General features: G+C 38.6%; 1 protein-coding gene across 1 annotated transcript; it reads left to right on the top strand.

The window, feature by feature from the left end:
* Positions 1 to 19,178: 19,178 nt before the first annotated feature.
* On the top strand, positions 19,179 to 66,847 carry SYK (spleen associated tyrosine kinase). The gene is made up of 14 exons (XM_041486750.1): positions 19,179 to 19,310; positions 36,227 to 36,680; positions 38,179 to 38,339; positions 47,107 to 47,245; positions 48,675 to 48,756; positions 49,800 to 49,846; positions 53,454 to 53,522; positions 57,517 to 57,607; positions 58,272 to 58,449; positions 59,633 to 59,842; positions 60,252 to 60,441; positions 61,759 to 61,899; positions 62,106 to 62,218; positions 63,774 to 66,847. The coding sequence occupies exons 2-14, from the start codon at positions 36,267 to 36,269 to the stop codon at positions 63,844 to 63,846; spliced, it is 1,908 nt and encodes a 635-aa protein (XP_041342684.1). The 5' UTR covers positions 19,179 to 19,310; positions 36,227 to 36,266; the 3' UTR covers positions 63,847 to 66,847.
* The last annotated feature ends 5,242 nt before the right edge of the window (positions 66,848 to 72,089 follow it).

Genomic DNA, 72,089 nt, shown 5'->3' with positions numbered 1-72,089 from the left:
TTTTTCTAAAGCATGTGCATAAGAGAGTCTTTCCTTTTACAAAGAAAAAAAGTGTGTCAGTTTGTAAAATTGAAACAAAATTATTCCATTTAATATTTATTTTGAATATTCAATATACATATCAATGTTCCATATGAAATTGTCATTCTCCACTGTGGTGTACTATTTACAGGGACCATCATCCAGTTTTTTGGAAAACCTCATTTTTTCCTCCATGTTAACATTCAGATCAGACTATATTCTATATCATCTATCTAAATAATGGTTGAGAGACACTTCGCATTTGTAGACATGTAGCTGGAGAAGCCAAAAAAACCAATCAGAAACAGAATCCTAAAGGATTCTGCTGATACATGAACTGCAGGCTAATTAACTGCAGGCCATTAAATTTTTATATATTGTTTATCAGCTTGGATTACCAAACGTGATTTCTGCTGCTGTGTATACAAGAAGACTGCTAGGCTTGTTAGCAGAATAGTGCTGCTCTGGGACAATTTATAGACCCAAGACAATCTCAGTGCACGGTGGTGAGGAGCCAGTTTAGTTTTGATTTGTCTCAACACAAAGGAGTGTGGAGGAGAGGTGCACATGTGCCATGTGCAGGAAGCAGCTAGAAGAACCCTCGTCTCTGGGGAGGCTTCGCCTGGCAGCTGTTTCATATCCCACATGGCACAGGCAGACAGCAGGAGACCGCCAAGAACACCAAGTACCCTCTGCAAAGGTTCTGCAATCAGATGGCAAATTTCCAAGTTTCCACGGCAGTCCATTGGTGGAGGCTTGGATGGGTCTCCCATCAACAGGCAGACCTTGGGAGGGGTGAGTGGGCATAAAAGGAACTGCATCACAAGCTCTGGGGGATTTTGAGGCTTGCTTTTTGGCTTTGTACTTCTTGCTTTTGAGGCTCGGTGATTGGGGCTTTGCGAGAACTGTCTTTTTGGGCTTATGGAGACTTGTCTTTTGACCTCGGCCCCACCCTAGCTTTTGGCTCTCCTGCCCTCACTGGCTCTTGTCTCCACCTCCATTCCTTTCCCATTTCCTTCCTTCTTTTCTGTATTTTTTTAACACACTTTTTTTTTCAGGCAACTCCTTTTTGTTTTTCATTACCAATAAATGGTTCTTAGATACATTTGTCTTGTTTGACCTAATTTGGTTCTAAAACCAAAATTCTAGAAATTTTAAAAAAACTCACAGTTCTTTTAAAAAAGAAAAGTTCTTTTAGAAAAGAAGTTTTCCACAGTGGAACGTGACAAGAGTGCACCAGGAAGCAGGATTTCAGGAGCATATGAGATGATCCCTGGGCACACTTGCACTTAATCAGGTCAAGCTGAGCTTTTTCAGGTTGTATGTCATCAGCACTGGAGCCAAAAGAGGTGTGAGAAGAGTATGTCAGAAATCTTGTAATTGATAAAAAAAGGGAGAAATATGAACTTTCAAACAGACTATTAAGTCCTACAACACCAGGAACAATTTGGAGGCAGTGAGGCCTGGAGCACTGGAAGTTTCCTCTGTTGAGGCTTGCATACATTGAGATGGCAAACTACTTGCCTCTCATTTAGTATTGTATTTATCTAACTCTGAGTGAGGAACTGAGCTCCAACATCACTAAACAGAACATGTTGCAACAGCCCTGTGAGCCTAGCATGTGAGCCGTCTCCCAGTGCAGCACCTGGCACAGCAGAATGGAGGTAAGGCACCACATAATCGGCTGCCTAACACTCATGCATTCAAAGAGCACATTGCTGAGATCTCTGACAAGCCCCCTGAAGCACCAGGGGAAAGTGCTGTTCCTGCAAGACATCAAATACAGTGACAGATTCTATAGCCACTCTGACAATCAAAGGATTTCACATGACTTAAATGATATCAAATGGACATTGGAAACACAGTGAAAAGAATCTCTGTGATGCTGCTAAAAAAAGTGCAGACACATGGAGCAGAGAAAGGACAGGAGGTCTTGCAATGGACTCCTGTGCCTTTTAAGGTGAATAGGAAGTTCCTTATTGAAACCCAGTCTGATATCCTACTCCTGCTAAAGCTTACTAAGGGTTCATCGTGCCAAGTTTTGCTCAGCATTGAGATATAATTTGCTAGGAAGCATTTTGTATTTTAAAAGGATTACTTCTGCTTTTCTGCACATTAGAACCTAAATTATCATGATCTGAATATAGTTTTTGTTAGCAAATTAATTTACCTTTTGGCCAGCCCACAATGGTAAGGCATGGATTAAGTAAATGGACTGTCTTTTCAGTGGTCATGCTTTATGGCAATATTGATACATTCTGACTGAACACAGCCATTACAAAATGCTGTAACTGGATAAAAATGCTGCAAGTAATACACTGAAGTTTTTCCACAGAAATCTCAGTATGGTGTCCCCTGCTTGTATAGTAGCTTATGCTCACCCCCCACAAGGAATTATACAAAGGGACCAAAAAAATTATTTCAGGCAAATGCTTCCCCACTGAGAGTGAGGAAAGATGAAGACTCCGTGATGCCCATTAAGTGGTACTTCATTGATGACAGTATTATAAAATGCACGTATGCATGCAACAGTTACAGACATCTGATTATAAAAGTACTTTTTAACCCAGAAGAAAAAAAGAAATAATCCTTAGAACTGAGAATTTTTAGTCCTCATTTCAAGCTTTTTCTGAATAGCAGCCATCAATAAATCTCCCTGAAGGAATGTTGATAAAAGGCTAATGGATACAGCAGAATGCTCACAAAGGAGATAAACAATTTATGGAGGACAATATGAAGCAGTGGACTAATACAAGAGTTAGATAGCAACAATTTTATGTCTGTAAAAGCTGCCTTCTAGGTGCCAGTTGGATATTGTATTAATTTCTACAGAGTGTGAAATGCTAGTTAAGAGATTGCATCAGAAGCAGTGGTTCTCAAGATAAAGGAAATTATCTTGGTAGGTGCTGCGGCATGTAACAATAGAGGGACTAACTAGAACAAAAATAAACTTGCAGAACTGAGTATTATAAAAGGAGTTGTAAACCAGGAGGTGAAACTGCAACTGAGGTCACGCTTGGAAAATGAGAATTGAGGATATTCTGATTCTTTCCCAGTTCTATTCTATGGATAATATATGCAAGTATTTCTTATTAATTCACTAAGATATTACACTCCATAATACTGCCTTAGACTTTACACTTTACCTGGAACTTTGTTGATTATTTCAAATTACTTATTACAAATAAGTATAAAATATTTCAAATTACAAATATTTCAAATTACTTACTTACAAATTACAAATTATCATGTTGTGTATGACAATATTCTGAATAAGAATCTTTCCCTGTGAACCAGAAACAGAAATACTCAGTGTGGTAGTTTAACCCTACCTGGCAACTATGCCCATGCTCATCTGCTCAGTCACTCCCCCCAAAAGAGATGGGGGAAGAGAATCAAAAGGGTAGAAGTGAGAAAACCAATGATAAGAAACCTTATGATAAGAACAGTTTAACAATGAAAATAAAATAATAATAGAAATAATATGAATACTAAGCTAATACAAAAAATATTTTAGTGAAAAGGGAAATAACAAAAAGAGAGTGATAAAAGCCAAACAAGATAAGTGATACAACTGAAAATAAGGATTGAGTACCAACCAACCAAAAGCTGGCCAGCCCCTGAGCAGCACCTTCATGGCAACCCCCTCCCTAATCTGCTGGGCATGGCAATACATGGTGTGGGATATCCATTTGTTCAATTGATACCAGCTGTCCTGGCTGAGTGACCTTCCTATTCATGTCATAAAATAAACATCAAGAGAAAAAAAAGTAGAGAGAGAATAAGAGCTTGTCAAGTTAATTCTTGCAGAGTCTTCTGAATCTCTATTTTTTGTTGACACACCTTCCAGCTAAGACATCCAAGAAAGCAGATGCAGTGTCAAAATAAACTCTGTAAACCCATCTGACTTTTCATATAACTACACTGACCTTCTTTTGGATTTCAAAAGTTGTAGCCCAGTTTTTGGGCTACAGATTAGTAAGAAGTATTTTCTTTTTAGACAACACAAATCAGCTCAGACATTGAAGAAATTATTATGCTCCTTTGTTTAAAGTGGTAGTCACACTCTTGTCTTCACAACTGTCGATATTAAGAAAAATTTGTCATACAATATTTAATATCAATGCTTACTTTATAGATAAATTGATGCCTTAACTTTAAATAAATGTTTAAATGTTTGTAGTCACTTAGAGGATTGCACATAGCTGACAGAACATGTAAACTCATTTAATTATTGTGAATGGTCCCACACTTCACTCAAAGAGATTAACTCCTTAACTCAAGCAAGCTACAGTTTTGTCATCTTAATCAAGTCCCTATATAAATACAATTAATTTATTCATCGTTTTTGGTCTCTTTCATCAACTGTTTATATAAAATATGTAAGTAAGTCAGGACATGATTTTAGAAGCCTATAAATAAGAGAAATCCGTGTGTCAAAATGTATATCCAATAATTTTAGTAGGGTATTCCAACAGTGTGATCTACCTTCCTAAATGCTGTAACTGAGATGGCTCCACAGGTAAACCTGTAGTTAGACTTTCATTTATCCATTTGCAATGAAGAAGAAATCACTGCTCACATACTTTCAGCCTTTTAGAAGTTAGACATTGAACCTAAATTGTTTCCAGTTTTTAAAGAGAGAAAATAAAGTATGCAGAAGAAGAGTTTTTTTCCAGTTAAGTAACTGGTCATCTTTCAGCACAACATTTCTTCTTTGTTGGATTCTAGGTGACTTGTCTTTCCTAGCCATACACACCATTTAGACATGGAATTAGATGGGATCACTCTCACCTTGTCTGTGTGCTGTGGATTAACACGGAGTCTTCATGCAGGATATGAACTGTGTAAGTTTGCATCACAATGCGTTACAAATTATTCTCCTCAAGCAGGCTACTTCCAAGCATACACACTCATTCTGTCTCTCAGAATTTTGTCCCAACAGGTTCATATTTTCAGGCAGGCATGAGATTCCAAAACATGGAGCAGTGCATTATTCCAGTACTTGGAATTGCTGGAAGATGTGATGGTAATAGAAGAAATCTGCAAAAAGTGATGTTACCAGTGTACATGTACAGGGTTCACTGGAACACTTTCCAGTTTATTTTATGCAATTTGTAACTTCTAGATACCAAAATACCACCTTGAGAGTATTTTTAATGTTACATCTCTTCAGCAAAAAAGGCCAAAAACTTTCTCCATGTGCAATCAGGAAACAATTAAGGATTGTGAACATTTGTCTATGGCTGGGGTTAGGATTGCTATAAGCATCCTGCTCAAAACAAAAATAAATCTATTATGGATCTCTATTAATCTCAAATTCATTGTAGAAGTAAAACTTACTTAATACTAGAAAAAGAAACCTGGAGGGAAGAGTGAGAGGTCTTCCATGTCAGGCTTCTGCTCCAGAGGAGGATTGGATGAGGTATATGCCAGACAATTGTTCTGTAAACTTTAAGAGACAGTGATTCATAACCTACCCATATTATTTACTGCAGTTACTCACTGACCTCTTTATTAGAATGTTTTTCCTTATTTTTATCCTATACAGTTTTGGCTGTAGCTTAAGCATATTATTTCTCATCCTAGCTATTTTTCAGACAGACTGAATAGATTATTTCTTTTCCTTTTCCATATTCCTTCAGTTACATAAAGGTCATTGTCTTCAGTTCAGTCTTTTGTTCATGCTAATAGCCCCGCAGGTCATGGCTCCTGGATCTCTCGCAAATGGACTCTCTCTGTGGACTGGACTATCTTTAAATCACTTTGCTCTAGACAGTGTCTTTACATCCTTCTGGAAATACATGTGCTCACAAATGAAAACTGCACTCCAGCCACAGTTGTAGTAATGCTGTTTAGAGTAGAAGTATTCCAGATGCCTTGATGATTGTTCTTCTAAATTCCAGTACAATGTGCCTAGTAGTATCATGATATTTTTAACTCCTGCTGAGGCTGTTATAAAATGTAACATCTTGATGACTTCAGAGCAACACTTATCTTTAGCTGACTCTTCCTCATTTATGCCATTGATACTCATTCCTACATATAGTTTCTGGTATTTCTTTATGTCAAAAAATGAATTTGCTTTCCTAAACACTCCTCCAATCTGTTATCTGTTTTGAAACCTAATACTGTTTTCCAGCATTTCCAGTCTTCCAGCTTCACTTCACCCACAATTTTTTCGTAAACACACTTCATATTCAGGCATAACTGGATAAATACTCTGTGCAGAGAAATGGCAATGCCAAGAGCTCTACTGTCATGTGAGCAAAAGCCTGAAGCTCTGTGTAACTATGTAGCCAAGCACACCTCTCTAAGTATGTGAGATGCGGACTGTAGAAGTTGTCGCTGCTGTTAGGGAAGCTCGAACCACCCTATGGCTTTTTGTGTTCTTTTTTGTCCGAACCACTTATTTATCTCAGCTGCCACATTTTGAAGATAAAACAGCAGCAGACAGAGATTTATTGTGATGTATTGCGCTGCTGTGTCATACAGCTCTCTGCCTCAGTCACATTTTCAAGGTGATCCCTTTGTCACACCGGAGTTTAGTTAAGGAATGCATGCACAGTAGGAAGGCAGACTGTTGTTATTGTCTCTTTCTGTGACCAAGTAATGCTTATGGTGAGGTCAAGATGACATTAGGGGAGTCCTCACCACACCAGCTGACTTTTCTTCATTGATATTTGCTTTTTCTAAATTAACAAATATTTGCATAAATAAATATTATATGTAGCCATCTCATATTGTCTGAAGTGTGCATTCCAAAGGTAGTTTTAGATCCCAAGGTCTATTTCATCCAAATTTTTGGTATTTAACGTCCAAGTGCCTATTAAGTGATCAAGCACTGCCATGCATTAAGAAAACAAACCAAAAGGAGAGAAACTGTGGATAGACATAGCAGTAACTACTGGTACTAGACTGACAGTATGGGATAAAGATGCTTAACTTAACAGAGAACAGGCATAATTTCAGCTTATATTCAGCACATTATATTTGAATATTCAGCATATTCAAAAAACATGCCTCTGGTAAAACTCAGCTCAGCTGCTGTTAGTGTCCAGTATATGCAGATCCCTCCATCCATCATTCTCTATTTTCTTCAAAACTAACAAACGGGGTATCAGTTAAATGCCTTTTGTGAAGGTAATTATTTCTGCAGACACCATACTTCTTTCAAGTAGACAAAGACTTCTGTATAAACCACCAGTCATCAGCCATTCATTTCATGTTACTCATATTTACCTGGTGTAATTGCCTCTCTTCAATTTGAACTCCTGGGAAGACACAGTTCAGCTGATCATATGGTTCACGAATTTTCTTGTAGGCCCTTAAATTTACAAGGACAGCTTTCAAGAACATTTGTGAAACATAAAAGATTATATGAAAAAAAGAAAGCCATCTTAAAGACTTACTTTGATCTCCTTCTCACATTCAAGTCCTGAAAGAATCTCCAAATATTTTCACACATGGGAAAAAAATATACAAACAAAACATAGAAAAAGGCAAAAGCTGTAGATGGAGTAGTAGCACTGTATAGCACTGAGGTTCATGACCTTTCCAGAAAGCCCTGATGTCAGTTGTTTATAACTTCATCAGACCATGACCTTTAACAGTGATTTTTTGCATGCTTCATTGTCTGCATAAAATAGTATCTTTCACAATTTCATTTAAACTCTATCAGAAACAGCTTTTTTTTCCCCCCCTCAGAAAGCAAGAATAAAGGGGGTTTTTTTGCTATTCAGCCATTCAGTGATGAATTATAGTATTTTATACAGTGAAATAAGGATCCAGTAAATGTTATGGGATATTTTGTGCTAAATTTAAAATGGTTTTCTCATATTAGTCTGAGTAAGTTATGCATTACAGTTACAAAGCTGGGATCCCAAAAGATAAGACTCACAACTAAAGTCACGTGTAACCCACTACAAATCCAGTATGTGCATGGTGTATAGTACACAACCATTGGTTGTATAAGCACAATATTTTGCAGGACCCCTGCTTCATTCACTTCATGAGGGCATTTTCAGTTCTTCCGTAAGCCAGTATTTCGGGTTTTTTATTAATGCTCATCTACCATCAAAATGTGCAGTAATCCACATTACTGTAATCCAGGCTGACAGGACATCAGCTGTCCTCCTAACCCCGCTGTGCAGGCAGACGCTGACAGCCCCCCAGCACAGGGAGGAGGAGGAGGAGAGGCAGATGGGAGGAAGGGCCTTCCTCTCTGAAAGAGCAGTAAACTAACACACAGAAAGACACTCTCAGCTGTAGTGAAGAGTAACCACAGAGAAGGCTCAGTGCAGAGCCTTTCCCTTTAAAACTCTATGTGTATATATTGTTTAGCACTTCTTTCACAGACAAAATCCTCATTCACCAAATAACGTCCAGCTAAAAAAACCACATGAATTTCATCAGCAAAATTCAGGTCTATCCAACCCGATTCACCACCAGAGCAAGTCTACCCTACCTATGCTATGAGTCAGCGTTCCTGGAAAAGACAGCTTATGGGCCATGCAATTTCAGAAGATAGAAGCAGTCAAGCAGAATGACTTAAAACACTGCATAGGATCTTCAATTCTATATTTCTTACCTTCAAATATTTAATTTTGTGACCTCAATGGTCTTTTATAGTATTATTTCTATATGCATGTCAATGTACACTGTTCCTTAGGCAAAATATCTTGCCTTTTTCTTTTTATTTTTTATTTTCGTATTGTTCCTGTCTATACACGTTAATATTATAATTTGTCATGTTTGTTTTTACATCCACAGGGCTGGAGATTTGCCTTATAAATCCCTGAATTGTCATGTACTTCCATGATGTCATATCAATAATAATAAAGGGAAAAAGAAATCAGAAACTTACTTTGTGGAGTCCCACTATGAAGTATTGCTGAACTTCTGAATTAGATGTTGTTGGAAGAAAGGGGTTGAAAGCAAAAGAATGGTGAGGAGAACAGTAAATTATCTTAAGTAACCTTGCAGCTGGGAATGCCAAAGCCTGGAAGATAATAGTGTGGGGAATGCCATATTTTATGCCCACGACTGTTTGTATTTTGTCTGTTTTGAGAGGTAGACTTTCTGTGTAGAGATAACATTGGTGTTTGGAGAGATTAGGAGGCACCCTTATTGACATGCTTGAGCTGCCTGTCTTGGGAAAGAGAAGATCAGAGCTCAGAGATCATAAAAAAGTACAAGAGAGTTCACAGCAGGTTGGTAAACTACAGGTGCATGAGTCCTTTATAAATGGGCACAAACAAGGTCATTAGAGTGGGCAGAGGCTGACAGTGCCTCTGCTCCTGCTTGAGTGTCTCTCAACACCTCCTGGTGTTGCTGCAGGATACTCCCACTAGCAAGGTAATGAAATAAACTTACGTTTTGCATTTCAGCCATGGTTTTGTGCTGCATGCCTGTGTCAACTCACACAGACATTTATTGACTTGGTACAATTAAAAATAAATGCTCTGACATAACATTTTTCTGTAATTAATTGTATTAAATACAAAATTATATTGCCTTAGTTGGTCTAATGCAGCACACTGCTACTAAGGAGATAGAAATTCAAAGGTAGTAATGCTTGCAGCCTGTATTTATATGGCCAAGTTGTTCAAAACTTGCTGCCCTTTCAATGACATTTACTTTACTGAAAAAATTGTTCATCTTACAAGGGCACAAATGTGACAAAAGAAGAATATATATTGTGGAGAGATGGGAAGAAAGAAAGAGAGAGAGAGAAGCATGCTGGACACTCCAAACCTACAGATGTGCATGAATGGATGTAGGGAATCACAGAGCGTAACGTCCTCTCCCTGTGGTCATGGATCTACCACTGCCTTATAGCAATACAAATACACACAGCTGAGATCCTAGTAAGTTCAAAACAATGCTCATCACAGATTTCTAAGCATTGAAGCACAAATAAGACAAGATATATTAACAGAAAAGTAGAAAATTTAAATTGTAACAATATAAATTTTGTAAACTAAGGCAACAGCAGCTTTAAAAAATATGAACACAGGGCTAACCTCAAAGTTGACTAAAAATGCTTATTCCTTGTAATCAAATCACCTCAATAGTTCACTGTTTCTCTTAACATATTTCATGAAAAAACCAGGAGGTACCTTCAGGATGCCCTGAATTCCCTGAAATACCCAACTAACAGAATTCACAACCTATGTGGCTCCTGAGATCCAAAAGCCAACTAGGACCACCTGTCTCAGTTTCTACTGATCCATTTTTCAAGTTATAAAAAGTGTATGAATAAGCTGGGAAAGCAATTACATTTTGGCTGTAACTACTGTAGCCCACAAAGAGAAGCAAATAATTAATTAAGATAAAGTGGGATTTTATAAAAATAAGTAAGGGGGGGAAAGTAACCAGAATGTTCTTCTAGATGCATTTTGGAAGGCCTAAAAGTGAGGTCTGAAAAAGCATACAGTCCCCAGGGAGAATACAGTACATCTCACAAATGCAATGGAAATGCCTCTTCAAGCTAGAGTCTAAGGAAAGTTGATACAGTATAAATATTTCTCTATTTCTTGCAATCATAATCTCCTTCACCCATCAGCATCTTTTTATAAACTTTTTCTTGTATCACTAGTGAGATTGATAAAAAGTGCAACCACTGTGGAGCTGCCTTAAATTATTTGAAAGACTGCAAGATGGAAGAATAACTGAATATAATCTAGTGCAATGGTATCCATTTACAGTATCCTTCTAAAGTCTTAGTGAAATTCAATTTTTTCTCTTTTCCATGGTGCATTTCTTCCATCCTTGCAAAATGCATCATGTAGGGGTCAGATACACAGTTTGGCTTAGCACTCTGGGATCTGTACTGTTGTTTGACTTGCAAGAGATGAATCAGGCTAGGTAGGGACTAGGAAACAAGCATCAGCTCTCCAGGTATTTCAGTGAGACTCCAACACTCCAGACCAGATCTGAGTGTTATTTGGGTGTCTGGAGCCATCTGGAGTCTTTTGAACACATCTGCCTCCAAACTTTTCCCATAGTGTACCTGTTTTCAAACACAAAGTCTGATTTTCCCCATTATATCATGGCAATATGTACAGCACTCACATAGAGACCTTCATGATTTGCAGTTGAAAAATGTTGTATACAGAAAAGAGATTTTTTTTGCTCAACAAAAAAACCCTGACAAAACCACCCCATCTTGCTCCACAGATGCAGAGAGGCAAAGGAAACATATTGTTTTAAATAACTCCAAATTTCAGACTGTTTTATTTGAATTATTTATGCCTGCTGCATCATGCAGGCATACATTTAAAAAAAGAAGAAGAAAAGAAACTAAAAAAAAAGGTTTTGATGCTTCACATATAGCATGACATTTCTTTACCCCTGGCTGTTAGAGGTGCTGTGATTGTGACTCTTTTGGAAAGACATTATTCATATGTGATTAATGTTGAAATGCATAGTTTAGTGCCTCTACTTCCACTCCAATGAGGGATACCTGCAGTACAGTGTCTGACTAAACACCCCAAGTGTGGTTTTTTAACCATTGTTTTTTTCTCTTTGTCACATGCATATGTCTACATTAGAAAAATAATCTAGAAAAATGTTTCTTTTTTTTCTATAAGGTTTGTTCATTTCATTTCTCTGTGCAGCTTCTTAAGAGTTTTGTTTAACTATGAAAATATCTGGAAACAACATATAATATAGGCATAAAGGAAATTTTGACAGCATTAATTAAGAAGTCTACCAGACACAGAGAAGTCACTGTTGTATAACATCAATGTAAATAAGATTAAAATCAAGGTAACTTCTGCTTTCTGTTTCGAAGCTATGAGATCTCAAATGGTTTCAGTTCACAAGGAGCTACAAATGCTTTTGTGTGTGCACTTGAGTGAACTTTGGCGGAAATTTGGTTGAGATTATTTTTCCCATGTTCTTATTTGGGGAAGATAAAAGATATTTTTCAGCTTCCCATATTCATGATTTGTTCTACGTATTTTATAATCCTCAGTTTTATTTAAAATGGATATTGCTCCTGTCTTGTCCCCCAGAGCTCAAAAGCTTTTGTATGGCCATATGATGCTTCCATTCTTGCACAGAGCACCTACATTTTTTCTGTGGGGTAACAATGGCAAACAAAGAAAAAAGTTATTATGTTGATTTAATTCCTTCTGATGGCTCTGCATAATTATAAAAGCAAGTGTGTTCTTAAAGTAATGTTTAAGTTCAAACTGATTTAGTCCAAGATAGAACAATAAAGACTGTTTAAAGACATTTTAAAATGTGTGTGTGTGTGTGTGTGTGTGTATGTGTATTTGTACACCTACAGGGAAATACATGCTATTAGACCAGACCAAGTGGTATTGCTTTCTTACCATTGGGACTAAAGAAAAACTAGAAAACCAGCCTAAAATTTAAGGATTATTAATCCCTGATTGTCAAACCCTTCTGCTTTTTGGCAGAAAATCTGTCTTCTTGATGACATGCATAATTATAGCTGTTAGAAGTATAGTTTCTTTCTGGTAAAATTCTTTTGTATGCACAGAATTAGGTAACAAGTACTAGTATAAATGGCATATTCATTTAAATAGCAAAACTTCTGCTCCTCCTGTACATTGAAAGCAATGTTAACATTCTTGCAATCCAAGGATTCCCAAATCAATTTCATAATGGATAAGATAGTGGTGTTCAAAGCTTTTGGAAGAGTTCAATTTTTTTTTTTTAACTCACTTTAGTGTAGTTTTTATTCAGACACAGGCTCTGGAAATTTACATCACTGCTAAATCAAGTCTCAGAAAATAAAATACGATGGAAGACTGAAAAGTGCCATTTGTGCAACTTCAAAACATTCCTTAGACTACATCATCTCAGATATATTTCTTCAGCATGAAGACCCCAGATACCTTGCAGCAGCAAACAAGTTAAAATTAAATTATTCATGACACTCTGATATTAACTAAATATTTATTACCGTAAAGGCAGGAATTTAGGTCATGTTAACAGATAGTTAATGTTTGGATTATAATTTTGTCGTATTTTATAGCCTGATTCATTTGACAGTGAATCCTCGATTGGAGGTGCCCACACTGTTCAGCTGGAAGATATTTATGACTGGGATGCAAGGTCAGCTCAGATCTGGCAGGACTCATTAGTTCAGGTGCAGTGATGTGGAAATGCTTCATAGCTCTTCCAGAGTTGGCACAATCCAGAAATAGTACATCTGCCTTTTGTGCATCAATCAGATACTGAGACAATTATAAACTGGCTTCACAAAAAGACATATTGTGTGTCTCCACAAAGAGGAGTATTTCTTGCTATTTGGTATTCTATTTCTGCTTCTTCAGAAAGCAGTGTGGGTCCAACTCAGATTACTAGTTCTGAGCCCTATGGGTGACAGCTAATTCATTTTCTAAAAGTGTTTAATAGACTGAAGCATAAATGTATAGATGCAGCCTGTGCCAGCACTGCATTTAAGCAATACAAGACCCTTGACCACAGTGCAAAGATTGAGTGACTGGCTCTGTTGGAAACAGCTGACAAGTGTTAGACAGAGAATAAAACTACAGCTGCATCCTCGCTGATTCTTGCAGTTTCTCTCTCCCTCACATCTCCTCACTGCTCCTTGAGATTAGAGAGGGGATCATTGACAAAGGCATGACAGGAGAATTTAGGAGAAATGGTATAGAAAAGTCCCATAAGTGGGCTTCTCTTTGTAAGTATGCATATATATATATGTAAAAAACTCTTGAAGTAATTTGTACTATTCACAGATTATACTTAGTCTAACCATATTTCAGTTGAAACTAAAAAATCAGGAGTTTTGTGTGCCTCTTGTAGGCTTACAATGGCAATACCTTTTACTATTTTCATTTCTGCATCTCTTAAGGACCTGAAAATTTCACCTATTTGTCTCTGTTTACCTATGTCCTAGATTCAGTATAAATGTGGCTGATTTTATTATCCATATGAATGTATAATAGCCTTAGAATGAAACTGGAGATGCTTAAATACCAATGCATATGACCAGTAGGTGTGAGAGCTAACAATACCACACATCTCACCCAGTGCAGTCCCCTCCCCAGCACATTTCCATCCAGTACTGCTCTGCTTTTGCATTTCTAAGACGGCAGCAGAGGAATGCCCACCTAGGTGCTAACCACCACAGTACACAAGAGGAGGAAAGGTTGCTTACCCTGTCCATTAACTGATGCTGCAATCAGGGGGAATCAGGGGGAATCACAAATGGAACAGGATGAAGGAAATGTGCTCTCCATGCTCTATGTACACAACCAACGACGAAAGAAAAAAGGCTTCTGTTGATGGTGTAACTACATGTCAATGCAATCATAAGCTCTGACTCAAGTGCTTCCAACACTGTTCTTTTTGCCAACTGTGACAGTCCAAGACGTTGTCAGAGGCTATGGACATATCCAGCTCTTTACAGAACTGAAGTGCCCTGGAAATGGTGCTGAAAGAGAATCCCCCCATAGTTACTCAGTCTTCTGATTGTTAAAAGATGATTACGTATTCTTTTATTTTTTTCACCTTCATGGTGGTTTTCATTCAAAGCAGAGATTGCTAATGCTAATAAATTCTTCCTAAGAATTTTGCTCAAATCTTCTTAAAAATCAGTTTATCATCTCCTTGTTGCCCATAGTTATTTTCTGTGCTACAATTAGGTAATTATTTTACAGATATATTTACTTTTAAGAAAGCCCTGGTTTTTTGTCCAAATATAACTTGCTATTGCATATGCTTTTCCTTCTTTCAGCCAGTGTTTTTATGCAATGCACCATTCTTTAACATTCATTTAAAAAGACACATCACTTCTATAAAAACAAAAGCTAGAACCAATAACTAGTCATAGGCAAGCAGCAGAGTAAGTCATAAAGACCAGACTGGCCTAAGTCTTCATTTCCATGTAAGTACGTCTTTTGTAAAGCCATCTAGGCTCAAAACACATGTTTTCTCAACTAATCTACAATCTCAGCTGGCACTGCCCCACATAAAATTTTAAATTTAGACATCATACCTCCTCATGTCACACTCTTTAATGTGTAAAAAGTACATCCTACAACTACTCAATCACTGGTGAGCAAAATGATCAACATTTTAAAGGGTGACGCCTTTCTTGTTTCGAGGAAAAATAGAGGGAAAGGTGATAAATGTGGCTATTGCATGCAAAAAATATAGTATCAAAACAGTTCTATTTATACAGATATAAAATAACACAGATATAATTACAATTACTATGAACTGATACAGAAAATACCTTCACAGCCCTGACTTTTCTTATTACTCTTGATTTCATATAGCAAAGAGTATTGCTATAACATTTCTGGTCAAAGCAGTAAATTACTATGTAACCAAAACAGTCATAATTTATAGATTCTTACAATGAGCAAGCAATTAAATTGATTTGTTGGACATCTCCCCCAGTTTACTTCTGTTTAAGAGTACTGAGTTTCCCCTAGGGATTGCCACTAGTGTTTCCACTTAAATTGATCTCTAAGTAAGTGAAAACCTTATGGAACACATATACCTTGTATTTAAAATCTATTAAATATTTCAGGTCTGGTTCTTACATAAAACAGGGATCTTTGCAACTCCTTGGATAACAGAAGGGGGCCAAAATATTTGAGATTATGGTCTTTACTTTTTGAAGCTTCTGACAGTTTTTCTGACTAATACAGGACATCTGTAGTAAAAGGTGGCTCTGCCTGTGGCAGAAGGTTGAATTGATCTTTAAGGTAATTTCCAATCCAAACCATTCAGTGATTCTATGATTCTATGACATTTGCTTTCATGTCACAACATTGCTTTCAGGCTATTGACGATTTTCTCTAAATGTTGTTCTCTGTTATCGTGCTAACACAGCATCACTGCTTCCATCAAAATTAAAATGAAGCAGGTAATAAATAACTCCCAAATAGCACATATTTTTTGCTCAAACCATGACTGAATTCAATGATCTGTGCAGAAATTTTATATGCCTTAAGCAAAATGCATCACTTCTGCATTCTTTTTGTAGAGATGTACAGTCCCATCTTACTGACACTAACTTCTTCTATCACAGAGACCCTTTACTTTTAGCTGTAGGTATGGTCACATGTTGAGAATTTGAACCTCTAATAAAATTGTCTTGTCAGTGGCATTGTATCTCTCGTTGCTACGCATTTTAGGGAATTTCACATTTAATCAGACAACAAAGCATCAGTTTAACTTCAGCATTCCCTACCATAGAAATGGAGATGGCACTGCAGAAAATGCCCACCTTCAGCCTGCAATTACCCAAAGGGCAAGCCACAGTACTACCCCTGTGCTCCAGCAGAATTCTAGCAGGGCAAACTGCATCTGCAAAAGTTGCCTACACTTGTAAGACGGAAACCAACCTAAAAATTCCCTCTTGGAGAATGAAATAAAAAATAACACCTCGGTATGACAGCTTTGCTGAAGAAAAGTCTTATTCCAACCTACCTACCTGTATTTTCTCCAAACCACCCAGTCCCTGTAACAATGAAGACAGAAGGAAGGCAACAGAAGCAGTAGGAAGGCAACAGAATAGTCACTTTATTCAAATTTGCAAATTTTTGAGAGGCTCAATTGCATAATTTATCCTTATAAATTTTACTGATCCTAGAGTCAGTATAGCAAAGAAATGAGGTCTGAGAATATTCTAATAAATCATTTAAGCAAACAATCATGACTGCTGAAAGCAGAGGTCTTTCAAAATATATTGCCATAGTGAAAGCATTGAGACTCTCTCAGACACTCCCAAAAAGTATGGAGTATTACAAAGTTAAAAGCTGCAGTTATTATACTGCACAACTATTTAGACACCACCTAAAAATTATTAATTTCTACTGTATATATTCATGTTGGATAGGAAAATCCACACATTTGCACATTTCTTTCCAGAAAATCCAGATTTACACTTATTAAAAGTTTCCAGAAAAAAAGGATGAAATATTTTACTTTATTGGTTGCTGGCCTTAAATAGAGCTGGCCACACATCAAAGGAAAGCTGTTATCAGAATGATAATATATATGCTAGGATATGCTAATATACAACACTACATGTAACACATTAAATAAGATACCCCACTGTTGTGAGCACCTTACCAAAAATCAGTATCACAGAGCTCAGCTATTTGTAATAAATCTCATATGAAATGAAAGAAAAAGTAAACTGTGGACAGCCTAAAAATTCTTTGCTTCACTTATTGGATTTCCCCTCCACTGGTGCCATAAGCTGACCTGGGCCAGCAGCCAAGCACCCACACAGCCAAATGTTCAGCTCCCCTTGCCCAGCAGGACTGATGACAGAGAAGGGAGATCAAAAGAAGCCATGCATCAAGATAAGCATAATCTAATAGGTGAAGGGGAAAACAACAAGATCACAACCACATCAAATGATGCAGAGACAGTCACCCACCACCTCCCACAAGCAGAATGACAACGAGCAAGTATCAGTATAGTGGCCGCCTTGGAAGTAGCCCACATCCTTCCACCCTCCTTCATCTATACCCAGTTTTGAGTGCTAATCATGATAAGAGCTATTCCTTTGTTCACTTGCAGGCAACTGCCCCAGCTCTGTCCCTTCCCAGCTTCTTGTGCACCTCTAGCTTACACACTGGGGACAAGTGAAAAGTGGAGAAAGCCTTGACATTGTGTAAGTAGTGTACAGGAACAGACAAATTGTTAGTGTGGTATCAATACTATTTTAGCCAAAATCAAAGGTACAGCACCATATTGGCTGCTGTAATGAAAGCTAATTCCTTCCCAGCAAGGTCCAGTACAATTGCTTATGCAGTAGTGGTGATTTTTTTCACCAATTTAAGGTAAGACTTCCCCTTAAAAAACAGTTCAAAGTCCAATAATGACTTTCCAAAAGCTTTTCCTGCAGATCTGATCACACTTGGATGTTGATAGGAAAAGAACAATACCATGAAAACAGGTCTAAGAATTAGATTTTCTAAGCTATTCTCTTTTTTCTAACACGCAGACAGCGCCAATAAGAAATGCACTACCATTACAGCAATTGCCAGAAGTCTCACTGAAACAAACCAAAACCTGAGACCTTTTTAAATGGCATGAAATGTGAGAGATTTGTACTTTGGCAGCTCTATTGAACATCAGATGTACAATCCATTTTGCAATAAGGAAAAAGAGACAGTGTTTTGACGGAAAATAATGCCTGTATCCCACAATAGTGCTAACACCAATTTATTATGGGGAAGAAGGAAGTGGATTTTTCCTGTTGCAAGGACTGCCCATCATGGGACACCACACTGTGTCATGCAGCACAGTCACCGCTGAAGGAGACCTGCCCAATCCAGCCTCACCCAAGGCCCCTCGTGCCAGCCAGTCCTGAATGACCTGCATCAGGAGTGGTTCGACCCTGGGCAGTCACGGGCGAAAAACAGCGGCACTTTTGGTCTCAGCTTCCACAGGAATTAATTCCATCACACAGGGTGCTGAGGAGGCCTTGAAGAGGGACTTTCCTTCAAGCTAAGCATCTTGGACACTGGGGTCTCCTTTACATCTGAAGTTGCTACAAATGTTTGATTGAAATATGGGAGAAATCTTTGCGTGAAATACAGCGGGAAGGGTGATACTGTGCTACGGCAGACCCCTTTACTGCTCCAAAAGGAAACCCCCTCGGAGTCCTTTCCTCGGCGAAGTACACACAAAGCACCAAAGAACTTCAACATTCCAGAATGCACCAATTCGCAATTGGCATATGCACCAATAAGCACACACTCGTTTTTTCCCTTTCCAGAAGCCGCAATTGACACACTTCCATCCTCAGTCCCCAGCGTGGTGCTGACCAACGACAGCTCCATCTTGCACAGCCAGATGCCCGCGAGGCGACACGGGCGCTACAGGGAGCCCAAGCCGGGCACCCAAGGAGACCCGGCACCGCGGGGTCCCAGGGACAGCCCCGTCAGGCGACCACGTCACGGTCCCGAGCAGCTGCCGCGGGGTCCGCAGGAGACGGACGGTCCCTCGCCCGCGGAGAGGCGACGCCGTCGGGCCGGGGGCTGCAGCGGTGCCCGGCCCTCTCTCCGGCCGAAGAGGGGTCCGGGGGGACGGCGGCCGCGCCCTCTGGAGAGGAGGGAGCGCTCGCCCGCACCGCGCTGAGGAAGTGGCCGCGGCTGCGAGCGAAAACGAGGAAGCGGCGGATCCGGCGGCGCTAAGAGAAGGTCCGGCCCCGGTCCGGCCGCAGCCCGGCACGGCTCGGCACGCCAGAGCCGCCCGCCGGGGGCTGCCTGCCGGAAGGAGGCGGCGGCGCGGAGCCGAGTGACCCCGAGGCAGCGGTGAGCAGCGGCCCCGGCCGCCAGCGCAGGGAGCCGCAGGGCCACCGGCCAGGCGCCGCCGGCCCTTCCCCGCCGGGGCTGGGAATGGGAACGGGGCCGGGATCGGGAATGGGAACGGGGCCGGGGTCGGGAATGGGAACGGGGCCGGGGCCGGGGACGCGGCCGGAGCCACAAGAGCGGGCGGCGCTGCTGCCCCCGGTGCGGGGTTGGGGGGTCGCGGACACCGGCAGAAAGGAGAGCCCGAGCGCTCAGCAGCGGGCGGGAGGGAGGCTGGAGCACCTGGGACACGGGAGAGTCCTAAGGAGCGGCGGCAGAGAGGAGCGCTCGTGTCGGGGTGGGAGCGGGCGGCTGGAAAAGCACCACCAACCTGAAACCTTGCTGTATTGCGGTGCTTCGAAAATAAATACCACTAGCCCAGCGTCTCAGGAATTTAAATCTAAAGCTTAGGTGCAAAAGAAAATTGATTTTGCTTTGCTGCGAGACATTACTGCGGTGGCAGGTTTTAAACAGAGCCAAGTGTGCACAAAAGTAGGTCTGCTGTCTGAATGGTGCGTAGCCTGTGAAAGAATTATGACTAAAAAAAAAAGAAATCTTATAAAAAGTGCGTTCTCTTACCAAACTTCCCTATTTTGTTTCCAAGAAAAGAACTGTTGTTTTTGTATCACTGGTAGTCGATTCTCTAGTCAGAGAAATTTCTCTTACTTTTGTGTTTTGCCAGCATTATTCAGTTATCTTTGTTAGCACTGTGCTGCATGCACTTTATGTTCCAACTGTCTAGATTAGCTTGAAGTGATGTTTAGTGATGTTTTCTTGGACAAAGTAAAACAAGCCTTTTGTTAGATGAAACAATCCATTAGAAGAGTGGCAAGTGGAGTCCTAGTCTGGTCAAGTTACATGATATATTGTAAAACACTTATTTAAGGTAAATTTAAAACGAAATTGTTCTTCTTTGGGGCATTAACAGTTTATAGGATTTTTTTAATGTTCTTTTCCATTAGGTTTCTTTCTTGGTCTTTTTATCCACAGAAGCATAGATCTCCTAAGTCCTTGGGTTGAATCCATGGAGTAATCCATGGACACAGCCGTCTGGTACAGATGCATGTAGTTTCAGCATGCAAAGCTCTGTATTTTTACAGGCTTGGAGGCCATACAGTGTAGCAGTGTAGATTGAGACAGTCCTGTAGAGGAACTGTGGCTTCTTTTTTTTTTTTTTTTCTTCATCCCTCTGTTGAGCATTGAGAGATAAATAAGGAAGTCTGAATGTTCTTTATTTTGTGACAGTTATCTTGTGAGGGAGAAAGATTGTAATCATAGATATGTATGTTTTAACTAAAGAGTTTGAAATCAGATGTGATTCTTGTAAAAAATGGCTGAAATAGATAAAAGTATATAATTCTTTTGGTTTTCACAATCACTTAAAATCACCACAAAATACCATGATAAATGCAGTTGACATGGTCAGGGGTTTTTTCAGTTAAAAAATACTAGCACTCTGTCAAAGCAAGGGTGAACTATGCAGGTTTCCCTTTTGCACATTGTTGCAATTTGGTAGAAGAGCAGAATTAGATCCAAAGCCACAGGAAGACAAAAAACAAATTTATTTTTAGAATTAGGTAGCGGTTTATGTTGAGCACAAAATAACAATTTAGAAGACTGATGGTGACATTATAAGCTTGTCTTAAGCACCTTTGAAGATACCAATGGCCAAAAAATAAAAGAAAAAAATGTACAGTAATTTTCTTAGTCTCCCATCTTTACTTCTGTATCTGTTAGGACAGAAGTATTGGAAGTGAGAGAAATAATTTATGAAATGTATATTATGTTCAGAAGTCACGGTCTCTCGATGATAATTTTCTCCTTTTTTTTGCAAATTACACTTTTTTTTTTTTCGTAATCCTTTTTCAAGATGCAGTATTTAGCAGAAAACAATGACTCCAATGCCATTTCTGATTTGAATACTATAAGTGTAAAAAATCTGTTTGCATCTGCATCTACTGAAAATTCTAGGTAGTGTTATCCTTTTTCCAGCTTTATAGACTTTTGGGTCAATACCCCAAGATCTGTTGTGTACACATTACACAGAGCATGCGAGAATCTGCCTTCAGTTACATGTGTTTAGCTCCAGAATAGCACAGCTGAAAAGGGGAACTTGTCAGGGTTTATATCGTAATTACAAGGAATACAAGAGTTACCTATGAATGTGAGTAATAGTCACAGAAAAATCATCCCAAATGAGTATTCTCTGTTATATAGTGCTTGAAATAAACTGCTAGCTGCTTCTAAAAACTACCTCTTTTTTGCTTGACTGTAAGCATGTGCTTTAGTGAGTCGATTCACTGGGGCAAGAGTGCTTATACCCTTCAAGGTATCTGTTATGAAGCTGAAGATGGACTTGCAGGTGTTTGTGGGTTTCAGTAGTAAGGTTCAGTCATAGGAATGAAAACTTCTCATCTTGCAAGGATTTACAGTATTATCTTCTTAATTTCTAACGTAAGAAAAAGTAAAATACCAACTCATTGTAGGGAAACAGTTTTGTAGTTCAGTTTGACAGTAGTTTTCCTTGCATTTGACAAAAGAAGAGAATTTTGGTGGAGGAGGACAGCTCACTAGATGTCTCAGCTGGTATTTCTATAAGTGTTTTTACAAAAAAGAGTTCTTAATATCTGTACTACTTTTACAGAAAAACATTATAAATTTCTGCAGTTGGATTTAAGCCTTTCAACAACTCTCTTGAGAAAAAGAAACCTTGGGCTTTGAAGTATCCTTCCCTAATCTTTTGAATGGTGTAGGATAGTACAATACACAATTATTAATACTTATTTGAGGCATGGTCAAATAATTTGATCACAAAGCTACAGCTTAGTATTTGCATTGTATTTTAAGGTTCTAGCAGCAAGGGTACATAGTTGATACTGTTTACCTTTTAATTTCATGACCTAGGGTAATGTGAAGGCATACAGTTAAGCAGAAGTTAAGCGGAAGAAAACATTTTCTACCGACTTTTTCATTGCATGTTGGGGTGATTGGAAAACATCAGTGTTGCAAATGGGAGAAGTGCGAAGGAGTCTGTATGCCCCTGAACCAAAAAGAAAAAATTCCAGGATTTGTTATAGCAAATGATAATTAGTAAATAAATATTGTGTTTGACACAGAAATATTGCCTGCCTCAAAGAAATTAAATACAATTTTGTAGTTTGTGTGTGCATTCCAAATTTGAAATTAGGTTACAACTTCTTTTACATACAGTGATTAATATCCCTGTATTAGGAGATATTAACCATACTCTTCTTAGGAGTGACTCTTCTAAAAATGAAAGAAAAGGTAAAAATACTTTTGAGACACACAGGTATCCTAATGTTATAAAGTGACTTCAGTATATCTATCCAACTCTGGGGTCCCGGCACAGCAAGGACATGGAACTGTGGGAGCAAGTCTAGAGGAGGCCACCAAGGTGATTGGAGGGAAGACCACCTTTCCTATGAGGAAAGGCTGAGAATGTTGGGAATGCTCAGCCTGGAAAAGAGAAGCATTCCAGACTACCTAATTGCAGCTTTGCAGTACCTGAAGGAAACCCTCCAGATAGAGAGAAATAAGAGAATGTAGTGACAGGACAAGGTAGAATGGCTTAAAACTGAATTGGTTTAGATTACATATTAAGAATAAATTCTTTACTGTGAGCATGGTGAGGCACTGGAACAGTTTGCCCAGGGAAATTGTGGACATACCATCCCTGTAAGTGTTCAAGGCTGGCTCCCCAGGATGGGGCTCTGAGAAAACCTGGTCCAGTGAAAGGTATTTCTGCCCATGACAGGGGGATTGAATCTAGATGATCTTTAAGGTCCTTCCAACCCAAGCTACTCTATGATTCTGTGATATGAATGCTGCAAGCCTTCCCTTTCTACCAGGTACCAGAGCAAATAATTTAAAATTTGCATGTATTAGAACCTAAATAGCCAGCATACAGGAGTATGATTACAGTTAGTTGGTCCAGTTTCACTATCACTCAGTGTGTAGTAAACTGATGTTAGAGTATGTTGGTTGACCAGCTAGGTCTACTCAGTCATTTCTCCAGTTTTGCCCTTATTTGCTTTGAGATAGCATTCCTCCAAACAGATATGGATTTCCAGGTGCTTGAGTGGAAAAAATGTCCAGTAAAAATTCCAACTTTACCTTCTTTAAAAATGGAAAGAGGCAACAGAAGGAATTTTTCAGCACTGACACTGAGCAGAAGTAACATATGAGGTGCTAAAAGCTTTGATAAAGAAGCAGGAGTTTTGGCATGATAGTATGTAAGTCCAGCCATGTAAATCCCTGAGACAATATCTAGGCTAGGGGTGGAGCTGAAATTGACAGGAAACACGGTCGTGATTGGAGGCAACCAGAGAAAACACATTCCGGAAGTGTTAGAGTAGGATATGTACCAAGGAATTGCACAATGGCTCAAATATTTTAATGTCATAAATCCTTACCTTAAAGAACAAATTCAATACAATGAGTAAGGTGTCACCATTTCATAGATGAGCCACAGCCCATCCCTACCTTCATGGAGAGCCATTCTCTTATTTCCCCCTTGTTTGTATAAAATAACTAAGTAAATGAGTGGGGGGAAAAAAGAGGAAGAAACCATAAAACTTGTAAGACGATAGAAGAAATAGGATCCAAAACATATAGAGACAGTATGTGTCTTAACTAAAGCCCATGTGACTGAGAACGGGCTTTAGTGACTGTATGGTATGCTGGATCTAAATGCTAAAATGTGTGTTGCTGCTGATCACTGAGTGTGTAGTTCTGCTTTAAAAGTTCTAGTATCAGTTTCAAAATTGGCTCAGTTTAAAACAATGTCTAAATGTGTTTTACAAAACTGATGTCTTGATTTTTTGATAGGGTTGCCTGAAAAGTTAATTTTCTTCGTCTAGATTCAAAACCCGAGGTTAGAAATATTCTATAAAGACAATGCTTTCCCCCCTAAAATTCTTGCAAAGTGCATTACAGAAAAGCTTCAACTGAAAAAAAAATCTTTTAGTTATTTTGTTTGGAGAGAACACAGAAGAGGAAGCTGGTATGTGTGTAATAAGCAGTTGCTTATGGGTAAGTTCCTACTCTGGGAAAGATACCAAATTTGATAACTTGAATCAAGAAGATGAATCTGTGCAAAAAACCACAAACCTAAAATTTTGTCAAGTTCATAATCTTTGATATCATAGAATCACAGAAAGGCTTGGATTGGAAGGGACCTTAAAGATAATTTGTCTCCAACTGCACTACCATTTGCAGGGACACTTTGTTAAACCCAGTTGCTCAATATCTGGAATATGTGGAATGTTGAGCAAAGGAAGCAGCGCTATTATTATCAACATTGGCCTGAAGTTATAAACGCCACTGCTGCATTTCATAGAATTCATATAAATTCCACAGTGTTTTGCTCAAGAGTTAGTAAAGAAAGCAAGCTGTTTAGGTAAAATTATTTTTCCAAGTCAGGTAACTGGATTAGCTATCCTTTGAATCAGAGGGAGTCTTGCTGCTGTGAAGTGAAAATGATCACTTCTTTAAGATAAGTATCAAGTTGGAGAGGACTGCTCTGAACAGTTCTGACACTGCAGAATTGAGGTGGTCATTAAGGGAGGCTTTGAGTAACTTTGAGTAACTTTTCTGTCCTCAGTTATCAGGTGCAGTTGGCAAGAAATCTTCTGCTGCCTCAGGTGCAGGGAATAACTGTGTGACAGTCATCATCCAATAAATGGATCAAAGATCTGCTCTGCAGGTACTTCTATGCACAAAAGTGCAGGGGAAACCCCCCAGTATGGGATAGGGAAACTCAAACCCGCTGGAACATGCTCTCTGAAAAGGATGCAGAGCTGTGTTCGCTTGGAAGCAGCGGTGTGTTGAGGCCATGATATTGATAGTGTGAAATCCAGTTGCCTCCAACTTTCAAGAGATAAGTTTCATCAAATGGAGGTGGCTTTTTGTTATCCTGACATAGCAACCATCCATATGACAATTACCAGTGGACCATTTGGAGATGTAGCTGTTGATGCTGTGTGGAGAACAACACACCATGAAAAAAGAAGCCTGACTACGAGCTGTTTTTTCCAGCCTGGCAGTTTGTCATGCAAGAGATAGGGAAATACTGCCTATTGGCCCAGAACACACTGAGGCCAGGTGCATCCTCTTTCTGCCCAGAGTGATAAATTGGCCTTGTCAAGAGTATTTAGTTGGTCCACGGGTTGTTAATGGGCTTTTCTGGAACATTCTATGTTTTATGTGAGAGGAGAGGTTAGGTTTCAGCTTGTTTGCTGGCTAAAGTAAGTTCCTGCCTGTTAAGAGGCTACTCTGTCTTTATACCAATGAGAAGTAAGTTCTATCTGTGCTGCTTGTTCTGATGATAAAGGTTGATATGGGGAGACATGCAGACTTAATTTTTTCTGGATGGCTGATGCACTAATTGTTATGAAGAGTCTCTTTTGCAAAGCAGTGTGCCATTTATGATATCTGTGACCTCATAAAACATAGTCAGGAAGAGCTGGTGCAATTGTTGAATGATAGCATTTTTTTAAGAGAAACGTTCCTTTCCTAACAAAAATGCTGTTAAATTAAAAATGCTTTACTGGGGGAGTATTGAACTGGTTGTCTTGGAACTTGTAAATGTCCCATCCCTGGCAGTGTTCAAGGCCATTTTGGATGGGGTTCTGAGCAACTTGGTCTGGTGAGAGGTGTTTCTGCCCAGGGAGCTGGGAAGTAAGTGATCTTTAAGGTGCCTTCTAACCTGAACAGTGCTGTGCTTATATATTTCTAATTATTAGATAGATTTTTAAGAAGGATATCCTCAATGTTGTCAGCCTGGCTGTGTGTGCTAGTGTCACATCTTCCTTTCAAAAAACAGAAATGCTTGGCCTTTTTTTCCATACCTCTGTGGGTATCAATTCTTCGTGAGTGTAAGTTCCACTAAGAGATGATGCTTACAGTGTGTCTGTAGCAGACCATTTACCTGGTTTGTGCTCCTAGCAGAAGCTTTTCAAAAAATAAGGTAGTATTATTATAAAATAAAATACAGTTTTTACAGACTCTAGAAAGTGGCACTGAGAAGGCTTGGCCTATTTTATAGAAGCTTGCCTGTTCTAGGAGTATGAAAGGCAAGTTGGTTTTGTTCTGCAATAATTTCTCTGCTTTTTATATAAAGCAGGGTACTGCAGACTGTTTCAGATGACAAAATAACCTTGGTCTGAAAGAGGAACCTAATTTTGCCACTCTGACTCATGGGCGAAGTTCATTGAGGCGTCTGTTCGGCAAAGGTTTTAGCAATTCTAAAGACAGACCAATAAATTTCACATAAGGAATGAAGTATAATGGGGTCCAAGTGTTCTTGCTTAACAGCAAGTGAAGGCTAATATTCATGGCTGAGAAACTGAGACCATTTATATATCTGTAGCCTCTAGACTTGGAAGTAACTAGAGCTAGACCTGCACAAAGAAGGGGAGTTCATACCTGCATAATAGCTTTGGAAATGCCAGCCTGCAACATTTACTGGTTTTTAAAAAGTTAAATTAAAACACTTACTGGAATGTAAAATAAATCAATCTTGTGGGTCTGCTGACTAGTAAGACGACAGTGGTCTTTATCTGAAACTTTGAATGAAATGTGGCATTTTGTCTTAGTCCTGTAAGGCTACAAAACTTTGAGACTGCTGTAATAATGTTGAATTTCTCCTGGGTTGTTCATTTTAATGGATGAAGCTTTTCATTCATCTTCTGTTTGATTGTAGCAACTTCTTTCTAGAATTCATGATGCTTTAGTTCTGAGATGTCTTGCTTACCGGCAAATTTGCTAAAAATGTCACAAGGAAGGAAAAACAAAGTTATGGCTTGTGGATCCATCCACACTTGGACCCTAATATTTCTGGATGAAGCCAGCCTTTCTCAGTTCTTATGGTAATGAAAATTTAAAGTATCATCAACTCTCTGCTCAAGGCACTTTTTGTGTGTGCTTGGATATTGGGCAGATATTCCAGGTTTTGACTTCCTGGAAAAAGAGAAATGTTTTGAGTCAATGTTTTTGGTCTAACACTCTGATAGATCTTTGGAACTTCTTTCTGGATTGTGAAAAACAATGGACCGTAGTGAACCTTGAAGGAAAATTTTGGAGTCATTTGGGGCTGGCAGAAATTTAGTGAAATAGTTAGAGGTGTCTTTGTTTTACTGTGCTATCACTGTCTTGTCCATGACAGTTTTGTTATCACTGTCTCTATAAAAACTTTACTGTAAAAATGAAAACATATTCCACTTGGCAACATGCTATACTGTCATATTTAATGTCACTGTAACTTTGAACTTGAAAACATGCAGGCCATTGGCTAAGAAGTTCAATCTCTTTTTAGAGATTTCAGTGATTTCTTGGAAGAAAGGTGATAATTTTTTGGTTTTCACATATTTTCACTGCCTCTGTAAGTTCATTTCACAGCTCCTTCTGTGCATTCATAGTGGGATCTATGGTATGCAAAGGTTTACCTTTTAGCGTAGTTCTGGGAAGTAAATACATGTTTGAAACCATAAAGGAACAATACATGTATATGTACACACACACATACATACATATATATATGTGTGTGTGCATATGCATTTATGTATGTCTCAGTAGTTCCTGCAGGGAGGTAGCTGGGGCTCCCTGACTTTCGTAACTGCGCCCCAGCACAGGTGGTTTTTTTCTTCCCCCCCAGCATTTGGAAGATGCAATTCTACCTGTACTATTCTGCAGGCTCTACAGAGCCACAGCTGGTCTTAGTGAAGATCTGTCTGTGCCCGGAGAAGTTTTTCACATCTTGTCACAGCAGGAAAACAGGAAATTAGACAGGGGTCTGCCCGCACTATCTGAAATGCTTTCCTTCAGATGTACCTCATCCCAGTAGTTCTGTTATTTATAGGGTGGTTCAATAGGGACCAATCACAGTCCAGAGTATGTTGCCCAAAAGGGAGCAGGCTTCCCCATACAAATGATGCCACCCATTTTAAGTCTGAAATTCTTGATTTGAGACGTGCATAGGGAGAGGCAGTGTTTGCATTTGTGACAGTGTAAGAGTGGAAGAGGAGGTAAGGGAATGACTGATGGAGCATGGTAAAGATGTAGAAGTAAATGTCCACATTTTTGTGTAAGTGATCTTGTTTTTTCTTTTTCTATAAGGAGAAAAAACTGATTTGCTTTTGGATTTTTTAGTTGTTTGTTCCTATTTTTAATATGTGTGAAAGTCATAGGATTTTTTACTTCCACGGAAAGAATTATTGTAATCCATAAACACCTGGCCTTTTTTTTTTTCTTTTTCTTTTGCAGTAGCATTCTGACCTATTTAAAAGGTCAAAGCATAAAAACCTTTTTAGAGGAAAAGATTATTCACTTATTAGCGAAAAGATTATCAAATACATGAGAATCCCAAAAGAAAGGTATTGTATAGGAGAGACAATAGATTCCTAGCATCAGTGAAGAATGCTTTTTTAGTGATGAATGCCCCTCCATGAGCTCAGTACAGAAGCCTTTGTAGAAAAACCCTGAACAGAACATGAATGCTGTGGTACTTTTTCTGAGCATCTGTTCGCCTTGTAATAGGGCAGTAATTGTGTTGACAGGTCAAGTAGTTTTTCCTCAGGAAATATTTCAATAGCTAGAGTGCCTGGAGTATGATGATATCGGAATGTCAGATACAATTTAGAGTAAATGAGGGCATTTCTGGCATGTTTCAATGGAGAAGAAAATATCTATCTATCTGTCCTAAGTATTAAGATGACTCCAAAAAGTAAATCTATAGGAAAATATTTTTTAGGTGTGTTTGTGATATTCCTTTTCAGTTCATTTTATGACTGACAGGAGGGGAAATAAATGGTGTTCACCCTAAATATAGTAGATAAAATACCAATGTCCCCTGTTTAGTAGGCAGTTATTTGTTCAGATATGGCCAAAATGCTGAGGATTTACAGGATTTACATGAGGGCAAAAGCTGTTTCTTCTTAAGCTCAGGAAGAGGCTAGCTAGGCCACTAACTTTCATAATAACAGTGAAAAAATGAACCTGTTACAGATTGGACAACCCCAAAGCTCAGTGATCATATTGTAAGATTCAGGTTTTGAATTGCCCATCAGAAAAGTCTTCTGGACCAAAGCTGCCACATTCCCTACTTTTCCCAGACAGATTTTAATTAAGCTATGTTTCTGGTAAAGAATACATCTCAGTGTTTTAAAACCTTAGCAGAAACACCAGTGTCACCCGGAAAGCACCACAATAAAACAAAAATATCTCAAAGAAAGAAAATGCTTCAGAAACCAAACTGTTAAATTAAAATACGGAACTTAACACCCGAGACAAGTATTTTTACTAAATAAAAGTGCTAAGGAAAGGTTCCAGTGTTGAAGAAATAAAAAATTGACAATATGAGCTTCCTTGCATTATTGCCAATATGAATTGACAATATAAACAGATAACAATATGAAACTTGCTAAAAACTAACACATGCTTCGTGTATCTGTCAGCACCGGCCAGGAGCATGTGTGGAATAACAGGAAAGTCTTTGCAGATGAAGGCATTTTTAAAGTCTGAAGAATAAGGCAAAAAATGGAGCACCATGGCTTAGATTGTCAGGAAAAGGCTGCAGAATTCAGAGATGAAGGTTTGATTGTGTGAGGGAAAACTTTTCTCGGAGAAGCTGGAGAAACACATGCAGAAGGAGGCCCAAGCATGAGTGATGGAAATGTTGCTGCAGGCTGTAAGCTGATTAGAGACACACAGTAGGTGCAGTCTGAGACACAATGCCCTGGCATCAGTACTCAGCAAGGGCACTTCTCTTCTTCTGCTGAGGAAGGTCAGCAACTCGAAGAAATAAAGTGTCTCTTTTCCCTCTTGGACAGTACTACAGTACATCCTCTTCAGTGTGATGTAGTACTGAAGTGGGACATTGTTTGAATGAGTGGGACATTGTTTGAAGAAGTCTACAAAAGTTGCAAAATCACCAGTATTGCCAGTTGAATCACGCAGGATTTCAAATGTTTTTCAGTAGGTCAGTAAGTTCACTCTAGTGTCCTAATCAAACTCTAGTTTGCTTGAATTACTTGACAGAATTATATTCTGCTGCATTTCCTGCCCTGATGACTTCCTTTTAGACACTTGCTGGGTTCTTCCTTTGTTTCTGCATAATTTGCTTGTAAAAATTCCTCTCCTAAGGTGTGGATAGAAAGTGAATCTTCATGTTTATACAGAAAGGTAAAGGAGGCATATAGAGGTAATCTGATTATCAAATTAAGACTACCGTTCAGCTGCCTACACACATTGGAAGATTATTTTAAAGGTGCAAAAATGAGAATAGAACAGTAATTCAAATCCATTTTCTTTGTTAAACTTCTTTAAATATGGTTTGTTTAAAAGTGAGGTAGTAGCAATGAATTTATAATTCTTCAATGCTAATTATTTCGAAGTGTACATCAATTTGGAATATATCTTTAAGATTCTCCTTAAACCCTGAAACTACCAAAACAGTTAATATAGTATATCAAGTCACCATCAAAAGTGTATTTATAATTCTATGCATACTGAATTTCTTTCATCTTTCAGCTGTGTTACATAAGTTGAAAATGTGGAGAAGGATCTTAAAAATACTTGTACTGCTTTTCTCAGAGGCACACATCTTGATTCCAACAATCCTAATTAAGTAGCTTCCAAAAAGTACACATTAATATTATTCTTTTATTATTAATGTTTTCCTGTGTATAATTAGAGAAATGTTGAAGTTTTGTGGGTGCTTAAAATATCTCCCTGTTCTAGAATGAATTGTTTCAGTAAGCATATTTTCATCATTCAGCACCAGTGTGCCTTGCAGTTATGTATGCATGTGAGATATTTGCTTTAAACCTTACTTCTTTATTTTCATACCCTGATTACAGAATACTACCTAGAAAAACAAGAAAAGGTGAAAAAATAACTGCTCGAATAGGGAACATTTTTTGTAACGCTATTTCACTGCTATACGGCTTTTGGTCTTCTGTCACATTTCAGTCATCTTACCCATGAAGGAGTAACTAATCAGAAATCCATGAGTCTCCCACCACACTACTGTTTGGTCTTTTTAGAAAGATTCGTGTTCCTATTTGTATTTTTTTAATGTTAGAGTGGAGATCAGTACCTTGGTAGTATTATACTCTTTGCTAGGCAAACTTTTCAATATGGCAATTATTCTCCCTTTATCCTTGTCTAAATATGAGATGAAATAGAATTAAGCTTAGTGTAGCAGTGTCATTAGACAGATTTTTTTCTACCACCTTCCAGGTGAGTTTTCCTTAGTTTTGCTCATCTGTTCTGAGAGAATGTTTTGCTTCCTAGTAGACATGAAATGTGTGAGGTACTAAACTCTTGTGCTATGTCAGAAGTACACTGCAGAGTTGATGAGGAAGCTGCCTGAGGGGAAGTGGGTATCTAATTTTCTTGCGTGTTTGTGCAATATTTTTTCGTTCATGTAGGGTAAGCCTGATATTTGCATGCATTTGTAGCTTCCTTAAAAGTCATATTTAACGACTAAGGGGAGAGTTGCACTTTAGACCCTCTATGGCTGTTATGCTCAAGCACCTCTCTTGGGCAGCCAGCCACACTTCCTTCAGCACCCGTAAGGGTAAAGCCTGACATTCAGCCTTAGGGGGCCTAATCTCCATTTCACGTTTGCAGCCATGCAGGCTTGAAAAACACCGCGCTGTTTGTGCACCTGGAAAAACTTAGATGAGGAGGAAACTCTGAATTCAAGCATTTTCTTCTATTCCATTACTGATCCTAGAACTAGTATTACACTTCAAAAAAAGAAGGCAAGATTTTGAAACTCCAGACAAAGAGAACAGCCATCCCAAATTCAGACATTCTTCCAAAATTGTTAAGTAGTTTTTAATCATTATCTAGAGGTTTTTTATGATTATTTTCCTCTGTGTGTGCCCAGCAGATGCTGCATCAGTTCAAACATTTCCTACTGTTGCTAAACATTAGATATTCTTCACATATTAGAAAGTGGGGTAGAGAAACATGGCCTGAAAACTGCCAACAGTAAACTATTTTGTGAAAGTAAATCAGGCCATTGTTTTTGGAAACAGATATAAATAAATAATTTGTGAAATATTAGAGATCATAAGAATCCTGCTGCTGTTATTTTCATAACTGAGAAATATTCTTCATATTTTAGAAACTTGTTATATTGCAGGCTTTCTTACTCTGAAGATTTAAGAGACAGTCCCTCACCAGTGCCATCACTCTCATTTCATCTAAATTACAACTAGTGGATTTCCCCCCAGGCCCTCTCCGCCTTTTAAAAACTTTTTTCTGGGCAAATCATCCTGAAGATTGTGTAGAAAATACTGAGATTAATATGAGACAAAACAATACTCTGGAGAATAGCCTGATCTGAAACACATCCTAGTCAAAGTGAATTTAAATTGCAGTAGCCATAAAGGTTTTTGTAGCCACGGATGATGTGTTTACCCCCTCTAACCCTGTCCCCCACCTCACTTTTATTAGCTGTTATTTTCATTCTGAAGTTATCTTTTTAAAGCCTGAAACTAGAAGCATGGCAAAAATTAACTTCAATGAAATACATTCATTAAAATAAATTTCTACAGATGAAGAGCATGGTGATACTTTTCTGTTTGATATTTATTCAGTATGTATAATACTGAGGTGTTTTGAGCAGGCCCTGCAGTGCAGTACCATTCTTGGCATGAGACTATGGGATTATTTCTTCCTTTTCTCCAAGTTGTACGTTGCTGGTGAAGAGCCAGTGTCGATCAGTCATGCGTCCAAATTCTTTCCTTACTAAAAACCTAGTAGTAAATCTGTTTTCTTCAATCTTTCCTGAAAGTGGTACTGAAGACTTGGAACATACCTTCCAGGACCATTTTGCTAGAAGGTGGATGATGTGTATTCATCTCCTAACCACCAGTATGTGTGGTGACTACTGGAGTAAAAAAAAAAAGAAGACATGGGGTGTGTGAAGGAAACAAGTAAGCAGGAGTGAAGGAAACAAGAACTAGAACATTCAAAACATCTGTATGTGTAATGACTTTCAGAATAACAGAATCAAAGGAATATTTAGATTGGAAGAGGTCCTTAAGATTATCAAGTCCAACTGTAAAACTATCACTACCCAATTCACTACAAAACCATGTCCCTAACCACCATTCTGTAGGTCTTCAATTCCCTTCAGGGAAGGTGGTTGAAACACTTCCCTGGGCAGCCTGTTCCAATACTTGATAACTTTCTTAGTGAAGAAACATTTGCTGGTACCCAATTTAAACCTCCTCAGTACTGCAGGAGGCCATTTCCTCTCATCATCTCACGCATAGGAAGAGACGGACTCCAGCCCTGCCAGGGGTGTCTGCAGCACAGTTGTTCTCCCCTGTGCCTTCCTAGGTGCCCAATGCCATGTCTTGCCAAGACAGACATGCAAAGTGATGGGGCTTGCTTTGTGCTAGGAGTAGAAAAGTCGTGGGGGGACATCAGAAGGCTGTAGGAGGGGGGAGATGATAAAAGAGCCTCCTGCTGGCTCTCCTTGAAGGCTTGAAAGCAGCAGCTGAGCCCTGGGACAGGGCAGTGAGATGTGGGGCTCAGCTGGTCTTTGCCCCTGTCTCTGCACCCCACTGGAGGGCAGGGAGAGATGGCAGGGATGGAGAGCGGGAGGAAAGTCCTGATTTCCTCCATATCTCCCAAGTGCTCAGGCTGAGATGTATGTTGCATGTGATAGGCTCTGGGAAGATGTCAGGAGGGCTTGGGAGAAGAGCTTGTATATCCTCAACCCTAAGCCCCCATACCCTCCCAAAGTCATCCCCAGCTTAGCACAGGTACTCCTGGGGGAAGTGGTCAGGGAAGAAAGAGAAATTTTCTGAGAGTGTTCCCTGCTACCAGTGTACTGGCACTCTTGCACCCACTGTCCCAGGACAGGCTCCTGCAGGAAACCTGCGCAGTGAAACCTGCAGGACTGTGCAGCTGGGCAGGGGAAGGGAAGCACCGGCAGGGGCTGCCCTTGGGTAGTGCCCAGGCTGCTGCTGTCCCCAGTGCCAAAGCTTGGCAGAGCAAGCCAAGAGTTCTGATGGAGCCTGCATGCCTTGTGTGTGCACCTACAGGGGCCCTGGACAAACTATGGGCAGACAGACCCTGCTGGAAAACATTCTGGTCACAGACCTTCCTCCCATGTGACGCCACAAGGGTGTGAGACACTGCATAGCCAGGAACGCAGATGCTCCAAAAAGGGCAAAGTCTGCTCTGCTGGAGGTTTCCCTTTGTTGAGCTTCATTAAATTGCTTTCATTCGAATTCTTTAGCCTTTCCAGGTCCCTTTGAATTGTATCACAGCCCTGTGATGTTTAGCCACTGTTTAGCCAAATAATACAAAATCCTTTTGTATTATTTGTGAATTTGCTGGGGCTGTGCTCTCCCCGCTGTCCACCACCTCAGTGAAATGACATTGATCCCAATCCTGACCCTGGGTTACAATACTATTAACTGGCCTCCAAATGGGCATTGTATTATTGATTGCAATCCTTTGGCCCTGCATTAAGTTACTGAGTGAATCTATTCCATTTGAAGAAAGCTTTGTCTGGTACAGTCAGAATGGTCATTTTGCATACAGCATTTATGTTTGGTGGTGACTAAGGACTGCCTTCTGTGTCTTCAGTTAGAACTTTTCTTTGTTGCAGTTAGCAAGCGAAAGTTATGTTACTAGATTAGTATGGGAACTTAAACCAGTAACTTTTAGTTGCAGATCACAAGAGTAATAAATAATATGCAGCATGAAGCTCTATTTTGTAGGTGCAATATCTTTGCAACTTTGAGATCTCCCTTGTTTGGAATGGTGGGAGAAGACCGGAAGATCTGCACAGCATGTGGTTTGACTGACTGTGCCCCGTCTAGTTTTCTATACTGTGTGAGCCTTGTTGATTTGACTTTGTGTTCCTCTCCCTCTTTCCTTCCCCACATCAACCCTTTACTTATTCACAGCATAGCACAGTTTATTGATATAGCTACTGTTTTTTGATATGAACACAGTGGACAGCAAATCAGCACTGATGGATCAAATACGAATTAAGCAGCAGGCACAAACAGCTCTGCCTGCTTCAGGACTGCCAGGGAAGGTGCCAGTCTGAAGTGCTGTGTGCTAAAAGGCCCTGTATTAAGACTCCCATTCCTCAGTTACACCTTTGCATTAGGGACCCTCCCTTTTTACATAGTTATCCATAAAGTCTTCTGCACTTTTCTTCATGTAACTCAGTTGCACACTTTGGCTAGCTACAAGACAAATATGCTATTAACCCTGTTCTCATATAGCCTGAACTGTTTAATGCTGATTCCATAGATTGCTGCATGGCTTCCCTAAAATGATGCTTCATTTTATTGTGAAGGACTCATATTTTAACTCTGTATATGTTTCACAACGTAGAAGCAGAAACTGAACTTATGATCATTTTGTCCACTTCTAGCCAAGGCGCTGGGAAACTGGAAAAGAGAGCTGCTGGGATTTAGAAAAACAACTTCTAACAAGATAAAAATGGTATCTTCAGTTTAAAATAATTTTTTTGATTGTCAACATATGTATCACCAACAAATGTATTACCAAAATTACCTCAGACTATGCCCGCTGGTGATTTTCAGGTTAGACATCAGGTGAATTTCTCTACAGAAAGGGTTGTTAAACGTTGGCATGCTCTGCTGAGGGGAGTGATGAAGTCACCGTCCCTGGAGGTGTTCAGTGCCATGGTCTTGCTGACAAGGTGGTGACTGGTTCAAGTTTGGACTCAATGATTTTACAGGTCTATTCCAGCCTAAATCATTCTGTGATTCTGCAAACATATTGCAGGTGAACTGCTATCTTACTGGTTTATTGTCTTTTTTCTACTGACATGCATGTCTCTGTATTTTCAGATACAGTATTCTAGATTTGCTGCTTGGAAAAGAAAAAACCATGGCTTCCAACACATCAAACCCTGCTAACCATTTGCCATACTTCTTTGGTAATATCACACGTGAAGATGCTGAGGAGTATCTGATGCAGGGAGGAGCAAGTGATGGACTATACTTGCTCCGCCAAAGCCGGAATTACCTGGGGGGCTTTGCCCTATCCTTGGCCCATGGAAGGAAGGTTCACCACTATACAATTGAGAGGGAGCTGAGTGGTTCCTATGCTATTGCAGGAGGCAAGTCACATGCCAGTCCTGCAGAACTCATTAACTATCACTCCGGGGAAGCAGACGGCCTTATCTGTCTACTGAGAAAACCTTTCAACCGGCCACCAGGTGTTGAACCCAAAACAGGACCCTTCGAAGATTTGAAAGAGAACCTCATCAGAGAGTATGTCAAGCAGACTTGGAATCTGCAGGTAAAGCCAGACTGATTTCACCATAAAGTAATCTTTGAGCTAGGAAAAAAAGAGATTGCAGTGTTTGTTTCTAGCTGTTGCTGGTATGTAGTATTTTTTCACAATGGAATTATGGCTGTTTGAGATTTAACAGTGAGGTGTTTTTCTCCCCAGTACATGCAGTAACTTGGCAGTAAGTATAGTTTTCCTGAAATTTAAGTCCTTAGAATTTCTACAATGTCCTGATCTAGCATAATCTTTTCTACCTCTGCACTAACATATGCCATCAGATCTGGACCAAAAATTAATACATGTAATGAACATGATACACTTGTATCATTGCTTTTTGTTTGTCTCATTGCTTTTAATTCTGATTTTTTATGAACTGATATGCAGGCAGGCATAGTGACAGGATGACTTGTTTTATATCTTACTCTCTTAGTTGGCCTTGCTTCTGTGATGCTAATTTAAGTTATGTCCAAAACAGAAATTGTTCCTGAAAGAGAACAATTTCTACCCTGCAGAGCACTACCTATATATCTTCAGTGCTGCAGGGGTCAAGCAGGAATTTTCCAAGTGGAGGACAAGATGTTGAATTTTTTCCTAGGAATGACTATGAAGAAGCCAGTCTTAACATGGAAGCAGTAGTGTAGGAGGCTGCAAAGAGAGTATTTGTTGTAGTGTATGGGGACAAGTATTATTTCACCTTGAGATGTCATGAGTTACCTTTATGAACTCATGAAGATACTCAAGGTTCCTAATCTCTTCTGCTGCTAGCAAGTAACTCTATGAATTCTGCTTTGTAAAATATATGGAGCATCCCCCAAACTGGGAAAACCTGAAACTCACACAACATTTTCTATAACTGCTGACATTCACAGTGTCTTTTCTGATTAGTCTGAGCTCGGTCTAGAGGGAAGTTGATGAGCTCTGCTTAAATGCTGGTGAAACTAGTGGAGGTTGCCCTCAGATTCTGAGCCCAATTTAGAAGTGGTAGGTTGTAGACAAGGTTAGAAATGTCTAAGTTAATATTATTCTGAATAATTCACTCTAAAATAGGGACTGTTCTGTCTGGGAAAATTTGCATTAATGTCTTTGACAGACATGCTGCAACAGTGCAAAGCACATTTGGTTTATTTTAGTACACTGCCATAGCATATGTAATTTGGAGGTATGTTTGAAATCTCCGACTGACACTAACTTCATTTAGCCATGTCTCATTAGCATAGCAATATTACCTTATTTTAAGCTTAAATACTGATATACCAGTGGTTTTATTTACTGGTTAATTTTCCTTCTTTTTCTCAGAGGAAAAGAGAGAGCCCTAGCTTTGTGATGTTTAGATTACCATGTTAGTTTCTGGTTTAAAATCTTTATAGCAACCAGGCCTTCACACACAACAAATATGTGCAGATTTTGGATGTCCCAAAAGCAGTCCCAAAAGATTGAGAGTCTACCTGTCATCTTTTTATTGCAGAAGATAGTTTAACTGTTTCACTGTGTTTTTACTGCTCTCTAGGGACATGCTCTTGAACAAGCTATCATTAGTCAGAAGCCTCAGCTGGAGAAGCTGATTGCCACTACAGCCCATGAGAAGATGCCATGGTTCCATGGGAGGATCTCTCGGGAGGAGTCAGAACACCGTATCCTCATTGGGTCAAGAAACAATGGAAAATTTCTGTGAGTTTATTTTTCTGTGGTATTGCTGTTTGCCTCCAGTGTTACTGTACAGCTATTCCCCAAAACATGGTTCATCCACAGTGAAGGCACCCAGTTCAGCATAATTTACATGACATGCTGGTTCCTGCCCTAAGCAGGTCCCTCACGTAACTAAAGATGGAAAACTATAACAAAAGCCTGGAACACCTGCAGGAGTGTCCACTAGGGCCTGCTGGCACCAGTTGTGGCCAGCCCAGGGCACCCCCTGGCCTTTGCAGCCCCACTGTCAAAGCCTGACCATCTGCACCCAATACACAGGCTTATTAAACTGGTACAATTAGAGACAAACTCCCTATGTTAGCAGCTGTTGGGATCTGTATTTGTCAAGTCCCCTCGGGACAGTGGTAGTGCTTTGTTTTGTAGTTAAGCAATAAAATGATCGCTTCTACCTTGACAGCACTGTTTTGTGTCTGCTGCTTACCCTCTGCATTTACTGAGCCTAATGATCTTTTGTTTTCTGAGCACAAATGTGGCATTAGGATAGTGACAGACAGCCATCAGGGACTAGAGCCAGGGGTTTGTTTGGAGAATTCTCATTTGAAAAATCCCAATGTTTTAACAGAGCTGTCTTTTGTCACTACCACCCCCACCCAAAAAGTATTTATATAATGATAAAAAATTTGAAAAATTAGGCTTAAAAGTCAAGGCCAAGAAAGGATCACTTAGAACTGTATAATTTCTGAGGGAAATTTCATCACCTACCTATGCAGTTTTCTTTAGCACTCAGCCTTCTTTGGCTTTTTTTAGAGGTAATCCAAAGTGAAACCCCACAAGTGAGTGCAGGAAGGATATGGTTCTTCAGTACCAATTCTTTCACTTTATTGATTTTCTGTAATTGTGCCATATTAATTGCTAATGTGGGTGCTGCAACCCTTGCATATTTCCATGTTTCAGTCTTAGCTGACAGGAACCAGTAATTCCTTTAAATCCTTCTCCTAGTAGAGTGAATTCCCATGAGGTCTTAACCACAAACGCTTTGACTGTAGTGACATCTCATTTCTTGAATTCTATTTTTTTCCCTCAGTACTTGAGTTTTTTGTGTTTCATAGCCAGTCTCACTCAAGTAGCCATGCATGCCTATTTTCAGCCTCATATTCCCTATTGATGGGGACTGCATCCAGAGGGGCACTTACCCAGTTGCTTTTGCTGCCATATGTAACAAAACTTGTAATAAGTTTGTCACAGATTTTGTTATAGTTGTAGTAAAAAAAACTTACAAAAGTTACAAAAGTTGCAAAAATTTGTGGCACCAGATATATCTCTTTCCGCGGCACAGGAGTTTAGAGAATTTGATGAACATAGTTGTTGTTACCAATTAGCAGCCCAGCATCACCACACAACCTCTCCTTTTTCTTGCCCTGTGATTTTCCTAGTTTCTTTTCCTACTTTTTATACAGAAGATCCAGTAATTGAAAGAAAAAACAATCCTTTCTTTTAATGACAATTTTGTACCTGAAGATATATTGCTTTTTTGCTTTCTGTTTTAATACCTTACCAAACCAACTTTGTATCAACTGAGTCATGATGTTGATCGTGTATTAAAACTGGCAGCTTTTCTAATTTCCCTGAGGCACACATTGGTTCCTCTGTGGCCAAAGTACTTCTCTTTGGGGCAAGACAGGGAGTGGGGGCGCAGCGGGAAGGAATCGTTTTTCTTCAAAGGATCCACGAGCGGGCATTTCTTAACAACAGGGATAGGTTTTGGAGTAAGGCAGAGACATTTTTTAAGAAACTTGACATTTTCAGCTTCTGTTATAAACGCTGGTCTCTTTTTAATCTTCTATAAGCAGTCCTACTGCTTTGACTGGAAATATTTTCCCACCATTTTCCTGTGTTCCTTAAAGATGGCCTAGGAGGCATTTCTGATGCTCTGTAGTGACATGCTCAATGAGTCGTGGGAGAGCATTCAGACCTTCTCCCACAGGACTGGATATGACAATGGATCCATATTTTACATACTTCTGGTGGAACTCGGGTGGCTACTCTCATATCAGGAAGAGAAGCTCATAGAGGAGAAAATGCTAATTTTAAGGCTCTGTTTAAACAATGAAAACTTCCACTGGAGCTTAAATAATATGAACTGCTAGTGTGTTGATCTTGGGTACCTGTTATTAAGGACAAGACTGTTTACTTCTGCATCTGTAGGATGCTTTCTGATGTATTAATTATTCTTGCACAGAATTCCTATCTGGCCATTTTAGAATGTAGTGGCCACTCAGCTGCCATTTGCTCCTATGGTCTCAGGGAAGACCCAGGGAAAGAACCTGATCTACCCCACAGTTCAGTAGCCAGTGCAGCAAGATAAGTAATGTGTTGTTCATTTGTGTTGAAATCAGTTATTCTACATTCCTGAGCTGTTCTAGCTCTCAGACCCATACACTCTGAGACCCAAATCACAAATAACAAAAGAACTGTCTAATTCAGAGAGGTTTATTGCTTTCTGCAGTGGGTTGCGTAACATGGGCTTGCTCAGCAGGTGTTGAGAAATAAACCACTGATTTCTGGCTAACTGAAGCAGAAGCAGCAAAACTGTTGAGTATGAGTGTGGTGCATTGTTTTACATTTCAGGCACAGACATCACATAGCTTTACTTACCCAGCAGTAGTGCTTGCCAGAATATTCTGTACATCTGTGGATTGAAGGCTTTGAAGTTGTGACTGTGAATTAGTGTTTTTCTAACACTGGTCGAGATAATCAAGCCCAGTAGCTGACTGAAAAGTAAAACTTGCAGACATGTAAGTCTAAGAGACGTTTGCTTGTTGAGGTAGGAGTTGGAACTTGGGAACAAAGAGAGGAGCTAGATTTTTGAAGAGATTAGGTACTTCTGAAGTTATTTAACAAGTTCACAAGTGAATACTTGTATGTAACAAAAATCATATTGCTTATTATGGAGAAAATAACAAATCTTAGAAGAGTATAATATATCTGTATATTTTTAACAAGGCTCTCCAAAATCTTCATTACACCAGAAATTTGCTATCCATTTGACCTGGCTACCTTGAAACAAAATCCAGTACAGCAGTCTATGTAATAATACAACTATCATGTAGATTTCTTTAGCACTGCTGTGCAGTAATACAAGATTATCAAATCTAGAATTATTTTAATGGTTTGTATATGTAAATAGTAGAAAAGCTTCCTGACTGCAGTTCAAAATATCATGAATAGCACCATAAAAATAACACTACAATGCATCCAACGAAAAATTCTGAGCTAAATGTGGGTGTTTTACCAGGGAATTTTCAAAGATCTTTTTAAAGTTTTTTTCATGGCTTAAAAGTCAGTAAAGTATGTATGTGGATGCTAGAGAGTTTGTTTTCAAAACCAAACACAGAAACCATGACGTGAAATAGGAAGTATTTTCTGCCTCTTCTGTGAAGAATGTTTATGTAAGATTGCCACTCTAGGCATGAACTTTGTGGGGAAAAAAATAGCAGTGGAACAAAAGTAAAATATTTCTAAAATTATTTGAAAAGAAACTGAAAATAGAGAACTTTGTCTCAAGCCGCACTTAACTACACTAACACTTTTACATTCTATATTGGGTGATGAATCTTGACCCAACTTCTGGGGTTTATTACATTTTGTCTGGTGGGGAACATTGATCATAGATCAAACTGTTAATATTGGTAATACTTTTATTAATATTGCAATAGTATTTTTATTAATAATGCATAATCAAATATTTATAATATTGTTGATATCTGTGTGAGTTTATGCATGCATGTGTGGAAGAGTTGAAAAATAAATTATGACTTTGCTAAAAGCAAAAAGCAGAAGAGTTTGTTTCCTGTGTAGTTTCACATAAGAAACGCCTCTGATGTGTGGTAAGGGTTGGCATATCTTGCCATCAATAATGACCACTTAAGTTATACAAGCATGTGATCTTGCATATGTGTTAAAAAACAGGAGTTCTGAAGTTAGAGGAGGATAAGAATATTCAGAAATACTGTTAAACTTAAAAATTCAGTATTAGGGAAATTCTGAGTGAAGGCATTGCAAATTAGCACTTTAGTCTATATAAACTTTTTACATGTGTTCTTAGCTTTATGTAGTTCACAAAAAATATCAACAGATTTGTAAAAGGAAACTGGGAAACTATTTTGGTGTCATATGAGTGTCTTCAGTACATAATAGGAATATTAAAGAGGACAAATCTAGTTTAGACTATTATAATGAGTCACAGTAACATGCCACATCATGGCTATGACAACTAGAAACTAAAGTGTCTCTTAAATGTCACATTACTTAATACTAGTATTTCAAAATATATTTCTGCCTTCTTCTAGGAGTTTGCTGCTACCAGGCTACATACTGAGCTAGGTCATTTTTCTGACCATTCTTTAGATAATTCTATCAGTATTAAGTTTCTATCCATAAAAGGGACTGGACATTGTTGACATCATAGAAGATGAGAACAATCCTATTAATTGTGACCTTAATTCAGGAATATTAATTAATGATGAAGGTCCTCTTGAAAGTGCCAAGGAGTGCTAGGCTTAGATGACCATAAAAGTTTTTCAAGAGAAATGATGATACACAGACAATGAACTGTGTTTCTGGAGGTGCTGTCTTCCTCTCCACGGCAGCCTGGATGATGCCCATGACTCTTTGGGAGAGCTGTTTACCGACCTTTAGTTAGGTACGTGTTGGGTGCCGCTTGCAGGCCAGTGCAGCAGGGCTGTGGCCTCTCAAGATGGGTTCTGCACTGGGTGCTTCAGCAGCAGAGTGGGTCTGAGGTGTGAAGAAATGCTGGCACCTAACTGAGATAGCTGTACTAAGATCTCCTATTTCAGGTACAGTTTTACTGCTGAGCTGTTTGTTAGGGGTTTGGTGGAGCATGGTGTATTTTGCTGCCAATGAAGTCAACTAAATAGATGAATTTGATGCAATCCTTCTCACAAAAGTATTTTGTAACTGTGCAGCAGACTCACCAGGAGATGAATTTTTAGGTTCCGTTGTAGATAGCAATAGTGTGAAGCTGAGATATCTCCTAAATTCTGTAGTGTTCTGACATTTCTGAAACAGCTTTGAATATGTTAGCAAACAGGGGAGAAGAAATTATGCAAATGAAGACAGCAGTCAATCCAGTTTGCCCTTTATATAATTCATTTACAGATGGCACCAAGTTCATTTCTTATTACCCGCAAACTTGGAACATATGCAATGTGCAGCAGATCTTTTAAGTGATAATGAGTAGCCATGTTGTTAATAGCATTACCAGAGAGATGGTCAGGAAGAGAGAGGGCAAGACAAGCAGGGAGTGGCTGGAGCTCCATCAGCAGTGGGGAATGTCAGTATCTCTGGCATCAGCAAGGCTGTAATTGCTGACAAGGCAGAGCAATGCCAAGAATAAAATTTAGCATGCCTTTGAATTCAGCAGCAAGAATAATTTCACACCATTCCTAGAGCAAGCATTTTGCTTGTTTATTTTCTTCATAATTCTCCACTGCAGAATGCTGTGAATTCTGTTTTTTCTTTACAGTCAATGAGGCATATTGTAATAGCAATTTATTTTTTTGACCCTCAGGGATATTTTTCTTTAGAAAGAGAAGGATCGTTTGGGCTTTCAGATGGAAACAGAAAAAATTGGGACATTGTTCTTTTTGCTTCCAAATGAAAATATCAAAGGAAGGAGTGGGTAGCTATTTATACTGTCTGTAATAATGCTCCAAATTGTTACTGGTTGCTGTCTAGGTTGCACTCCCAAAACCACAAAAAGTGCTCAAACACACATTGCATGAAATACAAAATCAATACCTAAATATTCTCTGCATTGTGTCAGGTAACAATTTTAATTCCTACATTCCCTATTCTACTGTTTTAAAAATGTACATCACAAAAAAATCTAGATACCTTGGCATTTCTCTAATATAGCTACGTAGCTATGTACTCAAATCTGTTCTCAATGAGTTTGTTCATATTTCTGATTAATTCAGTGGATGAAACGACAGTGTTGATTACAGATGTTTATTATCTTTATGTTTTTCTTCTGTACATTTGCAATTCTCTGCAATAGCATGAAATGGAAGACCAGGTGGTGCCTCACTGCCGGCTTCCTTCCTTGCCAAATTTTTTCAATGAAGACCTCTTTATTTAGCAATTTTTTATTGAAGATCAATAAATATTGTGTTTAATTTCAGAGCACTTTAAAGCAGATAGTACATTTGGAATTTTGATTTCTTTCTCAACATTCTGAAAATTGTTGCTTTCCATACAAGGAAAGTTCAATATATGAAGATCTGATGTGAAGGCCCTGGGTAATACAGGCAGCACCATCAAGATGTGAAACCTTTCTGTCCATTCAAAGAGGTTTCAGGTTACAACCTTGTAGTTTGAATAGTATTTGCCTTTTATTCTGTTTATTACAGCAGCTGTTGACATGGAACTGGATACTGTTACCCAGCTGCAGTTCTCGAGGCTTAGCCTAGCCTAGACAGCTATTACCACAGCCTGCAAAACCAAAGTGAAATTGTGAAACATGGCTTGGGGCAATCCGTGTCACGGAGAAAGGGTTCAGTTTGCCAAAACTAAGACTTAAGCTGTCAGTTCAATGCACTTGATACTTCTGCCTTTCAGGCATATTTGGAAAGATGGTAGTATCTTCTTGATTCATGTTTTGTGGGGATCCAGGTTGTGTACCTCCTGATAGCGTCTTTTGTAGGGATCTAGGTTGTGCTGAAGTTGACTGACTACAGTTTAAAACCCACCTGTTCCATAACCCTAAGGGAGAAAGGGTCCCGCTGGACCCTGATTGAGCATGTGTTCAGTGGAGGTGTTAGAATGGATGTGCAGTGATAGAGCTGTGTGACAGAAGTTAACACGGCTGTGAGCTGCAGATGGCTCCATATCATGCAGCTATTTGGATAGGGGAAGGAAAAGCTCTGAAATGCAATTACAACCCTGTAAACCTGAACTCCACCTGAATCCTGCACTGAAGAGTGATAGAGCTGTTTGGGTCTGTGCCATAGTCTATCAGAATTCAGGACTCTCCCCTCCAGTGGGTGCCAGTGCTCTCAACAAATGTTTGCAATGCCTCTCCTGAGAGTAACAACTCTTGCAAATGACCTGTTTCAGTAGAACTGAATTGTATTGGAGCCTCCATTTCTCCCTGTGAAACATGAACGATATTTGTTACTGAGAAACAATCCATTGCATTTTTATAATCTTATTTGTGCTATTCTGAGCAGAAGCCTGGTTGCAATGAAATGCCATTTTAGAAACAATGCCCTCTATTCTGAAAATATTTTTCTAAGGTTTATTTGCTTTGAGCAGGTCAGAAGAAGACAAAGTAAAAGTCACTCTTCATTTTAGCAGAGCCTGTTGCTCTTCAGTGGTCAGTCAGTGCAGGAAATCAGCATGCTGAGAAAACACCTATATGCCATGAAGAAACCACAATGTGTTTCAATTTGCTTTAGAGACTTACACAACTTACTTTGGTTTCAGAAAACAAAAAACTGACCCTACTTCCCTTTTCTTTTAGCCAATGTCCTGTTCACATTTTAGGCAACAAGAATCATGCTATTTGAAAGAAAAATGTGCATAAGTAGTTCAGACAAAACACAGTTTTACTTCAGCCTTGAGAGAGTCAGCTGAGGAGAATACTTTAATATGTGCCTCTGCAATCCCCTGAGATATAACAGCAAGTACCAGTGTTGCACCAGCAAAGTTTCTTAACACCTTAGTGAGAATTTACTGGTATATTTCTTTCAAGGCTGTTCAAAAATTCGAGGGAGAGTAAGTAGATTTCTGTACCCACCAGAACAAGAATTGTTTTAGTGCTCCAGAATCTAGGCTTTTTATTAAAAAAAGAAAAAATGCCAGTCAATTTTATTCTAACTCTACTGCTGTCACGCTGTCAGCTGTCGGTGAGCATGGGAACCCGTCTGAAAGAAAAAGCCTTCTTTCTAAACTCAGAAATGTTGCACCAACTATGATGGTGCTAGTAACAAAGTCCCATCTGTTCTGTGTCCAGTAATCAGAATATGCTGGTGTCAGTGTCAGCTAGCCCTGAGCTCCCATACAACAACTCTGTCATGCTTTATAGGCATGTCAGAGGGCGCTCGCAAGTCTGCTGCCAGGAGGAGATCATCCTACCTAGGAGTTTTAGACAAAGGTTTTATATTACATTTGGCGATCTCTCCGTGGTGAAGTTTAGATAAGATATGTATACTTCAATACCATGTTAAGTTTCATATGAATTTTATGTGAAATCTGCAACAAAACATTAATGTCTTTCCTGAAATGATAAGAATTAATGATTACAGAGATATATTCTTTAAATTCCCAGCCACAGAGCAAGCTATTTCAAACACAGAAATTTTGCCTTTTCACATTACGTTATTTTAGTATTTTATCTTCTGTTCTTACTGTCACCTCTTTATTTCAAAATAAAAGATACAAGGGAGGCAAGCCAGTACTGCAGAAACTTTAAAATGCATGTTTGCCCAAAGAGTGCTTTTTGCAATGTACAGTGTTCTGTAGCTGCCTTACATCATTGATTTTTTTGTTTCCATCTGTTGCCTTTTTGGAAGTAAAAAAAGAGAAACTTTAGTCAATTTACCTGAAAGTTAATTACACTAAGAAATAAATTAAAGGCTTAACAAAATGTTCTCAGAAGTGCAGTGCTGATTTTGTTTTGGTTTTAATTCAGAAGCCTTAAGGAAGAGGTGATTAAAAAAGAATGTTTATTCCTGGTAAATCCTGAAAGTCTTTCTTATTTCTACAGTATCCGAGAAAGGGACAGCAATGGTTCCTATGCCCTGTGCCTACTGAATGACGGAAAAGTACTGCACTATCGTATTGACAGAGATAAGACAGGAAAGCTCTCCATACCAGATGGAAAAAGATTTGACACCCTGTGGCAGGTTTGTTAAATTTATATCATGTGGATATCTGTCATCACATTTCCATGTAACTGACCAATGTTGTTTTATTTTGCCTTGTGACAATAGTCTTTGGCTAAAACCAACATGTTTTTGCAGGTTATTTGTCATATGTTTCCAACATTTTGTAGTTCTGTACATGAAGAAAACATCTTAATGTACAAAGCTGTGAGAGTGTAGAGAGTTTAATCATTTTTAAATGTGATGTTGCAGCCTGGCTGAGTTCAAAACTGTGATGATTATTATTAGTTATTATATTATTAGCTGAACATTTTCTAGAATGAAAGTCCGTTTGCCTATGCAAGTAACCGTTTTCAGTAATGGATGTGCTTGGTTTAGTCTTTTGCTAGTGTCATTTATGACAGCAGCCAACAGAATTCTAACAAGCAAAAAGAGGATGGTTTAAGATGTTGTGCACATAATGAGTCTTTAGCTTTGAAATTCTCTGTCTTCAAGTCTGCTAAAGCATGGCTTGCTGAGGCTTGCCACCAAAATATGTCTGAACCCTGGTAATGAGTAAGCAATTAAGTCCATAGCTGGCTATGCCATAGTTGATACTAAAACTGAATATTGTTGAAATTACTGTAAATTGAAAATACTAAGGGAATTGAAATTCCTGCAGAAATCTCTTATGTCCTCTTGCTTAAAAATCTATTAAAATTAATTAATTGAGTCACAGATGTAAAATATGGATCTTTGCATGCATATATTAATTCTTAGGATTTTTGTATTTCTTTCCTGATGTCACTAGAAATTTAAAAGCAGCTCTGCTATCTTACAATTTTCATGAACATACGTGCAACTCTTACACTCATGGACCTTCTCCTTTATACCCAAATGGAAAATAGCAATAACAAACCTGTAAAAGATGATGTGGAGAGGACAATCCAAGGGCACAAATGGCCACAACTACTGGTGCTACATTTATTAACTGTGCACATCCCATTGCAATTCTGAGGTTTAAAGAAAGCATTGCATATTAGGGCAATTCTTGCACTGTAATTATCCCCAAAAAAAAAAAAATTAAAAAATTTTAAAAAATTAAAAAAAAAAAAAAGAGAGCAGGAACTCAGAGACATAGTAAGTTATTTGCTCAGAGTTACAAAGCTGCTTAGTAGCAGAACCAGGGGGGAATACTGACCCTTATAAATCCAAATCCTGGATCACGTTGCTCATTTATCCACAAGGTTACTTCAGAAACATGCACCCCTGATAGACAGAAATAAAGTGAATAACATGTGCAGTAAAGATCTGCTGTATTCCAAGGTCATTTGTTGTAATATGTATCAACTGTTGTACATATGCGCACATTTCTAAAGGGACAATATATTTAATGATACCACCCTCATATTTTCTTGTCTTCTTCTCTCACTATTTCTTTTTTTTTTCCCCTCCCCTCTCATTCTGCTAGTTAGTTGAACATTATTCATACAAACCAGATGGATTATTAAGGGTTCTTACCATTCCTTGTCCACAACATGGCTCAGAAAATGGTGAGTTATTCCTATTATTTTTATATGTGTTAAAAACGTGGTAATTATGATAAATTTGTGTGAATTTTTTTCACTTCCCTTATAGGTGGGTGCAGATTTTCCACATTTTCAAATGGGGTAGTATCTGCCAGACTGTGCATGATGGAGGCAGATCCTGTAGCTTAGGGGTACCAAATCATTACTGCTGGGTCTAAATTATTGTTCGATCAGAAACGTGCTTTGCTGCTTAGAGTGGCAGTGTGTGTTTCTTGGACCACAAACATGAACAAGGTGGTCTTCCCAGCACTGCTCCAGTGGTCCTTTCTCCAAGCTGCAGCAGGCACCGAAGCAGTGCTGCTGCAGGAATTCACCATGGGGGCAGTGAGCCGTGCACCCAGCAGGTGAAGCCCCGTGTTGCGGGGAGCAGGGCAGAACGAGACACTGGCTGCACCCGACACTGAAAATGGGGTCAGGGAGGCATTCCTTGATAACTTGTGGGAAAGGAGGAGAAGAGGTGGGGGAAAGTGTCAGTGTGCTTTTTATCCTGTTTCTTCTTTAATGTCATGTCACACTGAAGAGACGTTGTCCTCCCTCCCTCAGCACTGACTGAAAAGGGAAGAGAGATGAATCTGGCTGAGCTGTGTGCAACCTGTGCTCTTCCAGAATTGGTTTTCTCTCTCTAAGGCAACCTTCTGTTATTCAAACTGGATACCAGTGCCATGGTGAGAGGATATAGAATAATAAAATAAAATCATAAAACCATTTAGGTTAGAAAAGACACTAAGATCATCAAGTCCAGCCCTGAAGTTTTTACTTTTCCATTAATTTGAATCACTACATGGTTTTTTCCACTGTTATTTTCATTCTCCTTTGAATCATTTAGGCTCTGCACTTATGTCTCTGGCCGGAAGTACCGGAGTCTTCTGCATATAAGAGACAAAAGCAAAGAAAATAGTCCAAGAGAAACACTGTAATGTGATCTAAAAACTACACAGTTGGTCTCTTCTGTAAAATTCTGTGTTCTTAACAAAAATTTCTCAATTTTACATTTGATTATTTTGCAGATAATCTTGGTTTTAATACTCATCCTTCTTCTGGAACACTTCCTAAGGTAAGGGAAGGTGGTGGTATAGCAATAGCATTCATTTGAGAAGGATTACAGTCACATACTGTTCTGGGAATCCTAATTCTTGGGTATTATTTCATCTGTGAGTTTATTTTTTTTGGGTTATAAACAGTGATTTGTAAAGAAACTTAACATATTCTGTCGTATTGCTTTCATCAGTGTTTTGAACGTGCTAATCATAATTTAATTTTGTGAACCTCTTTTACACATATAATGTGTGTGATAAAACAGTATTTTACATAGGCAAGATGCCTCATTGATGGTCATATTCTATAATGTTGTATCAACGCTAGGAGGAGAGAAACCACATTACTTACACTGTTCACTTTGAGAATCTGCTGACTGAAGCAGAAATGGAAGTTCAGTTTATTTTCATATTTGGTCTGTGCAGTTAACATCAGACCTGGCATTTCTTGTGCACTGCTTTAGGGGTGATTCTTTCCTGCACTCCATGAAGAGTGAGCAAGTCCACCTGTGCTATAATTACCTAAGCTCTCGAGGTCCATTGACTACAGAAGCCATCCGAGGTGTGATACGTTCACAGAATCACATAATATTGTCGTGTTCAAGGTAGTTGATTTCATCTGAAATAGGGAGTTAACTTCAGTCATTTTCCTGCATAACTTGATCATTTAGATCATTATCTTGATGCAGTCCCATATTAGAAAAAAAATTAGTCCCATTAGAAAAAAAATTCAAATAAGCAATTACCTCTATTTCAATATAACTGACTCCCAGCAGCCCTGTGAACAACCAATCTCATACCTTCACTTCTGAAAATCAAGTACCTTTATAAAGAATGGGAAATTAAGCAACCAAAATCAGTCCCTTTTAATTAAAAACATTTTAAAATTTATTACTTCTTTATTATTAATAATTTTTAATTAGAAAAAAAAATTATAAAAATACTGCCTTGAGGTTTGGCTCTGTGCCATTTACAAGGATGTCCATGAAGTTTAAGCACACAAGACCACACGTGCATCATGTGGTATACATGCAGTAGAGATAGGGCGAGCACATTTAGTGTGGTAATACTGTGTACATTTAAAAATATCCACAGAAAAATTCACAATATAAATGTAAATTTAACTGCTACTGCTTAAGACTTGTCATGATAGCTAAAAAGAAAGTCACCAAAGCTAAATGAGAGTGCATGTTTTGCAAAGAGTGTACTAAAACATTGTTTTAATCTCCAATATATTTGATACTTTGAATTTCTTAAAATTAAAATCTGAATTTTGTGTTTTCTTTGGGACTTTTTAAAAATGAGTCTGCTAAATTACTTTCTTGTAATATAAATATAGAAAATGGAAAATTTTAAATAACTAATACTGCTAATGGAGCTCAAAAATTTCACTTAATATTTCCAGGTTCTCACACATTAATACTTGTGTGCAAAAGCAGTAACTCATGAAGATTTTTAATACGCCTGAAATACAATTATTCAGATTACACAAAACCAAAAATTAAACCAGCTTGAAGAGAAGGAATACAATCACCAACATAACATAGTGGCCAGTTCTAAGCAAGTCTAATACTGGTGCTGCCATCCAGACTAATTTTTCAATATCGTTTTCATTTATCTATATATTGCAGCCTAAAATACAGTGGTACTGTTCCAAAATGTTAGTGGAATAGAATGACCAAATTTGTTTTGAATTTAGGAGGGTGCATGAAATGTAGAAACAACTGCTGGGTGATATGGCAGGCAGACTGCCTAAATGATTTATCTGTAAAAAACTGTTGGTTATAGGAGCTTGGAGTAAAATTTACATCAGTGATGTAAATCTACATCAGATTTGTCTAATATTAGCTATTGTTCCATGGACAAATTTGGAGTAACAAAATGCTTAAGTTTAATGTAATATGGACATCTCCTTTTTTTGTGATACTAATATGCTTCTTCTGCAAAAGAAAGGACTTTATGTTAAATGTCTGTATGGAAGGTAGTTTTCCATGCAGAATATGGAGAGTAGCTTGTTCTTGCTTCTCCCAGAACATGCATGGACTGGGATGTTTCTTGCCTTTCACATCTCGAGGCTCCATGGCTATATTCAAGGTGATTTTCACTCCTTCCATTTTGTAAATTACTTTTTTCTCCCTGCAATCAATTTCAGACCAATATATATTTAAACTGGCAGAGGAGCTTTTGAGATGAGTCTTTAGTTCAGTTCTCCAGCTGATGACATTCTAGTGAAACTGCCAAATTCTGGCCGTTTCCCAAATTCTGCTCTTAACCTTTCTCAGTATTTTGTTTAGTCACAGTCTTTTAGGTGGTCATAAAAGACCCAAACTTTATGAGTACAGCCTAACTGTTACTAGTTGCTGTGCCTGATCAAGTATTCATCTCAACATGCATTTCTAGGTCTAATACAAATATGTGAGTTAAGCACTATTACTGTAACTACAGGTTGTTGCTTTCCCAAGTGCTGGGACGTACTCTTGTTGAAAAAGTGTAGTGAGAACCATGCTCAGCTTGTGCAATGGAGCGCTTGACCTCTTAGAGAATTTATCTGTTGTAAAACTGTAATTAAGTAGTACTTCAGGTTTCATTTATTCCCAATATGGAAAGAAAATTTCATGAAGTAAAAGAAAATAGCTGACTCAGTAACCTTTTTCAGTATGCACTATACTGAATTTTTATGTATCAAAGCTATGAAGGGTGTCAAGCGTCAAAAAGGTTTCTGTTCTTCCAGCAGCATCAGGGACCACCTGGCTGTCCTTGATGTCTTGAAACAAAAGATTATGTGAAATCAGACATTTTCTTTTAAAAGAAAACTAGGGAATATACCTATCCTATCAATTTAAAAAGATACCATTTCAGAAAATAAAAGTCCAAATGGACTATTAAAAAGTTCAGAACATCTAAGTTCAAAGGCTCTTTAAAGTGTCTCAGATTGTTTTAGCCTCAGCATCAGACTAAATGTTTGAAAAATAAGTGCTCTGTCTCAGTTTTAAATAGTCATGTATGATCTCTAGTGATTCCTAAAAATGCTAATTTGTCACATTTAATTAAGTTATTTTGTCCTTGTAAAATATATTTGCATGTCTTTTAAAGGTATCTTTATGCAGAACATAAGTATGTGTGTAAAACGGAAAGCCTGTTCCTTTTTGTTTGTAATTAACATTACCTAGCATGCTTTCTGCTTCAAGAACCACACTGTTGTATGACCAAGGTGTGTTTCAAATTTTGCTTGATGCATTAGTCATACTTCCAGACACAAAAGGTATCCACTTGTTTCTAAATACGTTTTGGGAGGAGGACTAAAGTTCAGTGACAGAGGCAGGAGAAACATACAGCATATTCTATAAATAAAGATCTGGACAGAGGCCAGTGCATTTCAATTTAAAAACTGCCTTAAGTTATGTCTACAGTATCAGGATGGTTTGGCAGTAATACAGACAAAATAAAATTTAGTACTAAGATTTCCTGTTTTTTTTTTTTTTAATGCATCATATATGTGTACTTGAAGGCACAAGCAACAGAAAGTTTGGGAGAGTTTTGTTCTTTTGGAGTGTTTTTGTTGTGTGAAATATTTTCAGCTATTTTCATGACACATTTACTGTTCCTCTTTGACATTGTGGTTTCTAGAGTTGGGCAGGAGGTGGAATTATCTCAAGACTCAAATCGTACACCTTCCCAAAGGCTGGCAGCAAAAAGGTGCTTCATATACTTTTTTTAGGTTTTTGACTGAGTTAAAAATACTTAAACAACTAATTTCACTCTCTTCTCCCCCTCTTTTCGCTTGCTGTCTTGACTACTAACAATTAGATTGTTAAGATTTTGTAAGCTTTCTGCATCTATCCTAATCATCTGCATAATTATGGGCTTGATTTTATAACTGAAGCAATGAGTTTGAAGGAGTTTTAAACATAGAGGAACTCTTTTTTATTTGTATTTTTGGCATACCAAAATAATGCAGATCTCAATATTTCTGCAAATGAAATGTGATAAAATATCTTTCAAAACCACACAGTTATAATAGAACAAAATTATATTTCTACTTTCCTTTCTAATCAGAAAATTGTCTTGCTTACACAATTATGTTATTACTGAACACATTTAGGGAACAATAAAAACAACAAAATATGTACTTACATAACCTATGTGCACAAATCTTCTTATGCATTCACTTTCATTGAGGCAAATGTAAGGTGTCACAAGACCAAGCAGAATGGGAAAATAGCCAAGATGCCAGGGAGCCAAGGGGAGCCCTGCCCTGTCCTAGTGAAAATACTTTTGCATGGCCAGAAAATTGGTGCTGTCCAGTAATTGATGTAGTTCTGAGGCATGTAGCTATGAGTTTGTTTGCATGCTTTCCAGCTGCTCTTCAACAAAAATGGGCAGGCATGAAAAGCCCTAGAGGTATGCTACTGTTTAGAGTGAAAAGCTCTGTTTGATATATAATGTATTTGATAATCCTGATAAATAACACATATTATTTTCCTACAGCTTCAGTTCACTTTTATGCTGAGGTGCCAACAGCTGTTGTCAGCTGTGTATCCCTACATACCCCTGACATACCTCCTTCTCAATGATGCCTCTTTCTCAATGTGTGTTTGTCATATACAAATACAGACACAGTGTCACGATCTGCTCTCAACCATCTGAAGTACACTGCCAAACTATCACACATTTTGGGTTGATTCACAAAAATGGGTGTGGGGTCTGAACTCTGTAGACACATTTTGGGTCACACTGCTGTCTGTTAAGCTGGTAAAACCTGTGTCTGGCTCTGGTCACTTTCTGCTGTCAAATACCTATTTCCTGCCTTCAGGACTTCATACACAGAGTTGAGACTGAAGCATATTGGCAGAGTAAAACCAATAATTTTCGAAAATAATTTCAGAAACCCAATTTGATTGCCATTTACATGTACTTTACCTGGAATACTCAAACCCACATAATGCTGCCAGATTTTAGACTCTAGACAAAAGTTCTCGGAACTGTGCAAAGGTTTACTATTCATTAACCCCAATAAGCACAGTTTACTTTAGACCTGGTTTATTACAGTTACTCCTACTATGTCAAAAGCTTTCAGACAGTAAACCAGAAAAATGTTTTTATTATAAAATTTTTTTTTATTTTTTATGTTTATTCACTTTTGGGATTTTTTTTTTTTAATTTCACAAATGCACTATTTTTATTACCTTTTCAGACCCAGATAAAAATTTTCCAGTCTGTTTTACTAGTGTAAAATGGTCAATTTGGACCATTTAAGTGAAATCCTGCCACCTAGTGGCAACTGAGATGCCGTAGCCAAAGTTCCTCTCCTCTCATGGCTGATGAGATGTTTGTCATGCAGTATTTAGCTATCAGTTTTTAATAAAATGACTTCATGCATTTTTTTCAAATCAGAGTTATTAACCTGAAAGAATATTGCACTTGCTGTACAACTTGCCTTTGTGAGAATCTTACTATGCTATTTGCTATAAAATTATAATCATCACTGTGAAAGTCAGATTTAGAGTAGTTGGAGTCATGTCATTCATATGTCACATTTTTTAAAGGCTCCTCTAGAGGACTTTTTCTTGTACTCCTTTTTATTGATTTAATAAATCTATGTTCATCTTGCCCATTCTCTGTTTCTTGTAAGAACACGAGAAGTAAGCACATATCCTATATCTTAGATGTATTAAGACAAAGATTCTTTTGTCCAAAAAAGATCTACAGAATTATACTTGCTGTTTTAAAAGGGTGGGGCAGAAAGGACTCTGCATTTAAGTGATAGTTACATAAAAAGGAAAGTAGGAATATTAATGTAAAAGACATTATTAAATTATTTCATCAATTTGCAACAATTAGAAATAATTCTATATGTATTGACCAAGCTAAGTAATGATAAATAAGACACTATGATTCTTCTTAAACGTGAGCAGCTCTCTGAGAAAGAGAACCCACTTTGTTATATCTGGTGTCACTGTGTGATTTTCAGTTCACAGCTGCAGAGCTTTATTTGCAAGCATGGAAGTGATGCACTTTTTTTTTTTTTTTAATGCAGAGCAAGAGCATACAATCCTTTTGGATTTTTTGTTGTTGTTGTTCTTGAAATGCAAAGAGCAGTAATATCTCATGTGTCTAATTTGAAGACTTAGCTATGTCTTGGCCAGAGCTACGTTTTTACCAACTGCTCTCTACTGGTGCATGGATTCTTGAGGTGTGCAGAATTTGGTGTACATTAATTACATTTGGCCAGTTCAAAGTATGCCAGTTGACTTCCAGTCTCCATGGGGGTTTGGGGTTAGTGAACTGCCTGTGTGAAATAGAGTGACACAGGTCTTGAAAAGCTGTCAGGATGAATCAGTCTAGGAAAACAAAACTAGAGCTAAGGATCTTGGTTTATACCTTCATTTGCCTTGAGAATGGTAGAACAGTCAGTTTGTTCCTTGACATATCCCAGAACTGTCTAGGGGTTTTGTGGCTTGCCTTGACAGCAAATGGCCTTTTAACACTGTTCCAAGTCAGAAATACTACCCTTACTGTGCCTGATGTCAATGTGCTCATCCTACTAGGTCAGAATGTTGCTGAAAACTGGCTTCCTATACATGGTTTGCAGTAAAAGTATGTAGTGAAACCTTTTCTATTTCATCCAGCTGGGCAGATAATTTCATTATGATTTCAATGTCTGTAGTTCCCAGGTCAGGTGTTTCCCCTACTAAATGCAGTTTCCAAATGATAAAACTTCTATTGCATCCTTTAGGAAACTTCACAGAATCATGGAATGGTTTGTGTTGGAAAGGACCTTAAAGGTTATTTCGTTACAGTCCCTTTGCCCTGGTTCAGGGACAGCTTCCACTAGAGCTTTGTTTCTCTTTGCTTGAGAAGAAACTAACCTGCAGAAATAAATTCTGTAATTCCATGTTCCCAGCAGCACACAAACAGAAGTGACCAGATTATTAGTTTCTCTCATCTATATTTTATTGTGCCTGGCAAGGAGCTCCAGAAGACCAGAAGACACATAGTGAGATACACAATCTCACTGTGGTGAGATAGTTTGTGTACACCATATTATTTCTCTGTCAACAGTAAAGGCAGAGGTATTGTATTTGAACCAGATGCTCTATTAAGTAAACTTGTCCCTCCTCAGAGCAGACAAACAGGCCTAGTATCTGGTCCATGATGTTTGTCCCTGATGTTACACAAGCCTATGAAAGTAGTAACTTTTTACTACAATTGCTTCCACTTCTTTAAAATAGAAATTATCTGTAATATCCACAGAAGAAACGGGAAATTGTTTTTTGTTTTTATTTGTGCTAGTAATTTCTCTATGGCCTAGATAGAGGAAGAAATATCTTGAAGAAGGAGGAAGGACAGATTAAAGAGAAATCCTTCTGACTGTTGATATTACATGGCAAATTTTAAAAAAGCATGAAAATTTAATATCTGCAGAATAAGACTTATGCATGACTCACTACAGTGAATTCGCTCTTATCTCATGTTCTGAAATATTTGTAATATCTTTCTGTGCTTTTGGCCTGCTCTAACAATAACCTCCAAAATGAAATAACCTCTTTTGGATCCCTTTCTTTCTGATCCTCACCTATATGTCCCTTGAAACATTATGCCAAAATTCTTGGGGGCAGTGGGGAGGGCAAAGTGCTTTTAACTTACCTATTCATTGTTAAACAAAAAAAACTTTATTTGTGTGCTACAGCTTCAGTCAACTATTGGCCACCCACCAGAAGAAGCGCCTTTTAATCCATATGTGCTGCAGAGGAACAGAGGTCTTACAGGAGCAGAAAGAGGTAGGCAGAGTAATACATATCATTAATGCAATTTTCTTCCTTATAGCAGAGCTCTTTCTCAATCCTTATTTCTTTTTTCTTGCATATATTTCACACTCTGTTATGTATTGATATAGCCACTATCATAACTGAAGCCTAGTAGCTGAAGATGCCAGCTGTCACCATCTATAACAAAAATCGTTTAGCAGAAACCCCTTTTTCCATTTTGAAGTGGAGTATTATTTCCTGGACTCTAAAATCTATATCCTCACCTGTCACAGAAGGAATTGTGCCCTGTTGCATCCACATTGGCAAGCATAATGCAGTTAAAGTCGGGTGCCGAAGAATGAAGTATGTATAAGGCAGCATTCTGAGTGAATAATTGTGTGAGGTAACTAATGGGAAGTACCAAGGAGAAGGGCCAATCTTTAGCCCTCCTTTTGTCAAGGAACCTCCTGGTTTCACCCTGCCCAAGTGTTCTGTAGCTGCAGCATGTCACCAGGGGCACACCTCTGTCTTTTGGTCTGCTCTAAAATGCATATAGATGAACAGCATGTGGTTTCTTTATAATGCCCTTGCAAGTCAAACACACTGATGGTCTTGAACGTAGAAAAGATGAATATATTATATGTGGCAGCAAAAATGTCTGATATGATGTCTAATTTTTTCATTGTTTGAACTGCAGGTGATCAGAGAGAGGCCTTACCCATGGATACTGAGGTCTATGAAAGTCCATATGCCGATCCAGATGAAATTAAACCAAAAAATGTCACTCTTGACAGGAAATTGTTGACTTTGGAGGAAGGTGAACTTGGCTCTGGCAACTTTGGTACTGTAAAAAAAGGGTTCTATAAGATGAAAAAGTGAGTGTTGCCTTCTATTTTCATGGAATCCAATATGTAACAGCTCTAGCCTTTACTTTTTGCAGTAGCAGTAATCTTTGCTTGTCATTTGGGGTAACAGACTGTAGCTAATTTGAGCTAAATTCACCAGTTTCCCTCTTTGTACGTACACTTAGGCACTCATTTTTGTCATAAAGTGGGGAAGTACTGTTTATGACTATTTTCTTTCCTGATGGGCACAGTAGAGTGGGAATCCCACTGCCTTGCCCCATAATTTGTAAAAGTACTAATGCTACACAGTACTTCCCATCTGCACAACGTCTGTGTCAGAAAATGTGGAGAGTGCCATGAACAGTTTACTTATAGCAAAACGAGTTTTGCCTGAAGTGTGATAAATACCAGTTTCCTGAAGCTAGAATGTCGATTTTCTAGAAGACAGAACATGTTGTAACATTTTCATCACATCATGTCAATAGGAACAGACCCTGTTTGCACTTGACTCTTCATGCATTTACATAGTAAAATGTTATCAGTATGCTGTTTATGTGCATGGGCTGATTATGTACACACCCTCATCTCTCGAAGTTGGAAACATTTCTTTAACCAAGGTTTTCAGAGGCAGAAAGGATTTCTATTTTTCCAATATAGAATGTAGAAATTTGAAGGGCTCTGGTCTCAGCTTGTGTATATTTTAATCATATTTCACACTTGAGTTATGTTGATCTCATCAGTCACTCTGTCAGTTTGCTGTATGAATGGAAGGTTGCAGAATTAGGCTTAGATTCTCAGGTTTCAGAGCCCTGCCTTGGCACCTGGGAGTGCTGCATGTTCCAGTCCCACCCCTAAAACACCCCAGTGCTTAGAAAGCTCTTTATAGCTTTTCTTGTCAGAAAAACTTTATGCCATCCTTGCCAGAGTGGACAAGAAAATTTTGTCCAGTATTTTTTTTTCAGGCTTCTTTAGGCATTTTTATGATGATCTGTAATTTTCTCGGGTTCTTTTCATTCTAGCTCTTTTGATTAGCTGTCTTCTGAGCATTTGATAGAGACATGTTCCTGTTATGGCTGTTTTTTTCTCCTCTGAGTGTCAATTCTGTCTTTTGTCACAATTTGTACTATGTAAATGGAAATATCTGATGAAGATTGTGTGCACTGGTGCACAGATTTTTCAGCAACTAGTCCCAGAACTGTATTCTCTTTTGCAGGGGTGCCAAGCCTGTGGCTGTGAAAATTCTGAAGAACGAGAGTAATGATCCAGCCATAAAGGATGAGTTACTGAGAGAAGCAAATGTAATGCAGCAACTGGATAACCCATATATTGTCCGAATGATAGGTATATGTGAAGCTGAGGCCTGGATGTTAGTAATGGAAATGGCTGAACTTGGGCCATTGAACAAATTTTTGCAAAAAAATAGGTATGTAAACTTTGATTCCATTCCATAGGAATGGTAAAGTTTCTTTCTTTTATTTTTTCTTTAAGGACAATTAAAATTGATATGTTTTTAATGTAATAATTAATGACTAGTTATTCTTCACTGGAACATGTCTCCAAACTGTGGAATATTTCTGCCAAAATAGAGTATTTTGAATAAATTAAGATTTTTCATACATCCTTCATCTTCTCCTTTATTGATGTGATCACACATCATCTTGCCCAGGACAAGAGCTTAGGTTGCCTTTTCAAATTGAAGCTTAGCTAAATGTAAGGGAATCAGGTTCCCAGTGTAATGTGTACAAGTTCAGAGAAAAGATATGTATCTGAACTCCATGAAAAGTCATGAAAATGAACTACTGACCTCTTTAAAATTCAATTGTGATTTTCAGACATGTCACAGAGAAGAATATAACAGAGCTGGTGCATCAGGTTTCCATGGGGATGAAATACCTGGAGGAGAATAATTTTGTTCATAGGGATCTGGCTGCAAGAAATGTGCTCTTAGTCACTCAACATTATGCCAAAATTAGTGACTTTGGACTTTCTAAAGCTCTTAGTGCTGATGAAAATTATTACAAGGTAAGGTCTGAACACAACATACAAACTATGTAGTATCATAGCTTAATAAGGATATTTTCATTTGAAATGTAGTTGAGAATGAGAAATACTATGTATCACTCGTTATTTTATAACCAGATACTAGATTACCAAATTCAAAATATGTGTTCAACATTAAGACATGTAGAGAAGAAAAAGCTTGTCCCTCCTTCTACTTGCCTACTTGTTTTCCTTTTGATAAACTTGTCATTAGAAGATTGAAAGTTATTGTGGAAATGAGATACTACCTTATATAAATGGGTGAAAATGTGTTTGTTGCAAAACAGTTCTCATCATGTCCAAGTAAAACATAGGCTAGCACTAATACACTGGAATTAGGAGAGGTTTTTGAAGGAATACCATTGTTAAATAATAAATTAACCTAAGCAAAATTTGTTTATATTGGTTTTAAATTCTTTGGACCTCTGTACTCCTAAAGTGATTAAAATACTTGCAACATTTAATAAGGTAAAAGGTGGGAGACAAAGGCTGTTACCAGGTCTACATTTGTTTTTCTGATATATCACTCTTGCGATTCAAATTACTTCTTCCTTCTGCTTATTCCCTTTTATCAGCTCCGTGAAACTAATAATCCAACCCCAGAAATACTGCAGAGGAGAAGCAAGCCCGTGCTCCCTTGTGAGGACCTTTCTGTGCAGGAACAGTTGTCACTGCTGCCAGAAAATCAATCTCAAAATTGTCTCAAATCACTGCAGCTAGCCTAGCCTAGCCTGCCAATCCCAGTCTCAGGGCCTTGAGAATTAGTATCAAAGTCCATTTTCTTTACAACTCCTTAGGATGCAGGAGGGCCCTGTCACTAGATCTAGCACCGTATAGCTTGACACTTGAATGGTCATAAGCAGTATTGTGCCGTAATTTAGGTAAACTGCAGCTTGCCACAAGAATGTCACTGTTCTTTGAAATAGAGCACCCACTTCAACCATCTGGACATGTCTCTTGGCCTTTGTGTGATCCAAATGGAAAAAATTATTCTAAAGAGCAGCTTTAAATTAAATGCTGCTAAAAGTGTGACTCGAAGTAATTTAGCTACACTTTTTTTTACCATGGATTTAATTTCAATGTATTATTTTGAAAGTGGAAGTTTAGAACAATTTTGTAACACTTTAGAAGAACCTGTTACCCATTTTCTCTAATGCTAACTGCATGAGAAATGTTATGGTACTTAGTACAAATGTGTGTAGAGCTAAGTTAACGTTAATCATGTGCATTCAGATGTTGTTTGCTACTTATCATTTTATCTAGTCTGCTTTTTTTCCTTTCTGTTATGACATATTTTAGGCACAAAGTCATGGAAAATGGCCAGTCAAATGGTATGCTCCAGAATGCATGAATTTCTACAAATTTTCTAGCAAAAGTGATGTCTGGAGCTTTGGGGTTTTAATGTGGGAAGCTTTCTCTTATGGACAAAAACCATATAAGGTGAGTGGTTTTATTTGGCCATGTTTTTTCTTTAAAAATTCAGAGCAAATTTGAACCAATATCTTTTCCTAACTAAAAGCACTTGCTGCAACAAATGAGTCAAAGGATAGCCCAAAAATCAGTTCCAGACCTCTGTTTGATTTATGCTGTCATGTGTGCTGTAATCATTTGCAACTTGGATGACTGTTCCGGTCACCCTGTTCCAGGGAATGAAAGGTGGTGAAGTTGCTCAGATGATTGAAAGAGGAGAACGAATGGAACGTCCTGAGGTCTGCCCAACAGAAGTCTACAGTCTAATGAAATTGTGCTGGACATACAAGTGAGTGTGATGGGATGCTCTTTTGATAGAAGTACGTTTTAATCTACATGATTAATAGCCAGAAAGGGGGTGAGTAGGGGTTACTTCAAAATACATCTTTTCAGCTGGAGTTTAGCTTGCAACCATACTCCAAGATCAGAGCTCAATTGCATTTTCAGGTGAAAGTTATCTGAGTTATAGAGTATACTACAAAAAGCCAATTTTGTAGAACAGAGTTTACTGGAACAATTATATACAAAATACATGGTATCATAAAAATTAACTGCACAAAAAGATCAATCTAATGCATTTTGAAAAGAATGTTTGAAAGTAAGCAAATATCTTGTTTCATTTTGCATTGTGGTTCATTTAATTTTAATTTCCAAGGCTTTAGCTTTACTGAAATTTCAAAGTCATACTGCCAAAATGTTTGCTCGATTTCTCAATATTTAATTTTTTTGAGCTGTTTATCTCTTCTCGAATAACGGAATATATTCAAATTGGATCCCACACTGACTTCTTATCAGTGAGAGGCAAACCATCTTTTCTGATATGTCAGAAACATTTTTTTCTGTTTCATAACCATTTAGAAATTAGAATTACGAAGCACAGAAAAAAATAAAGCCTACCTGATTTTTTAATTACTATATTGCAAAAATGTATTAAAACTCTTCCATGTTTTATTGTTTTAAACTATTCTGTTGAAGTTACTTTTAACTGTAGGAAGTCTCCAGAAAGCATCCAAAATTACTCTAATATCACTTATTCTTCCAGTTCACCATCAGGAGAATAGGTTTGTCCAAAAGTTCTACATTAAGGACCTCTGGTACTTTCATTTTTAGGTACCTTGGTTCTTTGTTGGCTTTATTAAATCCAGTACTCTAGAAAGAACCAAAAAGTAATTCCTGCCTTTTGGTTTGACTCAAGGAAAACTGTAGCAGTTCTGCAGTGAAAGGGATCAGGTTTTGTTTTTAGTAACAAACATATCATAAAGCATGCTGATTTTGTTTTTGTACTAAAATATCTTTATTATTAGAAAGAAAATAAATTTAAAAAAGAAGGTTCAGGTCAGGCAGAGTAATGACCTTAATGTGTAATGTAAAATTGTAAGGGCTTGTTGTCAGTTTAATTGTGTTCTCCAAATAAATAAACAATTGCAGATATAAAAGAAAGGTGGTAGAGTCATACGGTGTGTGGGTAGGCTCCTCTGAGTGCTTCTAACCACTCTGTGTGATGGTACTACCATTAAAAGGCAGATATTGCACAGCAAATATTCTTTTCTCCAGATTATTACTAAAGTAAATGAAGTAGAAAATTAAATGGAGCTGATTTACCATTTCTTTTTTTAGTACCTTCATCAACCACAAACAGGCATGATAGTAAATCCACTGACTGGATGCTCTGTAGTAGTATTTGTCACTTGGTATTAATTTTGTAGTGTCATTTTTGTAGCCTTAAAATACTGTGAGCATCTTTAAGTGGGCTGTCACTGAGGTGGAGTCTCAAGGGCTGTAAGGCCCATGAACCTTGACAGCTCTGTCCTTCCCGCACAGTGACAGTTGTCATCTTCCCACAGCGTTGACGACCGACCAGGATTTGTTGCAGTCGAGATGAGATTACGTAACTACTATTATGACATTTCCCACTAACAGCGTGGAGAGCAGCAGCTTCCTCGTCTCCAGCCAACACCCTCTGAGAAGCAACACATTTTCCAAAACCAAGCAACCTCAATTTTTCTGCTTCCATTTTCAACCTGCAAAGCTCAGAGCTGAGCCTTGTGTCTGTAAGGTTGCCTTCTCTTACCTTTTACACAAAATCCAGCCCCAAAAGAGTTTTGGAAGTGTAACAGTCTCCAAGTGCGCAGCGAGGATGTTGGATAAGATGCTTGTACTTTTGCTACATTCCATTTCATTTTATTTACAGCTTTATTTGCATTACATTTTGCAGTCCTGTAAAACCTATTTAATGACTTTGAGCCCTCTTCCTCTCCTATACTTCAATGCAGATTGAAATTTAAATTCTTCTCATCAACATTATTAGCTTTTAAATGTATTTAGTTGTTGCAGCCTTCCTTTCCTCGATGAAGAATAGGATAAACATTTCTCACTATGAAGCAAATTCACTGTGCCAAGTGTGTCAGATGCTTTGACTGACAGCGTGTTTGATTTTATCACCAAGCCCTTTTAAACCAAATCACATTATTCCTAGCAGTAAAATAAGCAGAGGGGAATTGGGAGTTCTGACTTTCTAACATCATTGCACCTTTTAAATGTGACCATTTTCTTTTGTTCCTCATCTCTTCTTTTGTTCCTCAGCCCAGCTGTTCCTCAGGGAGTTACTTTTTTCCTAGTGAAAACTGGGAACTCAGAGGCTTGATCTCATCTTGGAAGAAAATATCCCAGCACCTCAAATGATTCTATATTTTAACATAAACTCCAACACTGCATTCCTGAAAATACACCTGTGATGGAGCAGCACTTACCTTTCTCTGTGCTCTTCCATCCTTCTCTGGACACATTTTTTCTATGTATCTATTTGGGTATACCATAATTCCTTGTGTTGTGTTTTGAGCAGCAATAATTTCTATCTTTTCTTAAAACCCTTCTTTAAAAAGCATGTGAGAATTTCACCACACCTTACCACCTCTAAAGTTAAATTTCTTGTCTAGTTCAGATATTTTATAATGGGCATATGGACAACAAGATTACTTTAAAATGGGCATATGGACAACAAGATTACCAGCTCCAAAATCTTAGTATTTGTCCTGTGGGACAAAACTCAGTGGACATCTCAGGAAAAGGCATTTGTCTTGTCACTCTTCTGTAATGTAGTGTGCGTCTCCATTAAATTGGAAGTATAGTAGAGTAATAACAAATTATGCAATCAATTTCTGATTCTGTTTTTACCTTTATGCTTTACTTTCTCAAACTCATTTTAAATATTATCAATAGCAACATTTCTATCACTTATTACTTACAAGCATCTATTTTATTGTCATTTGCATATATCCCAGGAATCTACTTACATTTTGTCTGCTAGATATAGAGATTTTAAAAGAATATAAAAAATAAGATTTAGAGTTAGATATATTTATTGCATATGGCTGGTTAGAGCACACGTGTTTAATTTTTGTGTGAACAGAGTATTCTTAGAGATAAAGTGGTATTTTTTTCTCTAATAATTAAATTGTGTGAGCAATTAAACTGAGAAAGGGTGAAATAATTTTCATAAAAGACAGGATCTATAAACAAATGTAGAAGCTACTGGTATTTTTTTTTCTTTTTACTAAGTTTAAGGTCTATTTGTTAAGTAATATCTGGTGCCTTTTAGTAGTTTAGTCTTGGCTGTCCAGTGCAAGGCACCACAGGCTACTGGAAGATACTGAGTGTAATAGACTGTGTTTTAAATTGTACCAAATGTGACTTGCCTTGAAGATGATTTAATTTTGTTCTCTTTATAAGAAACATTTTTCTACAAGACCAGCTTCTGTAGAAGTTAGCCATAGTTATACATAGCTTTTGTCACTTTAGTTATGTTGCAGAGAATTTGTTATCTCTACATGTGCAATTAGTGCAGTTATGGGGATATTAGCTATAAACAAATTGCACAAATCTCTATGAACCAGCGAGTGACAGTACTCAGTTTTCCAGAATGAGAGATATATTCATCTCTATTTCACTCTCTTTAAAAGTGATGTCTGATACAACAAACCTAGAGGTTTATTTCTGCTCTTCTGAGTGAATGTCAACATCACTTTCTGGAGTTACTTGATTATTTTTAACTTCACTATTACATTACAAAAGTTTACAATGAGAATATAAAGTGTCATGAAATAAAAGAATTCGGTTTTAACATTTTAATTAAAGATACTTTTACAAAATATGCTGTCTTAACAAGAATCCTTTCATAATTACATGCTTTGTAAAAAATCCTGATGCTGTGTGTATATGTATTGAGTTACTGTGATTGTTGTGGAAGACTGAGATTTACCTACTGATAGTGAAAGGTACCCACCAGGACAGATAAGGCTACTGAAGCCTGGGCTCAGGAATAGCAGGAAATTCCCAAAATATGCACATTGTTATTGCACCTATGTCTTTTCAAAGTGATTCACAACAATACTCTGCTGAATCTGGAAGGTTAGAGATGTGAGGAGTCAGTGCAGTATATCAGCTAGCCAAGAATTTCTGCCTTACAGGTGTAAGATTTAACTCTATGCCAGATTTAAATCACATTGTATGACATGGAGCCTCCCTCAGATGCAGATGTATTCTAAAATAGTAACAGCAACATCTTAGTCTTTCATTTAGCTTTTTTTTTTGCGTGCTCAGGTTCTCAGGAAAGCTAAGGCTAGATGAGTGTGAATGTGAATTTGAATAATAAACAAGAAAAGTAGATAACTCTTCAAGCAGGTACTTACCTTTGTGGGGTGATCAGTCAGTGACTGACTGACTCTGTTCTTCTGTGGATGTTTTCCTGCGTAGCAAATCTGGCCTAATTGCTGCACCTTCCCACTTGTAGGGCTGCACCATCAACTGACATGAAGGGACTTTTTCTCTTATGTCTGTCTGGATCTGGTTGTCTGTTTTTAGATTGACTTGTCTCAGAAATGCCACTTGGTGGTGTCAGCCTACAGATGATTGTCATGACAGAGCTGAAGGGTAGAAAACTGCAGGATGTAAGTTAGGGAGGCTGGTGGAAAAGAAGAACTAGGTAATAACATTCTAAGAGGACTTTTCACTGGAGGAAGACTGTGTATTTACACCTTTGGTTAGGGCTTAAATTTACAAAATCATGGAGTATGATTTTGAAGTATGAGAAGAATGTGGCTTTTTCCATAAAGACACACTCAAACATCCTAAAAGCCCTGGTCCAGCCTGTCCTTGCTTCTAACACTGTGCAAAAAGGGGGCTTTTAATCAGACAGTGAGAAATACCCATAATTTTCACCCTTGAATCAGCAGTTTGCCAGAGAGCCCATCTGCAAGCAGTCTGGCCTGCAGAGGCAGGCCGTGCACTGAGGCAGCAGTGTGTCCTCACCCCAGCCCTGCCAGGAGGTGGCAATGCCTGAACACGGCTGGAGTGAAGCACTTGTCTGGCCATTTCTGGCGTCTCTTCTCTGCCCCGGCTGTTGTGCCTGCGTGTTACAGAGGACACGCTCTCTTTGCTCCTTGCTGTGAAGCAATGTTGCATGTGAGGACAAATCATCATTTATTTATATGGTGGATAGTCAGCTGTGGATGATTAACCAAGACTTGTGAGACTCAGTGTCCCCTTGTCTTTTAAGTGATCACAGCAATGAGGGATTGCACGCAGAAAGATAGAGACTACGCCCCACACGTGCCTAGAAGGGAGTGAGGGTGACATATGGATTGAATAATATAGGGAAACATTAAGCAAGCAGTTGTTATTACCAGCCCTAAGTTTAGTGAGTTCAGACTCAAGAAGACTTGAAGACTGCAAGGCATGCAGAAGAAGAATAAGAAAATAGATTCCTGTTTAAAAAATCAGTCAGAGTGATGTAAGGCAAATCCTGAGAACAGTCCTCCAATCACTCAGAGTTCCCTGAAACCAAGCTAGAGCTGTGCATCTATGTCCAAATAAGTATTTTATTCTTTCCTGTCACGTATGTGATAATTGAGACAAAGACCCACTGGGTTCCTTGACATATAATTAACTCTGCATGGAGTATAATGACTGCTTCCCTGAGGCAGTGGAGGTGTGCACATTTCTTGATAACCAGAGAAGGGAGGAAACAAGAAGCAACTGGGGAAAGCATTACACTACTGTCCATTAAAATTCATTGCTTCAAATGTAAATAGTCCCTGGATGACCAGTCCAGTGTAAATGTGCAGAGATCATTAACTCCCCTTGTCTATCCACTGCTGCAAATGCCTTAAGATGACACGTCAAGGAACTGCTAGGTGTTGCTTAAGTGTATCAAAGTGCCTGTGGGGGAACGCCACTGCCCTGCGCCTGCAGATATCACTGCCCATGTAGCACACTCCACAAGTCAGAGGTTCAGTCAGCCGAGTGCCAGGCTCCCTATGCCTCTGCCACGTTAGAAATGCAACACATTTCTGCAACAATAGAAAAAGATAGAAAAAAATTCTGCAAAGAACTGTTCCGTGATACTGTCCTGTTCCATTGCCACCTGCCAGTGGCTGCTTTACTATCAACATCTGTTCTTCCTACTTCCTGCTTTAATAAAGAGAAATTGTGCCAGTTTCAGGAACAGCAAGACTATAATTGCATGACTGAGCAGCAGAACATGTAGCAGAGAACTTTAATAGCTGTGTCTTGAACAGCTTAAAGACTTACCTTTAAAACTATTACACACTTATGCATATACGCAAATATTTCTTGTCATTATTTCATACTTGAGTTCAATAATTATTTATTCCTCAGTGGTTACTGCACAACCTTTGTAGCTGCATCTTTATGTCTTGTTCTAATTAATGTGCAGATTTCACCAGTGTTACCAAAAGATTTCTCTCTGACTGGTGTATCAGGTTCCCCCTCCTAATTTGAGGCTGAGACCAGCTGGAAAGAATAAATAATGTTGGTCTTTCGTGGTAGTTCTAGAAGATAACAAGAAAACTTGTTATCTTGTTAGATAACAAGGAGATGGCTGCAGGGAGCACGAAATGCATGAGAGGTACAAGCTCACTGTGCTTGTCACAGAGCAGCACTTTGAGGTGTTTTTCCCACTCTACTTTGGAGCATATGTAAATTGACTGTTTGGCTAGGTTTGACGTTTCTTTTCCCAAAAGATACGTATTTAGAGTCAATGCTTCCTTAATTTTCCCCAGTAATGACACATCGTTATACCTGTAGTTGGGTATAAAAACCTCATTATCAATATCATTTCATTTCAGCAAGATTTCCTCTGTTGCCAGTAAATGCCCCAAACTGGGCTGTATCTATACATACAGCTACACACCTTGCACTCAGGAGCCACCTCATTTTTTGCACACTTCTAATACACTAGAGCACAAAATATTTTTTTTCTTTTTCTTCTGTAAATATGTTGTTGGCTCTGTCATGGATACACATATCTTTGGGTATTTTAAAATTGTATATTCACGGTTTTACTGCTTCCCCAGGGGCATGCAGCAGTGAGGTACTATTTTTAAACTCCTCAGTCAGCCATGACTTCCTTTTTGTCTGTCCACTCTGTAGCTGCCATAGGGAGTGAGCATGGCATTCCTCATCTTTTTGTGGTTTCTACTTATAAGGAATAAGCAGAACAAGTAGTGGTTCTTGTTGGTGCTGGAGTACTACACAAGTCATATTACAGGAAAAAGCAAAGACTGAATCATGTCTCAGAAATTCACCCTGCAGTGTCACATTGTACCCGAGTTAATGCAAACCAGAACTCCTGCTATACAAGCACAAGTACAAAGCTCACAGTTTGTTCCCAAAACTCCCACAGCTTTTTCCATGCCAGCTATATGAAAGAAAAAAAACAAAAACCTAACCAAACACCAAAACCCAACAACATTTAATAATATGACACATTCCTGTGTTTGTTTGCAGAACTGTATGTGAGCAATTTTATGAGTCATTTAATTACAAGGAAGCCAAGGCCTGGACAAAGAAATACTCTCAAGGCTTGCTTGGGCTGGGGACAGTCTCTGTCTTTCCTTCCCCCCCAAAATAAAAAGGTCCCAGTGTGTTTGAAATGCAGCTTGTAGGAATGAAGACATCAGATGCCATACCAAAACTGAGACAGCTGTGAGATTGGTGGTGCCTACACCTTTTGCTTGAAAACTGCCTTATTTGGTGGTGGTGCACTGCCAGGCCCACAAAGCCAGCATGTCCCATTGCTCGGCCCCCAGGCTTCAGCAGGAACCTGCTGATTACTATGCATTAACAAACGTTTGTGGCAAAAACACCCAAATACTGCACCCTCTTCACCTAACATAAACGTCATACACTGAAAATGTCATACAGACTGGGACATGTACTTGAAAGAGGAGGAGCCTTTAAATGCCTTTAAATTTATTTATCCCAGTAAATGCAGCTGGCCTTTGCTTCTTCTTACCCAAGGAGCTCACCTGCTGCCAGCATGTCCTGGCTAGGTGTTATTGCCTACCTTTTGGATGTCACCAGGAAATCAGTAACTTCAAAAGGTGAGGTGGGGTGGAATGGGAAGGGAAGGGGGACAGGCACTATACTTATGTCTTGCAAAAAAACCTATGAAACACACTTCACTCATAAGCTAAGAAATTTAAAGTAGCTGGAAACGGGTCTGGAACATTCAGGTCACCAGTAGGGCTCACCTTTCAGCCTAGCAAGCAGTACCGTGTTTGTAGAGGCAATGTGATAGAGCACAATTTTACAAAGGTCTTTCATTTTGTAAAAACAATGCCCATGTAAGATTAAATTCAATTCTTTGGCTGATTTGTTTATTTTCCTTTACCTGTCCTTAGCAGCATGCAACCATGTATAAATATGCCTTACTTCTGAAATATTTTATTCTCACCACTAATTAACAGGCATGTAGCTTCCAGTCTTGCTGTTGGTTGTGGGAAGCCCGCAGCAGCAGGATAAATTTGGTTCAGACCTACTCATTTCAAGGAAGAAAACTTGCAGATCCTGCTGCATGCTCACTGCTCCTCTGCTTCTGCATGGCCATTTGTACTCCCACTGGGCTGACCATAATCATAATTCCGCTGCCACTCAGAGAAACTGCTTTGACCCTAAGTAAGTTGTGTGAAGGGCACTGGACAGCTGCCAGCCATAAGACACTTCTGTGGGAAAATGCTCCAGACAATGGTGAAGTGGCAAAGAACACCTGGTACCACCTTCTGCCATTGCTGGGGAACAGGATCTGGGATCCTGTTCCACTGAGGTGGCAACAGCCCTGGCACAGCCGTGCAGCACAGCTGTTCTGCAGTACCACTAGCTGCTGATGAGCCAGGGGCAGAGTGTGAGGATGCCAATGCAAACCTCAGATGAATGCTGGTACCAGTGCTGTTTCTGTCTTTTAGACAAGTGCTGATCAGCCTAATAAATTGTTTCCTCTTCCCGTATTTCAGACAGACAGTTTTGTGGCTCTCCCAGTAGGAATGCCCATCTACCTGTCTGAGTAAAGAAAGCAAGGGAAGAAATGAGGCTCTAGATGTCATCACAGGTATGGTGATATGCAGAGCAAGTTTTCATGTTGGTGGGGATCTTTTGTTATATTCTGGAAAGGTGTTTCTCTCCTGTGTCAAAGTGTGGGTTTTGAGCTGAGCTTTTCCCCCCTTTCAGTTTAGATCAAAAAACAAACACCTAGCTTTAGGTGGCCAAGTGAAGCTAAAGGACACAGAAAGAAGTCTTGTACAGTGAGTATCCAAGTGCCCATAAATTTCAAGATCTATTTTTATTATTATTTGACCTGCAACTCAAAACCACTTCAAATTTGTTCTATGATGCTTATTTGTTTCTGTTCCTCACAGTCGGCATGTGACAATGAATAAACCAAAAGGTCATTTCCTTTAAAGCCCTCCAGGAAATGCTCCCCAGCAATAAACTCAACAAAGCCGCAAAGAAAACCTTGCTCAAACCAACCAAGTTTCCAAAACTGCCAAGATTGACAGGGAAGTTGGGGCACACACCTGTAGATCAGAATGGCCTCAACAAATGGTCTCATCCAAAGTCTCTCTGACCCAAAGGCCAAAATTCCCTTCCAGCCAAAGAGCTCTAGGGTGAAGTGGGTGTGCAAGAAGCTCACCAGAGGTCACAAAAGTTTAACAAAAAAGGGAACTGTTATTTCTGTCTTTGTGCACGCACGCACACACACACGCACACACACACACACACACACACACACAGAGGCATCCCTGGTCTTAATAAAAGGTAAATAGCAAGACCTGATTCTGAAATTTCCTGCCTTCTCTATACTC

Source organism: Pyrgilauda ruficollis, unplaced genomic scaffold, assembly GCF_017590135.1.
Source record: "Pyrgilauda ruficollis isolate IOZ18807 unplaced genomic scaffold, ASM1759013v1 scaffold78, whole genome shotgun sequence".
In the NCBI taxonomy this organism is placed as follows: Eukaryota; Metazoa; Chordata; class Aves; order Passeriformes; family Passeridae; genus Pyrgilauda; species Pyrgilauda ruficollis.
This window is presented reverse-complemented; position numbering and strand designations above follow the sequence as displayed.

Coding starts and splice junctions, on each gene's coding strand:
- SYK (XM_041486750.1), top strand. CDS start 36,267: ATGGCTTCCAACACATCAAACCCTGCTAACCATTTGCCATACTTCTTT. Junction 36,681..38,178: donor AGCAGACTTGGAATCTGCAG/GTAAAGCCAGAC, acceptor ACTGCTCTCTAG/GGACATGCTCTTGAACAAGC. Junction 49,847..53,453: donor CTTCTGGAACACTTCCTAAG/GTAAGGGAAGGT, acceptor TGTGGTTTCTAG/AGTTGGGCAGGAGGTGGAAT.